Source organism: Pseudophryne corroboree, chromosome 3 (genome assembly GCF_028390025.1).
Source record: "Pseudophryne corroboree isolate aPseCor3 chromosome 3, aPseCor3.hap2, whole genome shotgun sequence".
NCBI lineage: Eukaryota > Metazoa > Chordata > Amphibia > Anura > Myobatrachidae > Pseudophryne > Pseudophryne corroboree.
Genome location: NC_086446.1, coordinates 761,935,425 through 762,007,513, shown reverse-complemented (window position 1 = coordinate 762,007,513; position 72,089 = coordinate 761,935,425).

Here is a 72,089-nt window from a genome sequence, read left to right as displayed (position 1 = left end):
GTATAAAGGGGGACACCGTCTGCCGTAATGTGTAAAAACGGGGACGCTGTCTGCTGTAATTGTAAAAAAGGGACGCTGTCTGCCGCAATGTGTAAAAAGAAGGACCGGCTGCCGCAATGTGTTAAAAGGGAGACTGGCTGCTGTAATGTGTAAAAAGGGGGACTGGCTGCCGCAATGTGTAAAAAGGGGGACACTGTCTGCTGTAATGTATAAAAGGGGCTCTACCTGGTGTAGTGGCGCTACTGTGCAGCGTAATTTGAATAATGTAGACTACTGTGCACCGTAGTATGAATTGCTATTATTTTGTGGCCACGCCCCTTCCCCGTGAAGCCACGCCCCTAGAATATTTTTTGCGCGCCGACGGCGCGCTCTGCCCCTATCTTACATGGGGGGGGGCGCCACTGTCGTTTCTTGCACACAGCGCTAAAATGCCTAGTTACGGCACTGCTACCAGTACCTGCATTGCTGTTAGCGGTCTCGTAGGTCTGTCCATGCAGGGGGCTGTCAGTGGTTCCTGGTTTCTGGGTTGGCATCTGTATGCCCAGCAGCTGCGTCGCTTTTCATGTCTTGATGCTTCAGTGCATCCTGTCACTGACTGAACCTGCGATCATTCATCATTTTGCAGGAGTCTCCCACCTTGAGAAGTCAGCGTGGAGCAGAGAGAGAGAGAGGAAAGACGGACCAGAAAAGGGCCACATCTGATAGGGTGGCCAGCCACAGGGAAGGGACCAGTCTCCATGAAGTACAGAAGTCACACAATCATTCGAGTGGAGGGGAGGGGTCCCCCTCCTGTGGCCAGACTGACTCCTTCCTATTTATGATTGCCAGCGGCATGACTCTGATGGTATACTATGATAAGTCTGTGGGACTCATTTTTAGTACCTGCCTGGCTGATCTGCAATACGCTGCCAACCAAGGGCCCCTTTATCATGACGGGCCATTGTGCACTGCACCATCTGCACCGCTGCAAGTTCCGCCACTGAGCTGCTTCCCCCGTTGTTTAATATAAATGTACTATGTTGCACTATATGCAGCCCACCATAGTTCCATATAGTGCTAATAAACCTAACTGAACAGTTGAGTACAACCCCACAGCCAGGAATGGAGTGCCCAATCAGCCATGCAGAGAGACCTAGGCTGGCCGAGCACTCTGCTGAGCTTGCTGGCTCATATATAGACAGCGGCTGGCCGACAACTCTGCCTCCTGGTGCTCTGCTCAGCCAGCCCAGTATACAAAGACATAGTGTGCCACAAGGTAAGGTCCCCAAGACTTGCAGAATGCCCCCATGAGCCAGGGCTGCTAGACAGCCCCAGTCCATCCCTGACCACAGCTATATTCACACCCTTTACATTCTCCTGCTGACATCATTTAGCCTATGCCATGCCAGTGGCTACTACGGACACCGAGTGTAACACCTGCTCACCTGGACTGGCTATAGGTGAGGAGTGACTTTAAACTAGAGATGAGCAGGTCTGGTTCTCCAAGAAGTGGACCCACCCAAACATAGCGTTCCGAGCTGGGATCCGAGTTCTGCTCAGGTTTTCCTGCCTGACTCCGAATCCCAAAACGAGGCAAAACGTCATCCTCCCGCTGAATGCTCTGTTACTGGACTACAATTTTAATGTACTGTATGACTGCCATCAATCATGTACTTTTATCCTGATTCAAACAAAGGAAATTCTAGCTGCTCAAAGCATACTCTGTGATTGGTTTATTGATGAATGCACCTACACAAGCACCAATCACAGAGCATGCTTTGAGCGGGAAGAATTTCCTTTGTGTGAATCAGTATAAAGAGCGTCTCAGTCACAGCCTGGTAACCACTCTGCAAAGCTGTTTCCTCGTAATCAGACTTGCTGTGTGGATCCTCTCTGACCTTTGAGAAATCTTCTGCTATATTGCTCTCTGTTCCTGCTGTTGAAATCTTCTGCTGGCCTCACTTGTTCTAGCTCATTTCTACAGTTTCTCCATACAGTATTTGATTGGTAATTCAGTTACTGTTTTCATTTACAGTATATATCTTCTTCCACTGTAAATCAATATTCTTACTGTATGTGTATATTTTAGCTAGAGTATTCAGACGCTTCTTCAGCTGTGCCATGTAGCCTGCAAAACCTGTGCCGTCGCTCACTCCATGTGTGAGGGCAACCACGAGATGGGGGATCATGGGCAGTGGACATTTTGTCAGTTTGCTATGTGTTGGTCAAGTCCGGTGTATCGTTATGTGCATAGAGCTTGCTTATCCCTATAGCCTCTGTGAACTTTAGCGAGGGTATTCAGATGCTCCTTCAGCTGTGCCCTGTAGCCTGCAAAACCTGTGCCGTCACTCACTTCATTTCTGATGGCTACCACAGTGTGAGGGGTCACGGGCAGCAGACATTTTTTCAGTTTGCTATGCTATGTCAAGGGCGTATTGAAGCTACTGTAACATACTATACTGTAGGTGCAAGCAGAGCAGCTGCTATGGGGCCCAGAGCTGAGGGGGGCACATCTTCCCTGTGAAAGTTACTTTATATACATTTTTTGCCATTGGCTGATACCAAGGGCGGATCCAGAAGAAAATGATAGGGGGGGCACCATGGAAGGGGCAAGTACATTTGCGTGCGGCTTCGGTGCATGTGAGGTGGCGCTTCTTATACAATGCCCACAGTTGTAGCGCTCATTATGCAATGTCCACTGTACTGGTAGTGCCCGTTATATAGACCCCATAGTAGTGGTGCCCCTTATGCAATGCCCGTATTGCCCCCAGTAGTAATGTTGCCTGTAGTAATGCCCCCAGTCATTTAGCGCCCTAGTAGTTATGCCCCCAGTGGTAATGCCCCTGCAGTTATGACCCCAGTAGTTTACCCCCCCCCCCCTTTGGTTTAGCCTCCAAGTGGTAATGCCCCCAGCAGTTTGCCTGCTTGTAGTTTGGCCACAAGTAGTAATGCCCCCCTGTAGATTGCTCCATTGTAGTTTAGCCCCTGTAGTTATGCCCCCCTTGTAGTTTAGCCCCCTGTAGTAATGCCCCCAGTAGTTTGGCCCCTGTAGTTATCTCCCAGTAGTTTGGCCCCTGTAGTTATGCCCCCAGTAGTTTGGCCCCCCTGTAGTTTTGCCCCCAAGTAGTAATGCCCCTGTAGTTACGCCGTCAGTAGTAATGCCCCTGTAGTTACGCCGCCAGTAGTAATGCCCTCCTGTAGTTTGCCCCCAGTAGTTAGCCCCTTTGTAGTTGGCCCCCAGTAATAATGTCCCCCAGTAGTGTGCCCCCCAGTAATAATGTCCCCCAGTAGTTTGCCCCCTAGGAGTTTGGCCCAATAGATGACCCCCCCAGTAGTAATGCCCCCAGTAGATGCCCCCCAGTAATAATGCCCCCAGTTGTAATACACCTAGTAGATGCCACCAGTAATAATGTCCCCCAGTAGTAATGCCCCTAGTAGATGCCCCCCAGTAATAATGCCCCCAGTTGTAATACACCTAGTAGATGCCACCAGTAATAATGTCCCCCAGTAGTTTGCCCCCAGTAGATTCCCCCCAGTAATAATGTCCCCCAGTAGTTTGCCCCCAGTAGATTACCCCCAGTAAAAATGTCCCCCAGTCGCTGCCACCAGTAGTAATGCCCCAATAGATGACCCCCCGTAGTAATGCCCCCCAGTAGATGCCCCCCAGTAATAATGCCCCCAGTAGTAATGCCCCCCCCCAGTAGTAATGCCCCTAGTAGATGCCCCCCAGTAATAATGCCCCCAGTAGTAATGCCCCCCCAGTAGTAATGCCCCTTGTTGATGCCCCCCAGTAGTAATGCCCCCAGTAGTAATGCCCCCAGTAGATGCTCCCCCAGTAATAATGCCCGCAGTAGTAATGCCCCCCCCGACCCAGTAGTAATTTCCCTTGTTGATGCCCCTCAGTAATGTCCCCCCCATAGTTTGCCCCCAGTAGATGCCCCCGCTGCACTAAGGAAGAGAAAACAGAACATACTTACCAAGCCCCGTTCCCGCTTCCAGACAGCTGCAGTCCTCCTCCTCCCTGGGCGTCCGCTCCTCAGTCAGCACTATGAGAGAGACGTCATGACTGACATCTCTCCCATAGCGCACGCCATACAGTGACAGCGCCGGAAGCCGGAGCTCAGTACTGAGCTCCTGCCTCCGGCAGCCGCTGTGCAGGGAGACGGGCGCCCGCTGGTAACACAATCTCAGCGGGCGCCCGTCATCTCCCTGTGCGGCGCCGGCGCTGGAGGGGACAGAGGCCACTGGATCCGCCACTGGCTGATACTTACTGTAGTGGTCCTTTCAAACTTTTTACATGGGACCTGCAATATACTGTACTGTATCTACTGTAGGTACTGTATGCACCTGGACCTGCTCATTGTAGTGTGTTATAACATGAACTGTAGGGCATTTTAATATTATATGGACCAGAGCTCCAATATGAACAGGGAGCACTATACATTATATACAGTACAGTAATAATGTGAATTGGGGATACTGTGTGGCATAATGTCTACTGGCAGCTCTGTAATGTGACATATAGTACAGTACAGTACTGTAGGGTGAACTTATTCATTACTATGATTCATACAAGAAGCTAGGTCACTACTATGGAGTCTAACATTAAATAAAGCTCTGCTATGGTTCAGAACATGAACTACAGTACAGTACTGCAGACTATTGTAGGGCATAAAAGTTAAAAAGTGTAGTCTCTCTACAAGCATTGGGATGGGTGCCCCATCAAAATGTTGCTATGGGTCCCACAAAGTTCTGGCTACGCCCCTGAGTCTGGTGTATCACATGGTGCATTGAGCTCACTTATCCCCATAACCCCTGTGTTTTTTAACTACCATATTGAGGCGCACATTTCTAGACCTACAATATTTAATATACTGTACAGTAAGCAGCATTGCTGGTAGGCAATAATTGAAGAATTTACAGTACGTCAGTCATCCCTTATGCTGTACATTACTGTAAGTTTCACAGGGCCCATGCACTTCCAAGGAGGGTTATTCAACTGTTTTAAACAGGACTTTAATTGCAGTCCATAATACTGGTGTGGTATTTTCAGTACAGTACTGCACAGTACAGTATACAGTACATAATTTGAACATCAGGTACTGTATAGTAAACATGTACAGTATTAGCTTTTATCATAAAACTGATGCAAATTTTCAAATGTGTAAAATTTAAAATACAGTATTCACAAATGATTTTTCTCCACACAGGAGTTATGGTTGTACAACAATGAAAGTGGCATTATAGTGAGTTTAGAAACTATGCGCTATCATGCTTTCAAGAGAACAATTGTCAGATTTGCAATTTGTACAAAGTTCACATGGTAAGTACTGTACAGTACTGTAATGTCTAAATTGACTTAAAGTATAAAATAGTCAATTTTGTTGTACAGGTTGAGTATCCCATATCCAAATATTCCGAAATACGGAATATTCCGAAATACGGACTTTTTTGAGTGAGAGTGAGATAGTGAAACCTTTGTTTTTTTGATGGCTCAATGTACACAAACTTTGTTATATACACAAAGTTATTAAAATATTGTATTAAATGACCTACAGGCTGTGTGTATAAGGTGTATATGAAACATAAATGAATTGTGTGAATGTAGACACACTTTGTTTAATGCACAAAGTTATAAAAAATAGTGGCTAAAATGACCTTCAGGCTGTGTGTATAAGGTGTATATGAAACATAAATGCATTCTGTGCTTAGATTTAGGTCCCATCACCATGATATCTCATTATGGTATGCAATTATTCCAAAATACGGAAAAATCCCATATCCAAAATACCTCTGGTCTCAAGCATTTTGGATAAGGGATACTCAACCTGTAAGAGTAAAGAAAAAAAAGGAACACTTTATCTTCCTGTAAATGTGCTGTTCATTAATTTGTAGTTTTCATACAGTATTGTACTGTAGGAGAGTGCAAGAAATTGTGGAGGAATTAACTTGTGAGGATGATGAGCGTACTGTTTCACAAATAAAACAAATTCTCCATTCCATATATGACCTGGACATATCGATCACCAGCATTAGAAGGATGCGATGAAAAATGGGATGGACCTTTGGCGCTACACAGTAAAACACTGAAAGCAGTATAAAGCATAAAATCACACATATTCACAGATAATAATCCCTTGATAAGTGATAAAACAATTCTGTAAATTTTATACAGAGTGTGTATACACACACACACACACACACACACATATATATACATACACACACACACAACGAAAGAGAGTGCGCTATATTATATGTTGATTGACAATTAATCAATTCAGAAACCGTAATTGAAGTTCTTCTTGGGTTTTTTTCACTCAATGACTTCCCCTATGGGGCCTACAGAGAAACCCACTCACCAAAAGAAATTCACCCAACAGAAAATACAACCAGTTAATATCACAGGTTATTCGGTTGAGAAAAAGATTTTTTAATACAAAATCTTTCTTAGCACAATGGTATTAAAATACATAAGGGGGGTCATTCCGAGTTGTTCGCTCGGTAAATTTTTTCGCATCGCAGCGATTTTCCGCTTAGTGCGCATGCGCAATGTCCGCAGTGCGACTGCGCCAAGTAAATTTGCTATGCAGTTAGGTATTTTACTCACGGTTTTTTCTTCGTTCTGGTGATCGTAATGTGATTGACAGGAAGTGGGTGTTTCTGGGCGGAAACTGTCCGTTTTATGGGTGTGTGTGAAAAAACGCTACCGTTTCTGGGAAAAACGCGGGAGTGGCTGGAGAAACGGAGGAGTATCTGGGCGAACGCTGGGTGTGTTTGTGACGTCAAACCAGGACCGACAAGCACTGAACTGATCGCAGATGCCGAGTAAGTTTGAAGCTACTCAGAAACTGCTAAGAGGTGTGTAATCGCAATTTTGAGAATCTTTCGTTCGCAATTTTAAGATGCTAAGATTCACTCCCAGTAGGCGGCGGCTTAGCGTGTGTAAAGCTGCTAAAAGCAGCTTGCGAGCGAACAACTCGGAATGAGAGCCAAAATGCGATCAATTATATACACATCAGATTGCTTAGGTGGTATACTGGAATGGCCTCCTCACCTTATTGGTGTGAGCTCTTAGGAGGATATTCAAAGCAAGCCGGTAGTGTACAATAAACGATGAACCCTACGTGCTTTGTCCTTAAAGGACTTCTTCAGGGGTAAATGGAATATCTAAAAATAATGTGCTAGGAGACGTCTTAATTGATTATCAATTCTTCAATTGAACTTGTGAGAAGACATTGTGGCTCAAAATGCTGAATTTAAATAATAAATTACTCGAGGTCCTTATGGTCTAAATTATTCCTCAGGGTCATACATATTAAAAGAAATACACCGCCTCTTGGGTCATTAGATATTGACTGACCAGGTATAAATCTGACCAAAGGAGAGAGAGTCTAGAGGGACCCTCTTCCCAATAGAGTGGACGTGAACATGTAACGACGCTTCTCTCCTTGGCTTTGAATCAGATGGTCCACTACTGAGCTGCACAGAAAGAAGAGGGATTTGTCAGATTTTTTTTATTGGATTCTGTTTCGGCCTGTGGCACCGTTACATGCTCACCATCAGCGCAGGAGAGGTACCCCCCCTTTTCTCTGACATATATATATCAAAGATAAGCTCCGGTACTCCAGTCCTCCCCCTCAGGGTGTACTTCGCTCCGGTGCCCTCCCCATGGAACCTGTCCCTGACATGTACCAATAGCAGAAATCAGAGGCGGCACTCAGAGGCTTAGAAGTCAGTGAAAAACTATATGCGTGAGGTCAACGTTTCGGGGACCACAGTGACAACAGTGAACAATAAATACACTTACCCACTGTTATGATCCTGATGCTCAGGACAGGGGAGATCTTATGTAGTGAGTCCTGAGCACCAAGACGGAATGCTGGGATTGGGAAATGGGAAGGAAATAGCCCCTAGCACCCTACCTCCGTTGTCTTACCCGTGTTATCAATTCACGCCTGAACGACTATGGTTTCTTGGGCCCATGGCAGCCGCGTTTGAAGGGCGGATTAGCTCTGCCCAACTCCGATGCCCCTCAGGTCTTAAAGAGAGACAAGGCGTGAACTGAGACAAGGTAATAACAAGGGGACCTCTAACTGAAACAACCACGCTAGGGGCTATAAACTACCTAAAAACAAAACGTATGTGCGGCACGCCGCCAAAGGAAAAGAACTACAAAGAAACCACTGTCCACTCCCCTACACGGCACCGCCGAGTTCCGGGGAGGACAGTGAAAGCGGAAACCTCCGCAAATGCACCAATTCACAGTAAAGTAAACACTAAGCGGCATAGGCCGCAACACGCGGCAGAAGCCGCTACTCACGAAACCGGGCGAGAACCCCAGATGACAAACAGGTTCGCAAGGACTAGAAGGATTCCCAGGACCGGCTTCGGACCTCCATAGTACCAAAGGGCAGGGAGCAAGATCAACCAAACACGGCTGACAGGAACAGAGTTCTGCAAGGCAGGAACAGCATACAAGAAGCTATCACCGGCGGGGCTGCAGTGTGCTGGCTCACATAAAAAGGCCCTGCTGGCCAATAACAGGAGGGCCAGCAGGACCAGCCCCCAGCCCCTAATTACTAGTTGCCGTGCAGCTGCCCTGCTGCACGAGCAACCTAATTAACTATTCTTAGCAACGGGGAATGCGGTCCACCTGTGGCGTCCCCGTTGCTATGCACCCGGCGGCCCTGCACGCACGGCGTCTTGCGTTGCCAGGGACCCGGCGGCTATCGTGCGCACGGCGTCCTGGCGTTGCTAGGCGCCGTGCGGGGGACAGGGAAGGAGAGAGGCGCGGCGGCCGTGACCGCTGCTCAGTCAGGGCACGGCCGAAGACCGCCACGCCTAACAGTACCCCCCCTTGAGGAGGGGTTAAAGAACCCCTAGAGCCAGGTTTCTGAGGAAACTCCTGAAAGAAAATCCTCTTCAGCTTGGGAGCATGTAAATCTTTATCCAACACCCAAGATCTTTCTTCAGGGCCATAACCTTTCCAGTGGACCAAAAAATAGAGCCGACCCCGAGAAAGCTTAGAATCTAAAACCTTCTCCACCAAGAACTCTTGTTGCCCCTGAACATCCACCGGAGATCTACCCTGGGAAGTCCTCCGAGGAAATCTGGAAGAAAAATACTGTTTCAAAAGAGAACAGTGAAAAGTATTGCCAATTTTGAGCGATCTCGGCAAGCGTAGCCGAAAAGCAACTCTGTTGATCTTCTTGATGATAAGGAATGGTCCAATAAATTTGGGTCCCAGTCTAGCCGAAGGTTGTCGGAGCTTGATGTTGCGAGTAGACAACCATACCTTATCTCCCACCTTAAAAGTGCAAGGACGTCGGAGCCTATCAGAAAATTTCTTTTCTCGGAAGGCAGCTTTTCTCAAGGCAAGGTGCACCTTTCTCCAAATTGTTCTGAGATGGGAGGTTAAGGTCAACGAGGAGACTGGAGAATGAGGAAAAAAAGAGTTGGCTCTAGGATGAAAGCCAAAGACTGAAAAGAATGGGGACTCCTTGGTGGAAGAATGACAAGAGTTATTAAGCAAATTCGGCTAACGGAAGAAATTCAGACCAATCATTCTGGAGTTTGGCCGAATACAACCTTAAATACTGTTTTAATGACTGGTTAACGCGTTCGGTTTATCCGTTTGATTGTGGATGGTACCCAGATGTTAAAGATTTTTATATTTAATGAGGCACAAAAACGTTTCCAGAAACGAGCAATGAATTGCGGACCCCGATCTGAGACAATATCCCTGGGCAACCCATGGAGCCTGAACACATGACGGAGAAACAAGACTGCCAACCCTTGAGCAGAGAGTAATCGGGGAAGAGCAATGAAATGAGCCATCTTACTAAAACGATCTACTACCACCCAAATGACTCGAAATCCGGCTGAAAGAGGAAGGTCCACCACGAAATCCATGGATATATGTGACCATGGCCTGAGAGGAACGGCTAAAGGTACGAGTTGCCCGATCGGCAATGAACAAGGAACCTTATGCCGTGCACAAACCTGACAGGAATGGACAAATTCCCTTACATCTTTAGAAAGACTAGGCCACCACACCGAGCGAGAGACTAACTTCAAGGTCTTAGTGATACCTGGATGACCAGAGACTTTGTTGTCATGAAACTCAGCTAAAACAGTGCCTCTCAGAAATTCAGGGACAAAGAGACGATCAGCAGGAGTCGGTTTAGGAGCCTGCTGTTGAAGCTGGACTAACTGAGTAAATAAATCCTGTGTGAGGCCTGCCCGGATGACAGATGATGGAACTATGGGGGTAGTAGCAGGATGGTTATTGTGAACCGGAAGAAAACAACGTGACAGGGCATCAGCTTTAGTATTTTTGGAACCGGGCCTGAAAGTGATTATAAACCTGAAACGAGTAAAAAACAATGCCCAACGTGCCTGCCGAGCATTAAGCCATTTAGCTGACTCAATATATTGCAGGTTCTTTTGGTCAGTAAACACTGTAATAGTATGCCTAGCTCCCTCCAGCCAATGCCTCCACTCCTCGAAAGCCCATTTAACTGCCAGCAATTCTCGATTACCGACGTCATAGTTGGATTCTGCGGAGGAGAATTTCCTGGACATGAAGGCACAAGTGTGTAATTCTTGAGACTCCGGATCTTCCTGAGATAGGATAGCCCCCACTCCAACCTCTGAGGCATCTACCTCGACTATAAAGGGGAGCTCCGGGTTAGGGTGCCTGAGAACAGGAGCCGAGACAAAGGCCTGCTTTAAGGCCCGAAAGGCAGACTCGGCTGCAGGCGACCAATTGGAAGGGTCCGCTCCTTTTTTAGTCAATGCTACTATAGGAGCGACCAAATCAGAAAAGGTATGAATGAACCGCCTATAATAGTTTGCAAACCCTAAAAAGCGCTGAATTGCTTTTAAATTTGTGGGTTGCGCCCAATTAAGGATGGCCTGGAGTTTTTTCGGTTCCATGAAAAATCCCTGGGGAGAAATAATATACCCCAAGAAGGACACTTCCGTGATGTGAAAATCACATTTATCTAGTTTTGCGTATAAATGATTTTCCCGTAGTTTTTGAAGAACCAGACGCACATGGGTAATATGTTGTTCCATAGACTCAGAATAAATCAAAATGTCGTCTAAATAAATGACAACAAACTTTCCAAGAAAGTCACGAAGAACATCATTGATGAGGTCTTGAAATACCGCAGGAGCATTTGACAGCCCAAAGGGCATCACCAGGTATTCATAATGACCCGACTGTGTGCTGAAAGCCGTCTTCCACTCATCCCCAGATCTTATTCGGATGAGATTGTAAGCTCCTCTAAGATCGATTTTTGAGAAGATAACGGCAGAGGGTAACTGATCAAAAAGTACTGAAATCAAAGGCAAAGGGTAGGTGTTTTTAACAGAAATTTTATTCAGAGCCCGAAAATCAATACATGGTCTGAGCGACCCATCTTTTTTCTCAACAAAAAAGAATCCTGCACTCAAAGGAGATTTTGAAGGCCTAATGAAGCCTTTTTTCAGGCTTTCCTGGATATAATTGTCCATAGCCGTGGTTTCTGGCCCGGAGAGGGCATATAATCTCCCTTTAGGTAAAGTGGCCCCGGGAACTAAATCTATAGCGCAGTCATAGGACCGATGGGGAGGCAGAACGTCCGCATTTCCCTTGGAGAACACATCAGCAAAATCCTGATATTCCAGAGGAATAAGTTCTGGGGTAAGTGCCGCAACCCGGACAGGATGGGAAATACACTCCTTAACACAAAAAGGACCCCATTGGGAAATCTCCCCAGACCGCCAATCTATGATGGGATTATGAAAGGCAAGCCAGGGGTGACCCAAAACTACTGGACCTGCCGGACAATGTGTAAGGTAAAATTCTGTTTCTTCTGAATGTAGGGCCCCCACTGTCAGCAATACTGGAGGTGTGCGGTGAGTAATAACCCCATTGGAAAGCGGACCCCCATCCAAGCCGTGCATGGTGATACATCTATCTAAGGGTATCAGTGGAACGCCTAAAGCCTTAGCCCAAGCTAAATCCATAAAATTTCCTGCAGCTCCACTGTCGACGAAGGCCGACACCAACGAACTGAGGCTGCCAAAGAAAATCTTTACCAGAACTAATAGAGAATTATTAGAGGAGATTAACTGCAGACCCAAGTGAACCCCCTCACAATTCACTTGGTCAGAGCGTTTTCCGGCTTGTTCGGGCAGTTACGTGTGATATGTCCCTTACCACCACAATACAAACAAAGACCAGAACTTAACCTTCTGGTTCTTTCCTCTGGGGACAGCCGGGAGAGACCCATTTGCATGGGCTCCTCGACGTCCTCAGGAAAAGTATATACACATGGACTAGGCCTAAAAGTTGTTCCTCTTTCAGCCCTCCGCTCTCGGAGACGACGATCAATTTTAATAGCGAGCTCCATGAGTTTGTCTAGAGTCTCAGGAGCGGGGTACTGAAGGAGACTGTCTTTAATCACTTCCGACAGACCGAGGCGAAACTGACTGCGCAGGGCCGGTTCATTCCAGCCACAGTCGTTCGACCAACGGCGAAATTCGGTACAATACACCTCTGCTGGATTTTTGCCTTGCTTAAGGGCACGTAGGTGACTCTCAGCTGATGCTTCTCTATCTGGGTCGTCATATAAGAGGCCTAAGGATTTAAAAAAGGCGTCTACTGATAACAAAGCAACATCATCCGCTCTTAGCCCAAACGCCCAGGTCTGTGGATCACCCTGAAGTAGAGACATCACAATCCCGACCCGCTGAGACTCAGTACCAGAGGAACGGGGCCTTAAACGAAAATAAAGCTTACAAGCTTCCATAAAATTAAAAAAATATTTTCGGTTACCCGAAAAATGGTCAGGTAAATGCATCTTTGGTTCTGGAACCATACTCGGGGAGGCTCGCAAAAGATCTTCCTGCGATCTCACCCGAAGAGTAAGGTCCTGAACCATCTGAGTTAATTCCTGTATTTGGTTAACCAAAAGCTGACTGGGGTTTGGCCCTAAACCTGCCGGATTCATGAGGCCGAATTTCTAGGCCCACCAATACAACGGAAAAAATTAAACCAACTTTTTTTTTTTTTGTGGGCCGGTGATAATTTTACGATCCTGATGCTCAGGACAGGGGAGATCTTATGTAGTGAGTCCTGAGCACCAAGACGGAATGCTGGGATTGGGAAATGGGAAGGAAATAGCCCCTAGCACCCTACCTCCGTTGTCTTACCCGTGTTATCAATTCATGCCTGAACAACTATGGTTTCTTGGGCCCATGGCAGCCGCGTTTGAAGGGCGGATTAGGTCTGCCCAACTCCGATGCCCCCTCAGGTCTTAAAGAGAGACAAGGCGTGAACTGAGACAGGGTAATAACAAGGGGACCTTTAACTGAAACAACCACGCTAGGGGCTATAAACTACCTAAAAACTAAACGTATGTGCGGCACGCCGCCAAAGGAAAAGAACTACAAAGAAACCACTGTCCACTCCCCTCAATGGCACCGCCGAGTTCCCGGGAGGACAGTGAAAGCGGAAACCTCCGCAAAAGCACCAATTCACAGTAAAGTAAACACTAAGCGGCATAGGCCGCAACACGCGGCAGAAACCGCTACTCACGAAACCGGGCGAGAACCCCAGATGACAAACAGGTTCGCAAGGACTAGAAGGATTCCCAGGACCGCTTCGGACCTCCAAAGTACCAAAGGGCAGGGAGCAAGATCCACCAAACACGGCTGACAGGAACAGAGTTCTGCAAGGCAGGAACAGCATACAAGAAGCTATCACCGGCGAGGCTGCAGTGTGCTGGCTCACATAAAAAGGCCCTGCTGGCCAATAACAGGAGGGCCAGCAGGACCAGCCCCCAGACCCTAATTACTAGTTGCCGTGCAGCTGCCCTGCTGCACGAGCAACCTAATTAACTATTCTTAGCAACGGGGAATGCGGTCCACCTGTGGCGTCCCCGTTGCAATGCGGCCCTGCACGCACGGCGTCCTGCGTTGCCAGGGACCCGGCAGGCTATCGTGCACATGGCGTCCTGGCGCTGCTAGGCGCCGTGCGGGGGACAGGGAAGGAGAGAGGCGCGGCGGCCGTGACCGCTGCTCAGTCAGGGCACGGCCGAAGACCGCCGCGCCTAACACCCACCTCCTCTTTCTGATCTCCCCGCCAGCATCCGCTGCAGCCACGCCAGCCGCACTTCCGCACACACCGGACAGTGAGTGATCAGGACACTTATTGCAGACTGAGTTCTTATCCATCACAAGAATACAGAATGCAATTAGTGAAATTGATACAGGAGGCGCAGGATGAGGGGGTTATAACAGCAGATGTTGGTAGAAAGCTGTGCCCAGAATATCCAGTAACACCAATATTTTACACAATCCCCAAGATACACAAGAATGCGCAGAGGCCTCCGGGCAGATCAATCATATCTGCCCGGGGGTCCCTGTGCGAACCAGCTGCGGTGTATTTGGATACCTACCTGCAACCTTGCATCCAGAACACAGTCTCCCACCTAAAAGATTCTAGCATGCTGCTTAGAAAGTTCTTGTCTATTAAGGAAGTACCAACAGATGTAACACTGGCAACATTAGACGTTACAAGCCTCTACACGTGCATACCCCATGCACAGGGATTGCAGGCTGTGAGGCAGTTGATTACTGGTAACATACACTTTGGGGGACCAGATGTAGATTTTTTTCATAGCTTTGTTGGAATTTACCTTAACCCACAATTTTTTCATTTTTGATGGGGGTTATTACAGACAGCAAACGGGATGTGCCATGGGTTCGTCGGTGGCACCCTTGTTTGCAAACGCCTACATGTGGGAGGTGGACAGAGAGCTCTTTTTTGCTGATAAGGAAGTGGCGGATTGCCTATTTATCTACTACTGGTAAATAGACGATCTATTGCTATTTTGGAAGGGCAGACATTAAACAATGTGGTGATGACCCATAATGCCACAACCAGCCCTATTAAGTTTACCGTAACAAGCAGTAAAACAGAGATCTGTTTTTTGGATATTCATATTAAAATCCAAGATAAACAGATTGTCACTGGTCTGTACAAAAAAACGACAGACCGCAACACCATGTTGACGTATGACAGTTTTCATCCCCCAGCGACGGTTAAAGGTCTCCCCTATTCCCAGTTCCTAAGGGTATGTAGAGTTAATAGTGATAAGAAAGAGATGTCAACTCAACTGGATGAGATGGAGCAAAGATTTCTCCAAAGGGGATATCCCCGAAAATTATTGAGGGCAGCCAGAGCAAAAGCCACAGATAAAAATAGAGAAGAGTTACTGCAACCAGCTACAGCAAGGTATATGACCAGTCATTCCATGGGTTAATGAGTTCTCAACTAGGAGTGAGGGCATCAAAAAGAAGGTGCGAAAGTTATGGCCCATGGTCACCTCTGACCCAGATTTAAAGATTTTTCAGGACAAAAGATTGATGCCAAGTCACAGGAGAGGCAGAAATATCAGGGACATTGTTGTTAAAACGGACATGTCCAAATTAAAAGCAACCCCGGCAAAGAATTTTTTATCACGTAAGAATGGATGCTACAAGTGCACAGGTTGCACCACGTGTTCACACATGTCACCTGGAGACAATATTGTCCACCCATATACAGGGAAGAAATTCCCGATCAGGTGGCCGTTAACATGTAGCACCAAATTCGTGGTATATGCCCAGTGGCAAACGCAGGATTTGCATGGGGGGTTTCCAGAACTGGGCGGAGCCAATCACGGGGGTGGGGACTGAGGTGACCCAGTATATGCTGGGTCCGTAAAACTAGTGTATCTGTGTGTGTGTGTGTGTGTGTGTGTGTGTATATATATATATATATATATATACACACTAGGTGCTTCATCGCGCCCTACGGGCGCTCTTCACACCGTCGCAAGGGGCTACGCCCCCTTAACCCTTGCATGCCTTTCTGGGGTTTAATATTTGTATTATATGGAGTATTACCTGCATTCCTTTGTAAGTGGTTAAATATTGCACAATGAAAGGGCGTGCGATGGTGAAGGAGGCGCAGCCCCTTGCGACGGCGTGAACAGCACCTGCAGGGCACGATGTACAGAATGTAGCGGGTGCGGGGGGGGGACTGCGGATGGTGTCTGTAGATGCTGCGGGTGGAGGGGAGGCAGAAGTGGGGGTGGGGCCGGATGGGGAAGGTTCGGGAGGTGCTGCGCGTGGGGGAGGGGCAGAGGAGTGGGGGATGCAGATGGGGGAGGGGTCCGGAGGCACTGCAGGTGGGGGAGGGGCAGGGGTGCCACGGGTGGGAGAGGGGCAGGTGTGGGGATGTTGTGGATGGGTGAAGAGTTCCGGAGGTGCTGTGGGATGGGAAGGGACGGGAGTGCCGGGGGTTGGGTAGGGGACCGCAGGCACCATGGGTAGGGTAGGGGCAGGTACGGGTGTTGCGGCGGATGGGAAAGGAGGTCCGGAGGTGCTGCAGGTGGTGTAGGGGCAGGTGCGGGGGTGCCATTGGTGGGGGAGGGGTGTGGGAGGGGGGGACCGCTGATGGAGGAGGGTGTCTGCAGATGCTGCGGGTGGAGGGGGGCGGGTGTGGGGGGAGACATATAAGGGGGGTGAATGGTGGAAGGGGCCTGAAGGTGCTGTGGGTGGTGAAGGGGTGGAGGAGTGGGAGCCACGGGTGGTGTAGGGGGTCTGGAGGCACAGCATGTGGGGGAGGGGTGGAGTGCCGCATGTGGTGGAGGGGAAGGTGCGGAGGTGTGGTGCATTGGGGAGAGGTCTGGAGGCGCTGCGGGTACTGTACATGCCATAAAAGGTAGTTGGAGGGTATGCAGTAACAGGGCCAGGACAGGGGTGACAGGGTCAGTACAGGGTTGACGGGGCCAGGAAAGGGGTGACGGGGCCAGGAAAGGGGTGACGGGGCCAGGACAGGGGTGACGGGGCCAGGACAGGGGTGACGGGGCCAGGACAGAAATGATAGGGACAGGATAGGGGTGACAGGGCCAGGGTAGGGGCGGCAGGACCAGGACAGGGGTGACGGGGCCAGTATAGGGTTGACAGGGCAAGCACAGGGGTGACAGGGCCAGGATAGGGGTAACAGGGCCAGCATAAGGGTGACAGGGCCAGGATAAGGGTGAAAGGGCCAGGATAAGGGTGAAAGGGCCAGGATAAGGGTGGCAGGGCAAAGCCAGGGGTGACAGGGACATGACAGAACACAGGGCACGGGAGAGATTGGTATTAGGGACAAAACAGTGGTGACAGACAGATGTGTCTTACCGGAGTCACTGCTGCTGGCTGCTGCTGTTCCACTCCAACCTGTTGGGATCTGCTGCTGCTGGAGACTTGGCATGGCTGACTCTCTCAGGCTGGAGTCCTGCTTTCTCTGTCCGTCCGCATCCCTCCCCCCCTCCTCAGTCACACACCGCAGACCTCGCGCAGCTGCCGGGCACTGTGGTAAGGTGAGACTGGAAATGACTGGTTAGCCCCCAGGAGATGCTGCGGCTGGAGGGAGGAGGGGGTCATAGCATGCACGTGGCGCGGACCTCACGGCTTCCGGACACTGTGGTAAGGGGAGACTGGGAGTGACTGGTTAGCTCCCAGGAGACGCTGCGGCTGGAGGGAGGAGTGGGTCAGAGCCTGCAAGCAGCTCGGATTTCTGCAGCGCTACCCGCCAGCTAAAGTGTGTGAATGAGCTGGGCGCACTCCACTGCGGGTGGCAGCGCTGCAGCTAGCGGTGGGGTTGCCGGGGCTGGAGATAACAGAGGCAGTATGGAACCTGCACAGCGGCAGGTGCCCCACTAAACTGCAGCTAAGAAGCGTGGAGTGTGCCGGAAAGTGACGCTCCGCCGCACCAGAGAGACCCTGCTGAGTATGCCGATGTGGGGGGTCAAGCACACAGTGAGCCGGTGCCCGTCTGTCTGTATGACATACCCCTCACACACCCCCATACCTCCCAAATGTCCCGATTTTCGCGGGACAGTCCCATTTTTTGGGGTCTGTCCCGCTGTCCCACCGGCGGGTCGCAGTGACCCGCGGTGGGGGGGGGGGCAGTTGGAAAGCTCCTGTACTCGCTGTTCTGCTTAGCAGAGCAGCGGTGAATAGTGGAGACAGAGGGAGAGGGGGCATCAGGGGGTACGGATTAATGGGGGGGTTCCAGCAGCAGAGCCGGATTAAGGGGGGGGGCAGGGGATACGTACCGTTGGCCCCACAGTTTTTGGGGGGCCCCCGGCTGGAGTAGCTCTGTCCCAGCTCAGAAGCTCCCCCCCCCCCCCTCCGTCCTGCCAGCAATAGCGGCAGCATTGTGCTACAGTCAGCACACGCTGCTGCATAATGGCAGGTCTGTGGTGTTGCAGGGAGGCAGCAGTCTCCCTGCTTTTTTCTGCCTGTGCGGGTGTGTAGGGGGGAGCGACCACCTCCTCTGGATTTACCCCAAGCTGAGGGGCCAAAATCCCATTAAAAAAATAAAAATCGGAATTTGCATAAGGGGGCGTGGCCGCGCGGGCCGCGATTAGGCCACGCCCCAACCCACAGCAGGCACAGCAATGAGATAGGGCTCCCCTGTCACAAGTGCCCTGGGCCCCCCGGACTCATAATCAGCCCCTGGGAGCATGCCAGCAGCTCACAGAGCGCTGGGCATGCCCCCTCACTGACAAAAACGGGGGCCCTCCCGTGAAGCCACGCCCCCTTTTCGCCGAGTGTGTTTCCCTCCTTCTGCCTGGAGAAAGCTCCTGCAGAAAGCTGGGAGGTCTGCACCCCTGCCTGTGCCATGCCCAATGCCCATGCTATCTGCTTCTGCTCCTAGTCTCCTGTAGATTTGGCCAGATCTCTGTGACTCATTTGACTAACTCCGCCCAGTGTTGTGACTCCGCCCAGCGTTAGCAAATGAATCACAAGGTCACAGAATAGGGCTATTATATAGGAGATATATATATATATATATATATATATATATATATATATATCTACACATATATATATACATATATCTACACACACACACACACACACACACATATATACATATATATATATATATATATATATATATAGAAGAAAGGGAATCAGCGGCACTCAGCAGACTTGTAGTAAAGTAAAAAAGTCTTTAATCCGGTCCTACGCCGTTTCGGGGACTGCGCCCCGTCTTCAGGGACAAATGATACACAGATACATTCCACACATAATACACTTATATACCCGCCCAAGTAGGTACTCAGTACCAGGATTAGACTCACCTGTCCCGCGCCGCCGCCCGCGCCCTGTCCGTCAGAACGAAAGAGCTCGTCCCGGAGCGATGACGTCAGTAGGCTGCGCCGGGCAGGGAGCCAATCCAACGAAGTGAGGTCAGCGTTGCTAGGTAACCACTGTAATCAAAACAACCCGAGGGTTAGTACTGCACGCTGTGTTCTAAGCATAACATCACAGAAAGATATAACACTGATCGCACTTAACTAAACAAATACATACATGCAACAATTAAAAAACACGGTGCTGTCAGCTAAACTAAGCAATTCCCGGCATCACAGATAACACCTGCATCCTCGTGTGTATAATTAAATAACCTGTCATGTCATTAATAATAACGTTTCCACTACCAGAAGCATCAAGTCAGTGGAGAACTTGTTTAAAATGGCCACCCAACGTCGGCAGAAAGGTATGCTGTAACGACCAATGGTGGGGGTATTCTTGATCCTGAAGCCCCTTGGTATTTGGTTGTTCCTGAAGGACAAAAGATTTAGATGTTAGGCTTTTGCGCTGTTGCCAGAAAGATGTGCTGTACCCCAAATAAATATCACCAATCTCACTATTGTTTTATAAATATGGATGGGATATTCACAGTTTTTATTGGGAACAGATATACATGAAAGTGCTTAAAGTAGCAGTTTTTAAAGTGTCACAGTGCATATACTGCTAAAAATTCATAGCACTAAAATTTAAACAATACAAGACTTTAAAACATGGTTAAAAAACATAAAGAATTGCTCCTTGTTTTCGTACCCTCTTGGGCTAGTGGTGTGTGCCTTGGTGTGGTGAAGACAGGGTCCTGATTAGGCCGTCCAGCAACACACCACTAAGCTTTGCCCAGATGTTAGGAGAGTCTTTAGGAGTCCAACAAAGTGTTCAGCATCACCAGCATGACGCGTTTCGGATCCTCAAAAAATCCTTTTTCAAATGCATTGTGTTACTGAACAAACTTAGGGTATTTATACCCTGAAGCCGGATATGGCCCCCTGCATTTCCTGTTTGTTTTTCCCGCCTTTTTTGCGGCAAAAACGGCAAAGCGGAAGTACGTGATTTGCGTTCCAGCATTTTGACCGGAAGCCCGTCATTTGCGTTCCATTTGCCGGCGGAAGTTCCTAGATGTCCGTACTTTGTTTGCGTTCCAGCATTTTTTACCGGAAGAGCGTCTTTTGCGTTCCATTGGCCTACGGAAGTTATAGATGCCCGTCATTTGCGTTCCATTTGCCGGCGGAAGTTCCTAGATGTCCGTGCTTTGTTTGCGTTCCAGCATTTTTTACCGGAAGAGCGTCTTTTGCGTTCCATTGGCCTACGGAAGTTATAGATGTCCGTGCTTTGTTTGCGTTCCACGATAAACCAGAAGAGTCTATCATTCTTCTTGTTCCAATAGGTTAAAACACTTCCTCAAAAGCGTGTCTTATTTTTCAAAGGGATATATTTCAGAAAAAACAAACACACCAGATTCTCTCATAAAAACTATCACGGTACTTAGTATTCCCGCTTTGTCCATCCCTAATGAGAGAATTGGAGGTTTATCTGATCTTTTGTGTAGTATCCCATTTCCGATGTGCAATACATGTAAAAGATAAAACATATATAAAAATTAGAAATATTACAGAAAGAGAGACATACATCACGTTAAAAACCATTTTAGCTCGAAGTCTGCATTTAGACCTCTCGGAATAAGACTATTTAACATATATATCCATTTCATTTCCTTTTTAGCAAGACAAACTTCTATATCTTTACATTTCCATGAATTATTGACTTGTTCTAACCCTAAAAATCTCTTGATACAAGTTTCTGTATTATTATGGACCTTTTTGAAATGTTCCGACAGTGGATGGCTAAGGTTACCCTTTTTTATGTTATAGACATGTTCTGCCATACGTGTCTTCAAGTTCCTTGTGGTTTTGCCTATATAGACCAATCCACACGTACATTCAATTAAATAGATAATATTCCTTGAATGACAGGTTATAAAACTATTAATAGTATATTCTTTATCGTTAACATAAAAGGAAGTGGTTTTTCTTAAATTATTATGTTTATATGTTGAACGACACATTAGACAGGAGCCACATCTATGAAAGCCCTTCGTTCGTTCACTTTTTGGTTTTAAATCGAGTAGTGTGCTCTGTACCAGGTTATCTTTCAGGGATCTAGCTCTTTTATATATAAAGGAGGGTTTTGTAGGAAGGTGCGTTTTTAGGACAGGGTCTTCTTTCTGAATCCTCCAGTTTTTTTATATACTTCTTTCTAATTCCCTATAATGAGAACCATATTGACTAATATAAGACCATTCATATTTAGATTTTTTGGTGGGGTTTTCATCCTTATCTTTGTATTTCAAAAGTTCATGTCTATCTAATGTTAGAACTTTGTTCTTTGCTTCTAACAATTTTTCTTTAGGATATCCTTTTTCTATAAACCTTTCACTCATCTTTTCTATCTCCTCTACACACATATCATTTTCTGTGCAGTTTCTTTTGGCCCTTTTAAACTGGCCTAATGGGATTCCTTCTAGCCAATTCTGATGATGTTCGCTAGAAATGTCATATATGATTTGGAATCCGTCTCTTTCTTATATAGCTTAGTGTGGAGGTGATTGTCTTTTGTATATATTTCCAGATCTAGGAAATTAAGCTTATTACAGCTTTTTGTGAAGTTAAATTAATGTTATAGTCATTTTTATTTAAGGATTCACAGAATAGATCTAGCGTTTCGGGATTTCCCCGCCACACAAAAAATATATCGTCTATAAACCGATACCAGCACACCAGGTTTGCCCCTTTGTCCCTTGTCAGATCTATGATATGGTGTTCCCAATAGGACATAAATAAGTTTGCATAACTAGGGGCAAACCTGGTGCCCATCGCAGTTCCAAGAGTCTGGAGAAAGCTCCTGCAGAAAGCTGGGAGGTCTGCACCCCTGCCTGTGCCATGCCCGGAGCGATGACGTCAGTAGGCTGCGCCGGGCAGGGAGCCAATCCAACGAAGTGAGGTCAGCGTTGCTAGGTAACCACTGTAATCAAAACAACCCGAGGGTTAGTACTGCACGCTGTGTTCTAAGCATAACATCACAGAAAGATATAACACTGATCGCACTTAACTAAACAAATACATACATGCAACAATTAAAAAACACGGTGCTGTCAGCTAAACTAAGCAATTGAAAAGGGAGTGAGTGATCAGCCTATTGCCCGGCATTGTCTGCAGGCGAGACATACGGTAGCCAGCATGCGAGCGATTATAATTGATCACGTCCCTCTCTCACACCGGGGTGGGGACCGTAATAAAATTCTCATGCAATGGGAAAGTAGGTGGATATATGTCCTAGGCACCCTATCACCGAGGGGGCTAAACGAGACATTAGGCCTACAATGTTTCCTATAAATAACAACATGGCATAGCTCTCCAGTCGAATGGTTTATTTCTCTAACAGCAGAAAATCATTTTTCAAAAACCATAATTACTAGTAATAGGCAGTAATTAGACTTTAAAATAATATAACAGGATAATATAATTAACAAGAAACGTTATTATTAATGACATGACAGGTTATTTAATTATACACACGAGGATGCAGGTGTTATCTGTGATGCCGGGAATTGCTTAGTTTAGCTGACAGCACCGTGTTTTTTAATTGTTGCATGTATGTATTTGTTTAGTTAAGTGCGATCAGTGTTATATCTTTCTGTGATGTTATGCTTAGAACACAGCGTGCAGTACTAACCCTCGGGTTGTTTTGATTACAGTGGTTACCTAGCAACGCTGACCTCACTTCGTTGGATTGGCTCCCTGCCCGGCGCAGCCTACTGACGTCATCGCTCCGGGACGAGCTCTTTCGTTCTGACGGACAGGGCGCGGGCGGCGGCGCGGGACAGGTGAGTCTAATCCTGGTACTGAGTACCTACTTGGGCGGGTATATAAGTGTATTATGTGTGGAATGTATCTGTGTATCATTTGTCCCTGAAGACGGGGCGCAGTCCCCGAAACGGCGTAGGACAGGATTAAAGACTTTTTTACTTTACTACAAGTCTGCTGAGTGCCGCTGATTCCCTTTCTTCTATATTGGATCTTGCCTTTGATCTACGGAGGGCACCGCAGCAAGTAAAAATACCCTTACTAGAGAGTGCCGAACCACAACCGCTACCTATATATATATATATACATACACACACATACATATACACGGATGGTCTTCAGTATGCCGGCGGTCGGGCTCCCGGCGACCAGCATACCGGCGCCGGGAGCCTGACCGCCGGCATACCGACACTTATTCTCCCTCGTGGGGGTCCACGACCCCCCTGGAGGGAGAATAGAATAGTGTGGCGCGCGTAGCGTGGCGAGCGCAGCGAGCCCGCAAGGGGCTCATTTGCGCTCGCCACACTGTTGGTAAGCCGGCGGCCGGCCTCCCGGCGCCGGTATGCTGGTCGCCGGGAGGCCGGCCGCCGGGAGATCGTAGTGAACTCATATACACATATACATAGCATATTAAACATGCATACATATATATATATATATACACACACATACAGTACACATATATATACACATGTATATATATATATATCATATGTGTGTGTGTGTGTGTGTGTGTTTATATGTATGTATGTATGTATGTATATACCTGTGTATATATGTAGGCAATTGGATATATATGTACTATAATTAAAATAAAGTAAACTTTTATTGCACTTGCAAGTGCCACCAGGGAGACAGCAGGCTGCAGAGGACGCTAGACAGTCATTAATAATACTCATGCAGCTAAAAAAAAAAAAAAAAATTTTTTAGTGGAGGGGGGTTTCTGGGAACTCGGAAACCCCCCCCTGGGTGCGCCACTGATGCCATTATATGCCCATGCGGGCGTTACTACATTGGCAAAACTGAGTGCCAGTTCAAGACAAGGATGGCACAACACAGGCAGGCAATCCGCAATGCTCTGGCCACGGGCAGTGGGGATCAGCCAGTGGCCAGGCATTTTTTGGAAAATAGGCATGGCATGGCAACATTCAAGCACAGGATCATTGATCACGTGCCGGAATTGCCTAGAGGTGGCAATCGAGGACAACAGTTATTGAGATTGGAGTCCAGGTGGATTCATAGGTTAAATACCTTGAAACCGGGAGGCTTAAATGATAGCTTGGGTCAGATTAATTTTTTGTGAAGACAGGTAGGAATTTAAATTGAGGGGACCGTTATTTCCTAGTGAAGAGGTCCCAAATATATAAAAAGTGGGATATATAAAAATTGTATACACAAATGGAGAGAGTGGAGCGACAAAAGGAGAGAGAGCAAGGCAGTGTAGCAGCCAAAAAGAACATCTAACATGTAGCAAAATGTCAAATGCATTACGGTTAGAGACACGTTAATATAGATGTGGGTTTTTGCTAGAGATGAGCGCCTGAAATTTTTCGGGTTTTGTGTTTTGGTTTTGGGTTCGGTTCCGCGGCCGTGTTTTGGGTTCGAACGCGTTTTGGCAAAACCTCACCGAATTATTTTTGTCGGATTCGGGTGTGTTTTGGATTCGGGTGTTTTTTTCCAAAAACACTAAAAAACAGCTTAAATCATAGAATTTGGGGGTCATTTTGATCCCAAAGTATTATTAACCTCAAAAACCATAATTTACACTCATTTTCAGTCTATTCTGAATACCTCACACCTCACAATATTATTTTTAGTCCTAAAATTTGCACCGAGGTCGCTGTGTGAGTAAGATAAGCGACCCTAGTGGCCGACACAAACACCGGGCCCATCTAGGAGTGGCACTGCAGTGTCACGCAGGATGTCCCTTCCAAAAAACCCTCCCCAAACAGCACATGACGCAAAGAAAAAAAGAGGCGCAATGAGGTAGCTGTGTGAGTAAGATTAGCGACCCTAGTGGCCGACACAAACACCGGGCCCATCTAGGAGTGGCACTGCAGTGTCACGCAGGATGGCCCTTCCAAAAAACCCTCCCCAAACAGCACATGACGCAAAGAAAAAAAGAGGCGCAATGAGGTAGCTGACTGTGTGAGTAAGATTAGCGACCCTAGTGGCCGACACAAACACCGGGCACATCTAGGAGTGGCACTGCAGTGTCACGCAGGATGTCCCTTCCAAAAAACCCTCCCCAAACAGCACATGACGCAAAGAAAAAAAGAGGCGCAATGAGGTAGCTGTGTGAGTAAGATTAGCGACCCTAGTGGCCGACACAAACACCGGGCACATCTAGGAGTGGCACTGCAGTGCAGTGAACTTTTTTGTTCTCCATATTTTATAGGCAGAACTAAAAGGCACCTCAGGTAAACAATGGAGATGGATGGATTGGATACTAGTATACAATTATGGACGGACTGCCACGGTTAGGTGGTATAAAAAAACCACGGTTAGGTGGTATATAATACAATTATGGATGGACGGACTGCCTGCCGAGTGCCGACACAGAGGTAGCCACAGCCGTGAACTACCGCACTGTACACTGGTTGATAAAGAGATAGTAGTATACTCGTAACAACTAGTATGACGACGGTATAAAGAATGAAAAAAAAACCACGGTTAGGTGGTATATATTATAATACAATTATGGTTGGACGGACTGCCTGCCGAGTGCCGACACAGAGGTAGCCACAGCCGTGAACTACCGTACTGTACACTGGTTGATAAAGAGATAGTAGTATACTCGTAACAACTAGTATGACGACGGTATAAAGAATGAAAAAAAAACCACGGTTAGGTGGTATATATTATAATACAATTATGGTTGGACGGACTGCCTGCCGAGTGCCGACACAGAGGTAGCCACAGCCGTGAACTACCGCACTGTACACTGGTTGATAAAGAGATAGTAGTATACTCGTAACAACTAGTATGACGACGGTATAAAGAATGAAAAAAAAACCACGGTTAGGTGGTATATATTATAATACAATTATGGTTGGACGGACTGCCTGCCGAGTGCCGACACAGAGGTAGCCACAGCCGTGAACTACCGCACTGTACACTGGTTGATAAAGAGATAGTAGTATACTCGTAACAACTAGTATGACGACGGTATAAAGAATGAAAAAAAAAACCACGGTTAGGTGGTATATATTATAATACAATTATGGTTGGACGGACTGCCTGCCGAGTGCCGACACAGAGGTAGCCACAGCCGTGAACTACCGCACTGTACACTGGTTGATAAAGAGATAGTAGTATACTCGTAACAACTAGTATGACGACGGTATAAAGAATGAAAAAAAAACCACGGTTAGGTGGTATATATTATAATACAATTATGGATGGACGGACTGCCTGCCGAGTGCCGACACAGAGGTAGCCACAGCCGTGAACTACCGCACTGTACACTGGTTGATAAAGAGATAGTAGTATACTCGTAACAACTAGTATGACGACGGTATAAAGAATGAAAAAAAAACCACGGTTAGGTGGTATATATTATAATACAATTATGGTTGGACGGACTGCCTGCCGAGTGCCGACACAGAGGTAGCCACAGCCGTGAACTACCGCACTGTACACTGGTTGATAAAGAGATAGTAGTATACTCGTAACAACTAGTATGACGACGGTATAAAGAATGAAAAAAAAACCACGGTTAGGTGGTATATAATACAATTATGGTTGGACGGACTGCCTGCCGAGTGCCGACACAGAGGTAGCCACAGCCGTGAACTACCGCACTGTACACTGGTTGATAAAGAGATAGTAGTATACTCGTAACAACTAGTATGACGACGGTATAATGAAAGAAAAAAAAACCACGGTTAGGTGGTATATATTATAATACAATTATGGTTGGACGGACTGCCTGCCGAGTGCCGACACAGAGGTAGCCACAGCCGTGAACTACCGCACTGTACACTGGTTGATAAAGAGATAGTAGTATACTCGTAACAACTAGTATGACGACGGTATAAAGAATGAAAAAAAAACCACGGTTAGGTGGTATATATTATAATACAATTATGGATGGACGGACTGCCTGCCGAGTGCCGACACAGAGGTAGCCACAGCCGTGAACTACCGCACTGTACACTGGTTGATAAAGAGATAGTAGTATACTCGTAACAACTAGTATGACGACGGTATAAAGAATGAAAAAAAAACCACGGTTAGGTGGTATATATTATAATACAATTATGGATGGACGGACTGCCTGCCGAGTGCCGACACAGAGGTAGCCACAGCCGTGAACTACCGCACTGTACTGTGTCTGCTGCTAATATAGACTGGTTGATAAAGAGATAGTATACAATACTACTAATATACTGGTGGTCAGGCACTGGTCACCACTAGTCACACTGGCAGTGGCACTCCTGCAGCAAAAGTGTGCACTGTTTAATTTTAATATAATATTATTTATCATGTACTCCTGGCTCCTGCTATAACAACCTGCAGTGCTCCCCAGTCTCCCCCACAATTATAAGCTTTATATACAATACATTGATGTGCAGCACACTGGGCTGAGCAGTGCACACAGACTGAGTCACTGTGTGACTGTGTATCGTTTTTTTCAGGCAGAGAACGGATATATTAAATAAAACAAACAACTGCACTGTCTCTGGTGGTCACTGGTCACTGTGGTCGTCAGTCACTAAACTCTGTCTGCACTCTCTTCTAATCTACAGTATCACAGCAATCTCTCTCTCTCTCTTCTAAATCTAATCTAAATGGAGAGGACGCCAGCCACGTCCTCTCCCTATCAATCTCAATGCACGTGTGAAAATGGCGGCGACGCGCGGCTCCTTATATAGAATCCGAGTCTCGCGATAGAATCCGAGCCTCGCGAGAATCCGACAGCGTCATGATGACGTTCGGGCGCGCTCGGGTTAACCGAGCAAGGCGGGAAGATCCGAGTCGCTCGGACCCGTGAAAAAAAAAGTGAAGTTCGTGCGGGTTCGGATTCAAAGAAACCGAACCCGCTCATCTCTAGTATATATATATATATATATATATTAGGAAGAATTCAGAGAGCGCACTCGTAAGTTAAAAGGTAACAAACTTTATAGCATAAAAACAATATCCGCGTACATGTAAGTTTTAGAATTCAGACACGGCAAAGATAAAATCCGTCACTGCTGTGCTCCGTCTAGACAAATCTCTCACGCCAGCTCCGGACCCAGCGGGTGACATCACAATGTCCACGGAATGTAGCCACGCCCAACGCTTTACGACCAATCGTTGTCTTCGTCAGGGGATGTGGTCATCGTCCATAACCAGGCATTAATATACTATCGCTCATTTAAATTTACATTGGTTATACTAATTAGTAGCACATTCGGATATAATCAGATAACACTTTCAACATCTAATAGATACAAACTCACAACTTTAATATACATATAGCAGAAGGTACTAATCCCAACCAACCTGTTTGGACTACTTAGATCTATTTCTTTATTATGCTTAATACTCTGCAGCTTATTATACTCCTTCCTCCCACGTCCTTCTAACAACTGTGTCCGAACGGGGTTAATGCCCTCTATTTTACAACACCATGTCAAAGCGGGGTTAATACCTTCCACTTTACAACACTTTAACTTCACAATGGTCGATAAACAACATTTGGTAGCTGTGACAGGACAGTTCCGTACGAAAGCACTCGCCGCTTTCGCGTCCCGTTGGCTGCGCACAGAATGGAAGGTCAAGTCACACGAGGCCTGATCACATAGGGGATTCCCGCTTACCGTCAGTAACCGCCTGTTACTGACTCCACCCACTGCGTTGTGGGTGGGTTTATGCTGCCACCACCAAACTCCTAACCTGCCGTGACGTTTGGAACCACGGTTCTGCTCTGTATGTGCCGACGCACTGCCTTACCACACCTGTGTGGTGCTGATGAATCCCTACTAGCCACTTGCTAGGCCTCTACCGGTAGCTGGCGGAAGGCGGAGCTTGGAGACGTTAGGTGCTTCCCTGGACAGCCGGAGGACGGGGCTAGGTTTGGCCTAACCCTGTTGGTCACAAGATGAAGCAGTCTTCTTGAGGCAATGATGTTTATTTGCTCAATGATAATAACCTTTAAAAAGGCTACTCCCTATTGCTAGGGGCAACAGCATACAATCAGATGTTTCAGCAGAATAAGATAGTACAATACACAATCCTATGGGCCAACTGCCCTCCTTTTATCCCTCTCCAAGACCCATTACCACAGGGGGTAAGCCCGCCCTGTGGTGTACAACCAATCAATGTTTACCCATGAGTTGTGCATGCCTTGGTCACATGCACAGGTACCATTGTTCCCTATGGGCAGTGGGGAGTGGTCGGTCTCCTTTGACTATCCCATCTTGGAGGATCAGGATACGCCCCGGTGCCGTTCAGTCTAGGCTGGGGGGAAGTTTTCCCTCCTAAACTGACTTCCAGAAAACTGCCTGGGACCCAGCTCACTGCCTGCAGTCTGGATTTGGGCTCCAGAGCTGGGCAGCCTGGCTCCCCGGTCCAGGTTTCTAGGCCACTACAGGTGATCTCCATGGAGCTCCAAGAAACCACTCAGCTTGTTTCATAGCTGAGCTGCTTCTCTTTCTCCCAGTGCCCCTTTGAAGTGTGAGGCTGGATGGGAAAGCATTCCGTTTTTGGGGAAGAGGTCTGGGAGAATCCATCAGCCTGCACAGCTATGGATTCCCCCCTCCTGTGACACACAACCAAGTAAGTGCAATTTACCTTTAAATACATCATATTTAAATCACACTGTACATGTTATACATTTAAAACAATGTCTTTGTTTTTTTCCTTTTTACACCCTGTCCACTAGTCCTGCAGCCTTGCTGCAAGGACTCTGTCTCTCTGTGCTGGAGGTATGGGGCTGGCTTCCCCCATCCTCCAGCCTGCCTGCCTCTGGGGTCCAGGGAGCTGGCGCTGCCTGTCCCCCCAGTGGGGCACTCACGTTGTGGCCTCGCCGCACGCAGCGGCGCACCCCCCTGTTCCGAAGCCCAGCGGCCCGGGACACTTGTTCCGGCCGCTGTGGCTCTGGCTCCTTTGCAGCGCTGAGGTCACCATCACCATCCTGCTCACCCCCCGCCGCTTGGGAGCCGGCTAGCCCGGTCCCCCATGAGCGGCGCACTGTGGTGGCCTCGCCGCGCAGGGGGCCGGCTAGCCCAGTCCCCTGTATGCGGCGCTGAGATCGGTGTCTCGCCACAGCGTCCGGCGGGGAGCCGGGCTGCGGCGCACCCCCCTTGCCGGCCAGCAGCCCGAGACGTTCGTCCCGGCTGCCGCGGCTGGCCACCTCCGACGGGCTGAGGCGCCGGGAGCAGAGCTCCCGGCCCCCAGCGGCGGCTCTCCCTTCTCATCGGCGCGCACACAGTTAGTGCGCCCGGGGCTGCACTGACCGCTGCCGGGAGCGGAGCTCCCGGACTCCGGCGGTCAGCGGCTGCCCTCTCCCCCGGCGCGCACACACTGCTCAGCGCGCCGTGGGGCTGTCCTCACTGCCGTGGTCTCCGGAGAGGTCCGGGACCATGGCACACACATAAATACATGTTTATAAACACGGCGCCTAGCGCCCAATTCAGTTTAAACCTGGCGCCAAGCGCCCATTGTCTTTTAAAATTGCGCCGGGCACTAGGGGTTAACCCCTTCAGTGCCGCGGCGGCCATTTTCCTCGTGACTGGAGCCTCTCCGGCCACAGTAGCATAATTAAAACACTATATAAATAATAATTAAAAAACTTTCTTATATATATCCCAAATATTTAATTGGACATATTTAGCGGAACTTAGCCACTGTCACACATTGATTAAAAAATCTAGACAGACATCCTTCCCAGATGGGGGCAATATTGCATCACCTTCTTCATTAAACTTAAACTATACGGAGGTATTTAAACATCTCTAGGGGGCTATTACCTACTGCATTCTAAAACTTTATGCTCCCAAATATACATATAACAGGCCTTTGCTCATATGGTCAATACATCTCACACTAAAATAAAAACAATTTAATCATATAGCAGTTTAGACAGCAGTAATTAGTAAATCCTAGTGTGTGTCCAAGTTCCTTAATGAGTTCCGTTCATTGGGACTTAACCGCTGCCACTCACAGATCTCTAAGAACTCTGACAGACACACTAATCCTGTAAAAATGGCATTATATCACATCCTTTAAGACCAAATGGTACAAACGTATTTAGGGTGTAGATCCAGTATGTTTCTCACTGGGATAGTTTTTAAATTTTTTCTCACCCATTGTCCGGCCATGCCTCTAGTCTTAGGTCATCCCTGGCTTGCCATCCATAATCCAACCATTGATTGGCAATCTGGGGAGATTTCACGATGGGGTTCCAACTGCTCTTAGAGGTGAATTTTCATCCGGTACGGGTTGCGGCCATTGTTTCAGATCTTATTCCATCACTTTACCAGTACTACGCAGATGTGTTTTACAAGGGTAATGCGGATGTCACCCCACTGTTCTTGTGATTGCACCATTGACCTCAATCCTGGTGCTACTTCGCCTAAAGGGAGACTCTATGCACTGTCTGGCCCAGAGACTAAGGCCATAGACGACTATGTACAGGAAAGTCTCAAAAAGGGGTTTATTAGGCCCTCGAAATCCCTTTTGAGTGCGGGGTTCTTTTTTGTTGAAAAATAAGACGGATCTCTTAGGCCGTGCATAGATTACCGGGCCCTGAATAAGATTTCTGTCAAAAACACTTACCCCTTACCTTTAATTACTGTGTTGTATGATCAACTCTGCACCGCGGTAATTTTTTCTAAAATTGACCTTAGAGGAGCGTACAACCTCATCCGAACAAGATCTGGAGATGAGTGGAAGACGGGTTTTAGTACACAGTCCGGACACTATGAATATCTTGTAATGCCGTTCGGTCTGTCTAACGCTCCTGCTGTGTTTCAGGACCTTATAAATGATGTCCTCCGCGACTTCCTGGAGAGATTCATGGTAGTTTATTTGGATGACATCTTAATTTATTCTGAGTCTCTGGAACAGCATTTTCTCCATGTTCGGCAAGTGCTTCAGAAATTGCGGGAGAATCACATGTATGCCAAGTTGGAGAAATGTGATTTTCATGTTACAGAGGTGTCCTTTTTAGGATATGTTATTACTCCGGAGGGGTTTTTATGGAACCTAAGAAACTCCAGGCAGTCTTGAATTGGGCTCAACCCACTAACTTAAAGGCTATTCAGAGGTTTTTGGTTGCTCCCACTGTGGCATTGACAAAAAAGGGCGCTGATCTTTCTAAGTGGTCGCCTCAAGCCGAGCATGCCTTCCAGGCTTTGAAACAGGCCTTTGTCTCTGCTCCCGTCCTTAGACACCCCAACCCTGATCTTAGGTTGGGGTGGGAGCTATTCTGTCTCAAGAAGACCCTGAGTCTTTGGTATTGCATCCTTGTGCTTTCATGTCCAAAAAATTCTCCTCTGCAGAGACCAACTATGATGTTGGTAATAGAGAATTGTTAGCAGTCAAGGCTTTTGAGGAATGGAAGCATTGGCTTGAGGGAGCAAAGCATACCGTCACTGTGTTTATGGACCACAAGAATTTACAGTACATCGAGCCTGCTAAACGGCTTAATTCCCAACAGGCTCGCTGGGTGCTGTTCTTTACCCGGTTCAAGTTCATCATCACCTACAGGCCCGGTTCTAAGATCACCACGGCAGATGCCCTGTCACACTGTTTTCTTCCTGTTCATGATAACTATTCTCCTGTTACTCCTATTATCCCAGGATCCTCTATCCAGACCGGCCTCACTCAGGATTTACACACACAGTTAGTTCAGGTTCAGCAGCAGGCTCCCAGTAACACTCCCATTGGTTGTCTCGTTGTTCCAGAGTTCTTGAGAAGCAGTGTCCTTGCGAGTTTCATGATAACAAGGTTACTGGCCATCCTGGGATTGCTAAAACGGAGTTACTCTCTCGCTCAGTATAGTGGCCTAATCTTTAAAAAGGATGTTAGGGAGTTTGTTCTCTGCCAGTTGGGCTGTTCCTGCCTCTTGCCATTCCAGTCATTCCATGGTCACACATTTCCATGGATTTCATGGTAGATCTTCCACTCTCTTCTGGTTTTCAGGTGATCTGGGTGGTCGTAGATCGTTTTAGTAAGATGGCCCTTTTCATTGCTTTACCCTGATTGCTTTCCGCTCAGGTTTCGGCAGTTTTGTTTCTCCGCCATATTTTTCATGGATTACCCATGGATATTGTCTCGGACCTGGGTCCGCAGTTTATTGCTCATTTCTGGAAGCTCTTTTGTGCTTCGTTAAACATGAGACTCAGTTTAACAATGGGATACCATCCACAGTCCAACGGGTAGATGGAGCGTGTGAACCAATCACTGAAGCAGTATCTGCATATTTATACTGCCAAGCTTCAGAACAATTGGTTGGATTATCTTCCCCTGGATGAGTTTGCTTACAATAACGCCCTTTCATTCATCCACCAAGGTGTCTCCGTTCTTTTCGGTCCTGGGCTTTCATCCTAGAGCCAGTTACTTTACTCATAATTGTCCTTCTTCCTTGGCCTTAACTTCTGACCTCAGCGCTACTTGGAAGAAGGTGCACCTTGCTCTTAAGAAAGCTGCCTTCCGGGAAAAATTGTTTTCGGATGTGGGAGACAAGGTGTGGTTGTCAACCTGTAACATCATATTCCGACAACCTTCGGCTAAATTGGGACCCAGATTAATCGGGCCATTTCGGATTGTCAAAAGGGTCAATCCGGTTGCTTTTCAGCTGCAGTTGCTGAGATCACTTAAAATTTCCAACACCTTTCATTGTTCTCTGCTCAAGCCGCATGAGAATTATCTGGGGTAGACCTCCTGTGGATGTTAAGGGCCAACAGGAATTCCTGGTAGAAAAGGTTTTGGATTCTAAATTTTCCCATGGTCAGCTGTATTTTCTGGTCCATTGGAAGGGGTATGGCCCAGAGGAAAGATCTTGGGTCCGGGACAAGTATTTGCCTGCCCCTAAACGAAAAGATGTTTTTCAGGAATTTCTTCATAAACCTGGGTTTAGGGGTTCTTTAACCCCTCCTCAAGTGGGGGTACTGTCAGTAGCGGCAGTCTGAACTGGCTCCCGGCCGTTGATAAGCAGTGGGGCTGGTGAGTCACTTCCGCCTCCGGGTGTCCTTCCCTGGCTGGTTGCATGGCAACCAGGGACGCCAGGCGGCCACTCTGCACTTCGATCCCGGCGGTTGCTAAGCAGACGGGATGCTGTGCACCGCACGCCCTGGGACAGGTGAAATAATCAGGGGCTGGGCTGCTGGATCTCCTCTCACTGGTCTGCAGGGCCTTTTTATGGGAGCCACAACAGTCCATCCCCGCCGGTGATAGCTTCCTGTGGAGCCTGTCTTCCAGCTTCTGGTGTATTCCTGCATCTAGCTTTGGTACTCCAGTGTCCTGTGTCCTGTTTCCCGAGTGCGGTCTTATGGGTCATTTTCCTGCTGTCCCCCGAGCTGCCTCCCTGAGGAGTGGACTGGTATCCGAAGCCTCGGAGGTCCGGTCTGATAAAGCTAAATATTTATCTTATATAAAACCCTTTAAGAGGTCTAAGAACACTGTACGCTATTTACGTATGGAGTACCGTAAGGGTACGCACGTTGCGTAACAATCGCTTAGCCGTGGTCGAGACGCTCAAGCGTCACGTTCGCTCACGGCCAAGGGAACACAGGCTGGCACGCTATTGGCTGCCGGCTAACGTAATGATTCGCTATAGCGTAGCGGACGCTCGGGACCACAAGGAGATCACCAGCGGCGCAGACGCTCACAATGTTAAACCTTTATCTCTAAACCATAAACAGTGTATTATGCAGCAAAACCTTAATGTAGTGATAGGGTGTAAATGCAACACAGTGTAACCTTATTAACTCAAAAGCTGTTCGAGCGTCACCGACGCTCAGAGAATACTTAACACTATAAGAAATACACCGATACCGTGCTTAGGGTCCAACGCCTTATATATATATTATGAATGTTTTACTTGCAAAAGAATTAATACAATACAAGTCATACACTACAATATAACTTAGACTACCTAACCAGATAACTACACAGGAAATACAATACAATACAGTTATGTTTAAAGGAAACTAAGAGAGAAAGAGGAGAAGAGAGAGAGAGAGAGAAATGGCTCACAATAACAGTAAGAACAATATGATTGCGGAGAAAAACTTACGCACAAGGGTAAACGATCGCAAGCGCCTCGATATCCAGCTCCCGATTATCAGCAATGAGAACCGTTGAAGAGAGTGAACTGGATATGGTCGGCTTGTCTATTTATGCCCCATACACAATACAATTCAATGGTCCCTACAATCTCATTGTTCATTGGACACAGGAATTCGGCTTCGCATTATAACAAAAGGTCATAGGTTGATTCATACAGGTGGGCTGTGGCTACTTCCAACTGCTCAGGTGGGTGGGTAACTAGGTTTCCCGCCGCATGGCTAAGTAAGTGCAAATAATAGTAAATGGACATAAACTTCTTATGTCCATAACTATTCGCACGAGCGATTAATCCGCTCCAAACCAACACCGGAATATTGCTAATTAAATACCCTTCCGATGGATACTAAACACCACTGTATGACCCCTGTTAGACCCTTCGTACAATACAAAGAGGGATCTCTCCGTCCAGGAACATGCTATATTAACTAAACTTTCAGAATCTATCAAAGGGACCATCATCTACAAAATACATTATATAGTGAAAATATGTAACGATTGAGTCGCACGCTACGAACACATACACTCTACCGTAAATACGCATACCGTGCCCCTGCGGGTGCATGTAACAGCGGGTATGCGCATGCACGGGAGAGCGCACGCATGCGCAGCACGGACCCGTGTGAGGTGCAAATATGGTAGTGTGCGTAGAGATATTTTTCTGACTTTGACAGTCCACCCTTTGGCAGTCAACAATAACTGCCACTTTCTAAAACATTTCAAAAAGAGAAAAATATTTGTCAGGGGTTAATACATTTCCATGGTTGGGTAAGGAAGGAGAGAGGAGAAGGTGTGAAGAGGGTATGACCTAGTGAGATAGCAGAAGCATGTGTGTATGAATCCATGTTTTTTGGGGGTCATGTATCATCGTGCCGTACGTGTTGTACATCAAGCTTCGAGGTATTGCGAAGTATACATTTGAATTCCTTCTTATCCCGTATTAAGGGTCTGTGGATGGGCTGTCAAACTTTACCGAGCTTCTTTTCGGCTGTGGTTGTAACAAAATGGGGAAGCACATTTTAGTTGATGATACATGAATGGGGGAGGTATGTGATTGCTGATATCTGTGCCTGTATTCCCTATCGACTATGTGTGTCATTACCTGAGGGTTGTAGAAATGAAGATAAAGAACACTTATGGTAAATGCAGTGGTATTCTATGTCAGGTTAATGTACATCTGTTGGTTGAGGTCTTGTTCGGTGTCTGTTGGTTGCAGTCTTCTTTGTGCTTTTGCCCATAAGGTGCGAGCAAAAGCTTTGTCAATGTCCATAGATTTACAAAAAGTGTTGGGCTAGCGTAATTTTAAAACTTCTAGGGAAACTGGGGATCTATGGCATAGTTCATTAAATATCTGTGTATAAGGTTGTCAAAACTTCTTCTTTAATCCATCTGTTGTCTGTATATCGGCTCATCAAATTCCTTGTCCAAGTGGGTCTTTTTACCTTGGAGGAAAACGGAAAAACAGGTGAAAGAAACGGACCGTATAATCGCATTTTCATTACATCATTGTTTCTACCGTTGGGTCATAAATCAAATCCATTGGAATTACAGTTTCCTCACTCCTCAAACTCATTACCCTAGTACGACGATTGCACTTCATTAAAGCCTGACCGCATCTAAATATCAAGCCAATTGATATGACAACACCTAAGATACATAGGAGAAACTTCCCAACATCTATTATGACTCCTTGAGCCCATTCTCCTAAATCAGAGAACCAATTTCGCGGGTTCAACCATGACACCCAACCAGTCAGCTCATTACCTACAGCAGCAAGAGTGAGATTGTGTCTCCTGCGAAATTCCCACTTCAATTGGAGAATATCGTCCATCTTTTGGTCTATGACCTCGACCGGATCCTCGGTGCTATTCGTAATATATGTGCAACATTTCACGCCGTACTGTGTTGCCAGTGTGACACAATATCCGCCTGTCACTGCTGTGAGATAATTAAGAACCATTCTATGCTGTACCAGTTCTGTTTTATAAGCTTGAAGTTCTCTTCCAGTATACCTAAACGTGTCATCATACATTTCAGTGATATTATCTAACAAATTTGCAAGCGCAGAGATGTATCTATAATTCATCACTCCTCGAGCGGTGCGAGTGAAATCTAACGCAAGCAGAACCTGAATCCCGGTGGATTCATGGATCATGTCAGAGGCCAAATGCTCTGTCCTTTGTGTCAGTTGCCTTTTAACTACGTGCTCGTAATGGGTATGAGTATAAGGAGCTTGGGCACCACGGTGTATGTCTTTCATTTTGTCATGTGATACAGTCATTACTTCAGGCAGTACTTTTCCAATATAACACAATCCTTCAGAGTTTGGGGCAAGCCACTTATACGCCTTCCTCCCGCATATGAAATATGCATCATCGGGGAGAACATATGGGACTGAGTAGGACATAACCATATTACACATCTTCCATGTGAAATCTCCTAAACCTAATGCTCCCATCTGTTTAGTACACGTATCAGCTTGTACGATATGTGCACAGTATCCTGGTGATACCTCTCCAACTCTCGTAATCCTACTTCCTAGGGTATACCTATACCGGAAAGATTTTTCTCTACTGGCTATGTGGCGTATAAGCTCTGTATCTGTCGGCATTCTATCTGCTCTATATGAAAAGGTCATGGTTTGGTTACTCCATGACACCTCCCAATTTCCGGCTTTCGGGGATTGGTAATGTTGAAACATATTAGGGATCTATCCACATGATATTGGTGGAGCTTCAAACTAGGAGGACTGGAGATATTAAACCTCCTGTCCACCGGTCTCCCACCCTTTAGCTCAAGTACCTCCCCTACCGTTAAAGGAAATGGTACTAGCCCTGATTTGCTATGACCTTGAGGTACTTGAGAGCATACCCAACAATCTGTTTGATTTAACACACTACCCACTAAGGAGTGATAGTCACTCAATGGATGCCGGTCCATATGGATATTAAAACTGGATTGGCATTTCTTAATGCACCCATCCTCAACTACATTGTCACAGAGCCTACAGATACAGTTTTCTTCAGCTAACAATCCTTCACAATTCCTTCTATTGTCAATGCTATCGGATCGTTTTCTGATACTCGCCTTTACTTGTTGATTAAGTTGTTCTTGGAAAACTACGCCTCCATCTTTATCATCAGAACCCATTCCAGAACCTCTCTCGACCTCCATGGTACTCTCGCCGGAACAGACTGCTCTGGTCAACATCATGGTCAACAGGAAAATCCGGATCACAGTCTCTTGGGGCAAGTCCATCTTATAGGAGGAAACGAAGAAGAATGAGAAGGGGGAAAAAATAATTGAGGGAGATGGGATGGGAAGTTGGAGAAAAACAATAAAAGGGAACAGGGGATCGACAACTGCTTTTGGTCTTGTGATCTTCAATGCTCAGGTGCCGCCTCAGTCCTCTTGGAACAGACACTCCAGTGATACAACCTCTACCGTCTGTTCCTTATCACGGGACCTCTCTGGATCAGCGACCTTCTTACAGTGGGACGAATGAACCCAAGTCTCTCTCTCAGCAACCTTTAATGCTGTAGTGCTAGTCAATAAGACCTGGTATGGTCCTTCCCATCTGTCAACAAGGCAACCTGAGCGTAGAAAATTCCGTATCATTACATAATCCCCAGGTTCAATGTCATGACAATTACTATCTGGTAAATCAGGAATCACCAACTTCAGATTATCATTTTGATTCCTTAACTGTTTACTCATGTTAATCAAGTATTTTACAGTCACTTCATTGTTACACTTCAAATCATCCTGAGGGTTAATCATAACATGCGGTTGTCGACCAAACAAGATTTCAAAGGGAGACAGATTAAGAGGGGACCTGGGAGTGGTTCTGATGCTGTACAGTACAATGGGTAAAGCTTCTGGCCATGTCAATCCTGTCTCTGCCATAACCTTACTCAGTTTATTTTTAATAGTGCTGTTCACTCTTTCCACCTTCGCACTCGCCTGTGGACGGTATGAAGTGTGCAGCTTGCTATCAATTCCCATCAACTTACACATTCCTTGAAAGATATCACCTGTAAAATGGGTACCCCTATCACTTTCGATTATTCTAGGGATACCATATCTACATACAAATTCCTGCACAATTTTCTTAGCAGTAAACATAGCGGTATTTGTGGCCGCAGGAAATGCTTCAACCCAATTTGAGAAAACATCTATACAAACAAGTACATATTTCAAATTTCGACAAGGGGGTAATTGAATAAAGTCAATCTGTATTACCTGGAAAGGACCGCCTGCAGGTGGGATATGAGATGGTTCTGTTGGTATTGCCTTTCCGATGTTCTTTCTCAAACAGGTAAGGCATGACATTGCTCTTTTACTCGCATGAGATGAAAATCCTGGGGCGCACCAATATGCTCTTACCAACTTGCACATCCCTTCCTTGCCCAGATGAGTCAGCCCGTGAGCTGCTTCAGCCAAACATGGAAGGTATGCTCTGGGGGCCACTGGTTTACCATGTCCATCCGTCCAGAGTCCTGAGGACTCCTGGCCATATCCCTTTGCCTTCCAGACTGCCTTTTCCTGTGTGGAACACAAATTTTGCATTTCGCACAACTTCTGTGTGTTGATGGTATTAAATACCATCAGTTGCGTGGTGTCTGTCTGTCTGGGGGTAGCAGCTGCTAACTTAGCAGCTTCGTCTGCTCGGCTGTTACCAAGTGATACTGGGTCCTGGCTATATGTGTGTGCTTTACACTTGATAACAGCCACTCTGTCGGGTTCCTGTATCGCTGTTAGAAGCCTTTTTATGTGAGCTGCATGCGCTACCGGTGTACCAGCTGCCGTCATGAAATTTCTGAGGCGCCATAGGGCTCCGAAATCATGGACTACCCCGAATGCGTATCTAGAGTCGGTGTAGATATTGGCTGATTTGCCCTTAGCCAATTCACATGCTCTGGTTAGGGCGACCAGTTCAGCAACCTGGGCTGAGTGAGGTGGGCCTAGCGGTTCCGCTTCTATGGTGCCTTGGTCATCTACGACTGCGTATCCAGTACACAAGTCTCCCGAGTCTGACTGTCTGTGACAACTACCGTCCGTGTAGAAAGTCAGATCTACATCTTCCAGTGGGTTGTCACTGATGTCAGGCCTTGCGGTAAAATTTTGGGTCAAATATTCCATACAATCATGTGTGTCTTCCTTTGTATTAAATCCTCCTTCCCCACCACTCTCATCCTCCACCCTTTGTGCCTGTCCAGGCACACCTGGGAGATACGTTGCAGGATTTAATGCACTGCATCTCTTTATGGTGATGTTTACGGGGGCCATTAGTGCCAATTCCCATCTTGTAAACCGTGCTGATGAGACGTGCCTGGTTTGGGCAGAATTTAACAAGGCTGACACTGCATGTGGTGTATGAATTGTGAGGTTGTGACCTAGCACGACATCTTCGCTTTTCGTTACTAGCAATGCTATCGCAGCAACGCTTCGCAAGCATGTGGGGAGGGATCGCGCTACCGTATCTAGCTGAGCGCTGTAATATGCTACCGGCCTGCTGGCATCACCGTGCTTTTGGGTTAGGACGCCTGCCGCGCAACCAGCACTTTCTGTTCCGTACAGCTCAAAGGGTTTCCCATAGTCTGGCATACCTAATGCTGGTGCCTGCGTTAGGCACTGTTTAAGTCTCTCAAATGCCATTTCGGACTCGTCTGTATGCGAAATCCGATCCGGTTTGTTTGAGGAGACCATCTCCTGCAAAGGTAACGCTAGAATGGAAAATCCTGGGATGCAGTTACGGCAATACCCACACATTCCTAAGAATGTTCTGATCTGCTGCTGGGTTTGTGGCAGAGTCATGTCTCTAATTGCTTGAATTCTATCAGCGGTCAGGTGTCTCAGTCCTTGTGTTAGACAGTGTCCCAAATATTTTACCTTAGTTTGGCATAATTGCAACTTGTCTTTAGAAACCTTGTGTCCTGTGTCTGAAAGATGAAACAGGAGCTGTTTCGTATCCTTCAGGGATGCTTCCAGTGAATCTGAACACAGCAGTAAATCATCCACATACTGTATCAATACTGATCCACTCTCTGGTTGGAAAGACTGTAAACAATCATGCAAAGCCTGGGAAAATATACTTGGACTATCTATGAATCCTTGTGGTAATCGAGTCCATGTGTATTGGACTCCTCTGTATGTAAATGCGAACAAATATTGTCTGTCAGGGTGCAGAGGTACCGAAAAGAAAGCGGAGCACTACGGGGAACTGACTCTCAACTATTTTGTTAATCCCCCTTAGATCCTGCACTAGCCTGTAACCCCTCCCCCCACTCTTTTTAACAGGGAAGATGGGACTATTGGCAGTGCTGGACGTTCTTACTAGAATGCCCTGTTGTAGCAAGCGCTCTATTACTGGGTAAACTCCTAACTCCACCTCTGGCTTCAGAGGGTACTGTGGGATTTTTGGAGCTATCCTACCATCTTTTACTTGTACAACTACCGGAGCTACGTTTGCCATTAATCCAGTGTCCTGTCCATCTTTAGTCCAAAGTGACTCTGGTATCTGAGATGTAATTTCTTCTACTTGGGATGGAGTCCTATTTGTCATAATGGTATGTGACATTAATTTTGATGGGGAGTCTAACATGTCTCGCACTTCCTGAGCGTGATTCTCAGGTATGTCCAAGAATACACCTTCAGGAGTACAATAAATGACGCACCCCATTTTACACAGTAAGTCCCTTCCCAGGAGATTAGTCGGTGCCGATGCAGCCAGCAAAAAGGAATGCTTGGTATGTAAAGGCCCTATTGTAATCTCTGCTGGTTTGCTAACAGGGTAGTGCTGGACTACTCCTGTTACTCCCATGGCTGGAATTGTCTTACCAGTGGTTCTCATGCCCACTGTCGAATTTATCACTGATTTGGCCGCCCCCGTATCTACAAGAAAGTTTAATGATTTACCAGCTACATTAATTGCAATTTCGGGTTCACTTCCAAGGCTTGCAATCAATTTTACTGGCTGCAGATTACAGGTATGGCCACACCCCTATTGGGTATGGTGACCTCCCTGAATCCCGCTGGCAGCAACTATTTGTGAAGGGGTTAACTGGGAACTATCAGAAGCTTGCCAGCCTCCTTTTGGGGGATATCTTTTTGTTTCCCCTGTATGTGGCTCATAACTCCGTTCCTGCGGACCCTGATCCCAATGTCGTGTGTCGTGTCGTTGTCTAGGGGGTTGATAAGATTTTTGTATATTTCTTGATCTACAGTCTCGTGCAAAATGTCCCTCTCTGTGACAAACATAACAGGTTACCACATTTGACTTACCCACAGGGTTTGGTGATTTATACAAAGGCTGCCTTGTGGTCAGGGCCTGTATACTTACGGCCATTAATTTATCACCTTGTAGTTCCCTGTGTCTGGTGATATTCCGGTCGTGATCAATAGCAGCCTCTCTCAAAGTAGCCACAGACAGACCTCGCCAACATGGTTGTGTGGTCTGTACCCTAGTCTTTAATGACTCTTTTAAACCATCCATCAGTACCGATACTGCCACTTCTCGATGGTTTATGTTTGTTTTAATGTCCTCTATGCCTGTGTATTTTGCCATCTCTAATAATGCCCTGTGAAAATACTCTGCAGCTGTTTCTGACTCTTTTTGTTTAATGGAGAATATCTTGTTCCATTTAACTACCGCTGGGAAATACTCCTTTAACTGTAAGCTTATTCTTTTTACATTATCTTTGTTGTACACATCTGTAAGAGGTACATCCTGATCTAATCCACAGTCAGCTAAAAATTGAGCTGCGTCGACATTGGAGGGTAAACAAGCCCTCAGCAATATCTGCCAGTCTTTGTTATTGGGCTCTAAAGTGTTACCTAGGTCTCTGATGTATTTTTGGCTAGCAACTAAGTCTTTTCTGGGGTCAGGGAATTCAGACACTATGGTCCCTAATTCCATTCGGGAAAACGGGCTGTACATGGCAATGTTCCTAATAGGAATGGCTCCTGTAGTGTCCGTTTTCCCATTTGGCACTGCTATTACCCTAACAGGAGTAATTCTAACAACCTCATTCTGTGTAGATTCTACAGCCTGTGGTGAAATGGTTTCAGCATAGTGTATGGTGCCGTACTTACCCGTTGATACGACCTCACCTATCCCTCCGCTAGGGGCTTTTGTTACTAATCTCGTGGGTGGAGCTGTTCCTACTGTTGTCTCTGCTATGGTGGCTGCTAGAGAGAGCGCCGATATTGTTGCCGCTTCGTCTTCCTGATCACACTCCTGGGGAAAGTTCAAAACAGGGTACAACTTGCACGGGTTAATACTTGCATTGGTTAATTGGTTAACATTATCTTTAACATTTACACAGTTGCTAAGTGTTTGTTACACCTTAGTGCGTCATTCTCCGCAACCAATTTATCTCCTGATATGTATGGTGGCGGTGGGGCCGTGGCTATCAGTTTCCTGATAGGACCAGATCCCGCCGCCTGAGCCAATCCTCTCTGTATTTCACCTTCCTGTTGCCACAACTGCAAATAATCATAATGTTGGATTCGTCTCTTTGTTGATTTAATGAGACATATCCTCCTCCTTAAATTTTGCAACACTTCTGGGCTGAAGCTGCCTACTCTTGGGAATTTCTCCCCGTCATGTACAGTCATTCTCTCCCATTCATCACATAAAACTTCTGTGTGTGAACCGTATTTTTCACACATCACGTACCTTGCCGACCCGACTGGTCGGTTCACTGAATCAACCCGAACCGAAGTTGATCGTCCCCTACCTGAACAATTGGCCCCCATAACTTTGCAGGCGTTGCACTTAGCGAACCCTTACAAACAAACCAAAATGTTCACGATAGGCCAACGGTGGCGGTTTACCGAGTACCCCACTCACTCGCCCACGCCGACCAATACGACCTACACACCGCCTTGATGCTGGCGTACTCGACCCAGGGCCCCTATGAACCTCTATTTACTGGAACATGCGAGGGATATCCGCAGAACACTTACTCTTTCCAGTAACTATTGGTTGTTGGACAATTCCTGAGTGACCAGCGAACTTCCCTTTTTAAAAATAAAAAATTACACAAATCACGTCAGAATGTACAAATAGCGTTTATGACCTTTGGTACGCAAATGGTACTGGTCAGGTTTACTAATGCACACAATTACGTGTGGTACAATCGTTCAGTACATAAGCAACTAATCTTATGTACGGAGCGACCAACGGAATCGAAAATTTCGGCTGCGAATTCCTTCAGCAAGAGCTTTATGGACTATATGGGTTTTGCACCAACCCCCGGGGTTGTGCTCTTTTCTCTATTTATAGCGGACTTCCTTGTCTGCTGTACTTGGACCTCCTGGTCTGTGCTACAGTATGACCTCCTGGTCTGCTATACTCTAATGCTCTGATTTATGTTTAACAAGGGATGCCTCCCTCGCCACCATGTACGTCACTTACACGTATGTACCCTGCGGGAACCCGACTTCCGGTGGTTCAAACCTCAAAAATTGTATATAACACACTCACTCACCACATGTACACTTTTGTTTCTATTTCTATTTCTGCGCAGAAATTTTTTCTTTAGACCAGATGTGTTGTGAATTAGGAGAAGGATCTGTTAATCTAAATCTCGGACACTAAAATAGATTTGCGCTATTTATCGCCTGTTGCGCTATCTATCACGTTGCGCTATTTATCGCGTATAAGATCGACACTACCGTGTGGCTTGAGTTACGTGGGCGTACCCAGATGTTCCGTTGCGTAATTTACGCTGCGTGCGTCGGCCTTTGCGTACACGAGTCTCAGTCCTTTGTTAGAGACACGTGGACGCAAAGCAAATATCCACCGTAACACAATGTACACGTTTATCAATGTAGATGATCCCCGATCATCTACCGAGCACCACACCAACTTCTCCTTGTATCTCAGGCAAAGCTGTGCACGTGTTTTACAATTTACTCCTTTTAACTATGAAATAGCGGCAAATCTCTCTTAGCACGTTTATCAACTATAAAATGGCAAGCAGGAGAGTGATATATGAAAATACACGAGTGAAAAAGAAATGCAGATATATACGTGCGTGCGTGTGTACGTAAGACAGAAATAAACAGTTTTAAAAGACACTAGTGTGTTGTTCTTACCTCCGGTTCCCGGATTCCTTCAGCACCCTTTACTAAGCGAAGCAGACGCTTATCCCGTCAGCACTGCGAAGAATATGATCTCCCGCCCTTTGCTGATGGATAATGTCTGCTGAATCTACCTAGTGCAGATATGTGAAGGACGGGCGAGCCGCCAATTGATAAAGCTAAATATTTATCTTATATAAAACCCTTTAAGAGGTCTAAGAACACTACGCTATTTACGTATGGAGTACCGTAAGGGTACGCACGTTGCGTAACAATCGCTTAGCCGTGGTCGAGACGCTCAAGCGTCACGTTCGCTCACGGCCAAGGGAACACAGGCTGGCACGCTATTGGCTGCCGGCTAACGTAATGATTCGCTATAGCGTAGCGGACGCTCGGGACAACGAGGAGATCACCAGCGGCGCAGACGCTCACAATGTTAAACCTTTATCTCTAAACCATAAACAGTGTATTATGCAGCAAAACCTTAATGTAGTGATAGGGTGTAAATGCAACACAGTGTAACCTTATTAACTCAAAAGCTGTTCGAGCGTCACCGACGCTCAGAGAATACTTAACACTATAAGAAATACACCGATACCGTGCTTAGGGTCCAACGCCTTATATATATATTATGAATGTTTTACTTGCAAAAGAATTAATACAATACAAGTCATACACTACAATATAACATAGACTACCTAACCAGATAACTACACAGGAAATACAATACAATACAGTTATGTTTAAAGGAAACTAAGAGAGAAAGAGGAGAAGAGAGAGAGAGAGAGAGAAATGGCTCACAATAACAGTAAGAACAATATGATTGCGGAGAAAAACTTACGCACTAGGGTAAACGATCGCAAGCGCCTCGATATCCAGCTCCCGATTATCAGCAATGAGAACCGTGGAAGAGAGTGTGCTGGATATGGTCGGCTTGTCTATTTATGCCCCACACACAATACAATTCAATGGTCCCTACAATCTCATTGTTCATTGGACACAGGAATTCGGCTTCGCATTATAACAAAAGGTCATAGGTTGATTCATACAGGTGGGCTGTGGCTACTTCCAACTGCTCAGGTGGGTGGGTAACTAGGTTTCCCGCCGCATGGCTAAGTAAGTGCAAATAATAGTAAATGGACATAAACTTCTTATGTCCATAACTATTCGCACGAGCGATTAATCCGCTCCAAACCAACACCGGAATATTGCTAATTAAATACCCTTCCGATGGATACTAAACACCACTGTATGACCCCTGTTAGACCCTTCGTACAATACAAAGAGGGATCTCTCCGTCCAGGAACATGCTATATTAACTAAACTTTCAGAATCTATCAAAGGGACCATGATCTACAAAATACATTATATAGTGAAAATATGTAACGATTGAGTCGCACGCTACGAACACATACACTCTACTGTAAATACGCATACCGTGCCCCTGCGGGTGCATGTAACAGCGGGTATGCGCATGCACGGGAGAGCGCACGCATGCGCAGCACGGACCCGTGTGAGGTGCAAATATGGTAGTGTGCGTAGAGATATTTTTCTGACTTTGACAGGTCGTTCCCTACGCACACCTTTCGTTGTGTCGTGAGTAGTGGCGCTGCCGCACTTGTTGGCTGAAGCCGTACTTTCTTTATTTGTTTTTGGTTGTTATTTGTGTGGGGATTCCTGCATTGCTGCCCTCACTTTATTACGACTGGGTCGTATTTGGCAGGCTGCATTAGCTTATTTGTTGTTGTTCTGGCGGCTGCGCCGCACATCACTACTTTGTTATTTTGTTAGTATCCTTCTCCATTTTCGTCATATCCGCTTTAGTTAGTTTTCTCCTTGTTCTCTCTTGTATCGGTTAACGCCTTGTCATCAATTAAAACCGGGGAGCATCGGAGTCTGGGCAGACCTAATCCGCCCCTTTCAACCGCGGCTGCCGTGGACACAAGAAACCATAGTCCTACAGGCATTAATCGACCACAGGGAAGGACAACGGAGTCATTGATTTTCATCAGGTGTAGCTGCATGCCCCAGTTCAGTCGCAGCTTCACACATCTGTACTCGGAACACTTCTGCTTCCAGCCGATCCCCTGGGTTCCCAGTACACAGACCATAACACATGAGTGCTCAGGCAGCTCAATTTACCTTTAACTTTCCAGGATTTTTTCTTACAAGAATCAAAAAAAATATGTATTATCTTTATGCACAAATTGACACACTTTACTCTTCTTGCAAGCAAAAAAAACCCTTCGATTTTATTCTCACCAACATGATCCCTAATGGGTGTCAGGTTACTGGGAGCTAACCGATCTTTTAAGGAACAAGATTTTCTATAGATAATCCTATGGTGCTGTCGGATGACGTCTTTTAATAATGGATCGAGACATAAAATGTCCCAATGCTTACTGAGTATCTTCTTGATGTCTCTTCCCCTGTTGTTGAATCTAGTCACAAACGGTAACAAGTATCTTTTTCTTTACATACCATTAACTCCTTCCTATCTCTATTTAATGCTTTCTCATAACATTTTTTTATCAGCGGTTCTGGATATTTCTTCTCACTAAATCTTTCACTGTAAATATTAGATTGTTCCTCAAATTTATCCAGTTTTGTACAATTGCGCCTCAGTCTCACAAATTGAGAGTAGGGGATATTCTCAATCCATTTTCTATAGTGGCAGCTCTGAAAATGTACGTACAGTAACTATTCCGGTCTATCCCTTTAATATGGGTATAAGTAATCCTCTGCATCCTAATAATATTCTTTCATCATGTACTGTATCTATTTACAATTGCCCTTGTGTGTTGATGTGCTCTTCCTGATGATAATTACAGGGACGTGATGTGCTGGACACAATACTTTGAAATATGCAGAGCAGTTATTTGGGCTTTGGCACTCTGACTACCAATGACGTTCCCTCCCCTCTCTCAGGTGCATATAACCATCACAATGAGATGCAGGAGGTGAGAGCTGGGTCTACCTGCTGACATGGACCTGAGGATGCTGCTTCTGAACTTGTCCCTCCTGTGCCTCATTGCTGGAGCTGTATCAAAGCCGTAAGTGAGATCTTTAGTCTGTTAACTGATGAACATGATTCATACACAGCAGCCTGTGGCCGTCCAGCTTTTGTTTAACTACAACTCCTAGCATGCTGCCCTGGCCTGTGACATGTAACTCCATGGCTGCATAGACTAGGCTGACAACTCCTAGCATGCTGCCCTGGCCTGTGACATGTAACTCCATGGCTGCATAGACTAGGCTGCCCACCTCTTATAGAGTATGCTGCACTGCTATGCCATGTTCTGCCCATCACATCCAGATGTGAGCAGTAGTATTGCCATTCCTGTGTCCTGTGTTCCTTGCATAATGAGGTAACTGCAAACTACCCAAAAGCTGTACAGTCTAATGGTGAGTTTGGGGCAGATGACATTCACTACAATGCAGGTCATTAATTCTGTGCACCGCAGGAATAACTGTACAGCAGCCTGTGTACATCTTCTCTGGGTGCTCTGAAATGTTCCTGTTGCCCTGCCATAATGTTTAATGTAGAACTACACATCCCAGCGTGCACTACCACAGTATTGCTGTTAGGGCATGCTAAAAGTCTGGAAGGGCATGCTGGGATGAGTAGTTCTATAACAGCTGGAATGTTGAACATTCACAAAACATTACTGCAAACTTAAATTTCTTCAGTGTTTTGCTGCTCTTCTCATAAGAGTGTGGGTAGTGTAACTGATGTGATTATGTCATAGTTACCTACCCTCCCTCATTCTGCAGGAGACTCCCTGAAATAGTAGCAATCTCCCTGATTACACCTTATTCCCATTATGCAGCTGTTACATTCTTTGGGGAAAATAAGGAAATTAGAGATACATACAGTACATTCAAATGGGATCATCAGTGCCATTTTCCTGTATTATATACGGTATATAAGGCACAATGATCCCCATAAAAAGGGGGGTTAGGGTACTGCGCTTGGTGAGAAAAATAAGGATTTTTAACCCTAGGTTGCTGCTTGGAGTGGTGGAATCACTACCTATCACACAGTTAATACACATACATAAAAGGGTGGTGTACTCTTGGCGCTACCGTGGATAAACACACAATACTTGTTTTAAAAGAGGGTGTATTTATTGTACACAATCACACAACAGCTTAAAATGACGGGGCATTGTAAAATTTCTAAGGTCTACTCTAAGGCAAGTAAATGATGTGAGCCTAGACCAGACTGTTGTTGTTATTATTACTGGTCAGGGTCGGACTGGCCCACAGGGGAAACCACCGGTGGGCACTACAGCCTGTGGGCCCTCCTCCTCCTCTAGGAATCAAGTTCCAGACTCTAACCTAGTGCACTGGATTTATGCATAATACATTTGTTACATTATACTTCACAATAATTTGGTTTATTATATACTTACCAAGGGGCACAGAACATGTAATGGGTAGCCAAACCTCTATGGGGCCTGGCCACACCCCCACTGGAACCTGGCTACACCTTTAAGCATGGGCCCCTACAGCAACATTCCCCCGGTGGGCCCTTCTTGCCCCAGTCTGACACTGTTACTGGTCTTAAAAAAGGAATTCTTGGATATAATTGCTATTTGCGGGGAATGTTCCTAGTACCAATAGACAAACTGATCCACAAACAAAAACAAATAACACACATATATAGAAAGATAAAGTAAATTGCACATTGCAGTAAAAAAGATACTTTGGAGGTCTGGATGACTGTTATTGAAATCACAAAGTTTTCCTTACTCTAAAGCTTTACTTCTAGTGCACAGTAATTAAAGTCAATTACGTGTAATCACTTGAGGTGGATCAGAATAAACATCAGTTCAAACTCATAAAGGTAAATATGTGAGGGTGATGCGCTGTTTGCTTCTTACCCACTCCGTCACTTTGTGTAATAGTTACGTTATTTGTAAGTTTTCTGGTTGTAGTTTGTTGCCCCAAAGCCTATTAAGTGGTCAGTGTGCTTTTTTTCTGCAATGTCAGACCCTCATGCCGGATAGTAGATGTTCACTGAAAATACATGAAGCCAGTGAATGGATGTTGGAGTGGCTTGTGTGCAGGTGGGTGCTGGTAAATACCTCTTGCGGCAAGTTGTCATGGTTTATGGGGATTCTCGGTCCTCCTGGCTGCAGAAATCGGTCAGGTTTGCTGCGTGTCCGCCGGTGGAGCTTACGAGCAGTCCGCTGAGTGCACTTGTCTGCAGGGCCGGCCCGATGTATACGCGGGCTAGGCAGCCGCATTGAGCGCCAGGCAGTAGAGGGCGCTCTACAGCAGCGGTGGCTAGCAAGCGGCTCGATACGCTCCCGGCCACCGCTGCCCGGCGCACACAGATGTCTCCGGCAGCAGTGACTATCTTAAATTCGGCGTCGGCCCATGAGCCAATCAGAGCTCGCGGAGGCTCCTAATTGGCTGCCGGACTGCAAGCTCTGATTGTCTCATGGGCCAGCAGCGAATTAAAGATAGACACCGCTGCTGGAGACTGAGGGGTAGGAGAGGCGCTCTCCTCCCCTCACAGCAACAGGTGAGCAGCACTTTTTTTTTGAGGGGTGGAGAGGCACTGTGGGGACATGTGTATCATCATTGGGGACATATCTGGCACTGTGGGACATGTGTATCAGCACTGGGGGCATATCTGGCACTGTGGGACATGTGTATCAGCACTGGGGGCATATCTGGCACTGTGGGGACATGTGTATTAGCATTGGGGACATATCTGGCACTGTGGGACATGTGTATCAGCACTGGGGGCATATCTGGCACTGTGGGGACATGTGTATCTGCACTGGGGGCATATCTGGCACTGTGGGGGACATGTGTATCAGCACTGGGGGCATATCTGGCACTGTGGGGGACATGTGTATCAGCACTGGGGGCATATCTGGCACTGTGTGGGTACATGTGTATCTACACTGGGGGCATATCTGGCACTGTTGTGACATGTGTATCTGCACTGGGGGTATATCTGGCACTGTGGTGACATGTGTATCTGCACTGGGGGTATATCTGGCACTGTGGTGACATGTGTATCTGCACTGGGGATATATCTGGCACTGTGGTGACATGTGTATCTGCACTGGGGGCATATCTGGCACTGTGGGGAAATGTGCATCTGCACTGGGGACATATCTGGCACTGTGGTGAAATGTGTATCTGCACTGGGGGTATATCTGGCACTGTGGTGACAAGTGTATCTGCACTGGTGGCATATCTGGCACTGTGGGGGACATGTGTATCTGCACTGGGGATATATCTGGCACTGTGGTGACATGTGTATCTGTACTGGGGGTATATCTGGCACTGTGGTGACATGTGTATCTACACTGGGGGCATATCTGGCACTGTGGGGAAATGTGCATCTGCACTGGGGATATATCTGGCACTGTGGTGACATGTGTATCTGCACTGGGGGCATAGCTGGCACTGTGGTGACATGTGTATCTGCACTGGGGGCATATCTGGCACTGTGGTGACATGTGTATCTGCACTGGGGGCATAGCTGGCACTGTGGGGCATGTGTATCTGCACTGGGGGCATATCTGGCACTGTGGTGACATGTGTATCTGCACTGGGGGCATATATGGCACTGTGGGTACATGTGTTTCTGCACTGGGGGCATATCTGGCACTGTGGGGAAATGTGTATCTGCACTGGGGGCATATCTGGCATTATGGGGGCATGCGTATCTACACTGGGGGTATATCTGGCGCTGTGGTGACATGTGTATCTGCACTGGGGGTATATCTGGCGCTGTGGTGACAGGTTTATCTGCACTGGGGATATATCTGGCGCTGTGGTGACATGTGTATCTGCACTGGGGATATATCTGGCACTGTGGTGACGTGTATCTGCACTGGGGGTATATCTGGCGCTGTGGTGACATGTGTATCTGCACTGGAGATATATCTGGCACTGTGGTGACATGTGTATCTGCACTGGGGATATATCTGGCACTGTGGTGACATGTGTATCTGCACTGGGGGTATATCTGGCGCTGTGGTGACATGTGTATCTGCACTGGGGATATATCTGGCGCTGTGGTGACATGTGTATCTGTCACTGTGAACATCAGTCACCCACTATCTCCCTGTCACCCCTGCCTCACCAGTAACCTATTATCTCCCTGTCACCTAATATCACCCTGTTCCACGGGGAGTACAATTGTGTACCCACACCCCTTTCATGTAAGACCACACCCCTTTTATCCCATAAGAAGTGCCAAAATAGATTTTCGCTTACTAAAAAAAATAAGCTTGGGCTGGCCCTGCTTGTGTGGCTCTGTTTGGGATCAGTATCGATTACAGAGATACTGATCCCGAACAGAGCCAGGAGGACCGAGAAGCCCCATAAGCCATGACAACTTGCCGCAAGAGGTATTTACCAAGAAACCGCATCACAGAATAACCCAACCACAACTAGGGAATTCTAATTATTTTGTCGCACTATGGCTCTCATTCCGAGTTGTTCGCTCGCTAGCTGATTTTATCAGCATTGCACACGCTAGGCCGCAGCCCTCTGGGAGTGTATCTTAGCTTAGCAGAATAGCGAACAAAAGATTAGCAGATTTGCTACTACATAATTCTTAGCAGTTTCTGAGTAGCTCCGGACCTACTCACAGATTGCGATCAGTTCAGTCAGTTTCGTTCCTGGTTTGATGTCACAAACATGCCCTGCGTTCGGCCAGCCACTCCCCCGTTTCTCCAGCCACTCCTGCATTTTTCCCTGGCACGCCTGCGTTTTTTAGCAAATGCAGTGAAAATGCTGAGTTGCCGCCCAGAAACACCCACTTCCTGTCAATCACACTACGATCACTCGAGAGTTGAAAAAACTTCTCTCGAGCTTGTGTATATCTACTGAGTTCTTAGTTAAATTACTAAGCGCATGCGCTGTGCGTACCATGCGCATGTGCATTTTCCACCTATTCGCTGCATTGCGAAAATCGGCAACTAGCAAACAACTCGGAATGACCCCCTATATTCCAACTAAGTTACATATGAAAACATAATAAAACAGCCTAATTTATAAAAGCTGATTATGTGTTGAGAGAGAGAGATTCTATATATAACCACAAGCAGGGGCGTCAGAACGTTTTTTGGTTGGGGGGGCAAGATAAATCTCTATTTGGCGCCCATAGCTTCTGGCCACCATAGATGGGTAACTTGCACCTTGCACTATGGAGCAGCTGGGAGTGAGTGGCCCCTTGTACACATTACACCTGGTAGAGCCCCTTATACGCATTATGCCAGGTAGAGCCCATTACACAAATTATGCCAAGTAGAGCCCATTATACACATTACGCCTGGTAGAGCCGCTTGTACACATTACACCTGGTAGAGCCCCATATATATATATATATATATATATATGCCAGGTAGAGCCCATTAGTTATTTATAAATGGCATAACTATTGATAGGAACACCGGGGGTAAAGACAGAAGGGAGAGAGAGAGAGAGAGAGAGAGAGAGAGAGAGGAGGAAAAGAGAGAGAGAGAGAAAGGAGGAAAAGAGAGAAAGGAGGGAGAGAGAGAGAAAGGAAAATAGGGGAGGGAGAGAGAGGGAGGGAGAAAGGAGGGAGAGAGAGAGGAGAGAAAGAAATTAGAGAGAGAGAGAGATAGAAGGGGGAGAGAAAGAGAGAGAGATAGGAGAGAGAGAGAGAGGGGGGATGAAGAGAGAGAATGGAGAGAGAAAGAAAGGAGAGATAGAGAAAGAGAGAGATAAAGGAGAAAGAAAGGAGGGATAGAGAGAGAGAGAGAGAGGGGGAGAGAGAGGGGGGAGAGGATGGAGAGAGAAAGCAGAGGGAGAGAAAGAGAGAGAAAGGAGAGAGCGAGAGAGAGAGAAAGGAGAGAGAAAGGCGGGATAGAGAGAGAGAGAGAGAAAGGAGAGAGAGAGAGAGAGACACACACAGAGAAAGGGGGGAGAGAGAGAGAAAGGGGGGGAGAGAGAAAAAGGAGGGGGGAGATAGAAATGAGAAATAGGAGGGGTAGAGGGGGGAGGTAGAGAAAGGAGGGGGAGGGAGAGCTAGAGAAGAAATAGGAGATAGAGAGGGAGAGAGAGAAAGGAGGAATAGGAGAGAGGGAGGGAGAGAGAGGGAGGGAGAGAGGAGATAAAGGAGAGAGTGTGTGTGTGAAGGGGGGGTGAGAGAGAGAGAGAAAGAGACCTCTCTGACATGGTAACAGCTCCCTGCCCCCTGTCCCTCCTGCAGCTATTTGCATTTGTGTCCCACAAGATGTCATCTCCATGTTCCCTTCCATCTGACCCCTCTAACCTTCATATTGTGCAAGCCACAGGTGTGGAGGGCCGGGCAGAGGAGGACAGTCACCATGGAGCCACATGGAGTCACTGGGATCCGTCGGGCAGGCGGGCGGCCTGGAGGGCTGGGCGGAGGAGGACAATCACCATGTAACTGCTCGCTGTGATGTGGAGGGCGGGCACGCGCTGTACAGTCAGTGTGTGAATATGGCAGCAGCGGTGCCCTCCACTGACCGGTGCTCTACGCGGCGACATAGCCCGCGTATGCGCCGGCCCGGCGCTGGACACACACACAGGGAAGGCAGATTCAGTGCTGCCCGTTGTGGAAAGTAATAGTAGCAGTGCTGGACGCACCGCTGCTAATACAGCATGGGCAGCACTGAAGATGCTGGTGGCGGCTTCGCTGGCGTGTGGGTCCGGGGCGATGGATGGTGCCTCTCTCCTGTTTTTCGGGGAGAGAACTGCCCCCCCCCCCCCATTCCGACGCCCCTGACTACAAGTAATAAAATTGAAATGACCGACTTTATAATTTATAAACAGCATTCAGGTACTTATTTACAGACAAACACCAATCGACAGCCTGAGTAACAAAGAAGGGCTGATATAAAATATGAAGATACTGTATATGAGTATTGTAGTAACAAACGAAAATGACACAATACATCCTAATTATATGTGCTGGCTGTGGAATTAATCACATAAGATCGTCATAGCCCTATTACAGTTTATTGTGGTGAAAACAACAATGGCCCTCATTCCGAGTTGTTCGCTCTTTAGCTGCTTTTAGCAGCATTGCACACGCTAAGCCACCGCCCTCTGGGAGTGAATCTTAGTTTAGCAGAATAGCGAACGAAAGATTCGCAAAATAGCGAAAATAAGTTTCTTAGCAGTTTCTGAGTAGCTCCAGACCTACTCACAAATAGCGATCAGCTCAGGCCGTTTTGTACCTGGTTTGACGTCACACACACGCCCAGCGTCCGGCCAACCACTCCCCCGTTGCTTCAGACACTCCCGCGTTTTTCCCTGGCACGCCTGCGTTTTTCCGCACACTCCCAGAAAATGACCAGTTTCCGCCCAGAAACACCCACTTCCTGTCAATCACACTACGATCACTTCAACGATGAAAAATCTTCGTTCGGGCGTGAGTAAATCTACTAAGTTTTGAGCAAAAATACTTAGCACATGCGCATTTTTGCCTCAATCGCTCCGTAGCGAAAATCGGCAACGAGCGAACAACTCGGAATGACCCCCAATATCCCTATAATAGAAGAACTGAATTGTGTTTTGCAATAACTAATATTACCGATAGCACAAGAGAACTTCACAGTCGGCTAATTGTGAGGGGGGGGGGGGAGACCTGGGCCCCTCCATCGGACCTGGGCCCGGGTAATTAATACGCTCTCCCCTCCCCCCACCTCCCCTCCACCCTCTTGGTGCTACAGCGTGCATCTTAGGACCACTAGCTCACCATCAGGACGCTTACCATGGGGACACGCAAGCCACCCGTTACCGAGGCCAGGAACAGGAAAGCTGCGTGCAGCCATGGAGATCCTGGCCTCTTTCCTCCCCCTAAAGAATGGAACCTGTCACTATTCCATCCCCACCCCACAATGGCATCAGAATGTCAATTGTTCTTCAATATTTTGCTACAACATAAGGTTCTGATAAATACATGAAATGCCTTGTAAATGAAGCAGAAATAAATTAATCAGTGGTTCCATGTGCACCACAATTGCTAACTCATTGTGTTTTCTCTGCTCGTTACTATTCATTTGTTCCTATATGTAATAGCAATAATTAATTCAGAGCGTGCTATAAGTATTGCAAACATGCATGTGAAGACATGTATGAAAAATGATGCAAAGAGAGAAAATAAGTGGCGTTACCATAGCAGCCCATCCAGTTCTGTAGCACAGGTGGGAAAGTGCAGGAAAACGCTGTGACCGAGCCAAGCTGCCGTTCTCATTTTGTACCTACAGTATTTTCATAGATCCTTCATAGGGACTTTTGTTTAGGCCTCTCAGTCACACATACTGTATATGTTCTTTGTGTTCCATTTACTTTATTCTGTTACCACTAATATCTGTTTCCTTGTACAGTGCGCTGTCAAGTGATTACTCTACAGAACAACTTGAAACCGATGAAGGAGACGGTGAGTGCGTTTCCGAAACGTGTCATCAATTTCTAGATCAAAGATGTTCTGATTCTGAAAGATGTTTTTGTTTCAGCTGTAAAACTAATTAATTATATTAAGAGAAATATGAGTGAGCAGATTATTTCCCCCCATCTAGAAAATGAATATACTGCGTACAAGAGTCCCTCTTGAGACACATGGCTGCTTCATCTATATTCCCACTTTAAGTACGCGTGTGTGTGTATGTATGTATATATATATATATATATATATATTTATTAGTGATGAGCGGGTTCGGTTCCTCGGGATCCGAACCCCCCCGAACTTCACCCATTTTACACAGTTCCGAGGCAGACTCGGATCTTCCCGCCTTGCTCGGTTAACCCGAGCGCGCCCGAACGTCATCATTCCACTGTCGGAATCTCGCGAGATTCGTATTCTATATAAAGAGCCGCGTGTCGCCGCCATTTTCACTCGTGCTTTGAAGATGATAGCGAGAGGACGTGGCTATGTTCTTTCAGTTTCTGTGTTCAGTGTGCTGCAAATATCTGTGCTCAGTGTGCTGCAAATATCTGTGCTCATTGTGCGGAAAATATCTACGTTCTCTGCCTGAAAAACGCTCCAAATCTGTGCTGCATTGTAGTATATAGTAGGAGGACAGTGCAGAATTTAGCTGACCACCAGTATATATATAGCAGTACGGTACAGTAGTCCACTGCTCTACCTCTGTGTCGTCAAGTATACTATCCATCCAAACCTGTGCTGCATTTTAGTTGTGCGCAGTATATAGTAGGAGGACAGTGCAGAATTTTGATGACCACCAGTAGATATGTATAGCAGTACAGTACAGTAGTCCACTGCTCTACCTCTGTGTCGTCAAGTATACTATCCATCCATACCTGTGCTGCATTTTAGTTGTGCGCAGTATATAGTAGGAGGACAGTGCAGAATTTTGATGACCACCAGTATATATATAGCAGTACGGTACAGTAGTCTGCTGCTCTACCTCTGTGTCGTCAAGTATACTATCCATCCATACCTGTGCTGCATTTTAGTTGTGCGCAGTATATAGTAGGAGGACAGTGCAGAATTTTGCTGACCACCAGTGTATATATATATATATATATATATATATATATATAGATAGCAGTACGGTACAGTAGTCCACTGCTCTACCTCTGTGTCGTCAAGTATACTATCCATCCATACCTGTGCTGCATTTTAGTTGTGCACAGTATATAGTAGGAGGACAGTGCAGGATTTTGCTGACCACCAGTATATATATAGCAGTACGGTACAGTAGTCCACTGCTCTACCTCTGTGTCATCAAGTATACTATCCATCCATACCTGTGCTGCATTGTAGTTGTGCGCAGTATATAGTAGGAGGACAGTGCAGAATTTTGCTGACCACCAGTATATATATAGCAGTACGGTACAGTAATCTCGCGAGATTCGTATTGTATATAAGGAGCCGCGCATCGCCGCCATTTTCACTCGTGCTTTGGAGATGATAGCGAGAGGACGTGGCTGCGTTTTCTCAATTTCTGTGTTCAGTGTGCTGCAAATATCTGTGTTCAGTGTGCTTGCAAATATCTGTGCTCAGTGTGCTGAAAATATCTACGTTCTCTGTCTGAAAAACGCTCCATATCTGTGCTGCATTGTAGTATATAGTAGGAGGACAGTGCAGAATTTTGCTGACCACCAATATATATATATATAGCAGTACGGTACAGTAGGCCATTGCTATTGATATATATTACTGGCATATAATTCCACACATTAAAAAATGGAGAACAAAAATGTGGAGGGTAAAATAGGGAAAGATCAAGATCCACTTCCACCTCGTGCTGAAACTGCTGCCACTAGTCATGACCGAGATGATGAAATGCCATCAACGTCGTCTGCCAAGGCCGATGCCCAATGTCATAGTAGAGCATGTAAAATAAAAAAATAAAAAAAGTTCAGTAAAATGACCCAAAAATCAAAATGAAAAGCATCCGATGAGAAGCGTAAACTTGCCAATATGCCATTTACGACACGGAGTGGCAAGGAATGGCTGAGGCCCTTTCCTATGTTCATGGCTATTGGTTCAGCTTCACATGAGGATGGAAGCACTCTTCCTCCCGCTAGAAAAATGAAAAGACTTAAGCAGGCAAAAGCACAGCAAAGAACTGTACGTTCTTCTAAATCACAAATCCTCAAGAAGAGTCCAATTGTGTCGGTTGCGATGCCTTAACTTCCCAACACTGGATGGGAAGAGGTGGCGCCTTCCACCATTTGCACTCCCACTGCAAGTGCTGGAAGGAGCACCTGAAGTCCAGTTCCTGATAGTCAAATTGAAGATGTCACTGTTGAAGTATACCAGGATGAGGATATGGGTGTTGCTGGCGCTGAGGAAGAAATTGACAAGGAGGATTCTGATGGTGAGGTGGTTTGTTTAAGTCAGGCACCCGGGAAGACACCTGTTGTCCATGGGAGGAATATGGCCATTGACATGCCTGGTCAAATGACAAAAAAAAAATCACCTCTTCGGTATGGAATTATTTTAACAGAAATGCGGACAACAGGTGTCAAGCCGTGTGTTGCCTTTGTCAAGCTGCAATAAGTAGGGGTAAGGATGTTAACCACCTCGGAACATCCTCCCTTATACGTCACCTGGAGCGCATTCATCAGAAGTCATTGACAAGTTCAAAAACTTTGGGTGACAGCGGAAGCAGTCCACTGTCAACTAAATCCCTTCCTCTTGTAACCAAGCTCTTGCAAACCATACCACCAACTCCCTCAGTGTCAATTTCCTCCTCAGACAGGAAAGCCAATAGTCCTGCAGGCCATGTCACTGGCAAGTCTGACGAGTCCACTCCTGCCTGGGATTCCTCCAATGCATCCTTGAGTGCAACGCATACTGCTGCTGGCGCTGCTGTTGTTGCTGCTGGGAGTCTATCGTCATCCCAGAGGTGAAGTCGGAAGACCACTTGTACTACTTCCAGTAAGCAATTGACTGTCCAACAGTCCTTTGCGAGGAAGATGAAATATCACAGCAGTCATCCTGCTGCAAAGCAGATAACTCAGGCCTTGGCAGCCTGGGTGGTGTTAAACGTGTGTCTGGTATCCACCATTAATTCACAGGGAATTAGACAATTTCTTGAGTTAGTGTGTCCCCGGTACCAAATATCATCTAGGTTCCACTTCTCTAGGCAGGCGATACCGAGAATGTACACAGACCTCAGAAAAAGAGTCACCAGTGTCCTAAAAAATGCAGTTGTACCCAATGTCCACTTAACCATCGACATGTGGATAAGTGGAGCAGGGCAGACTCAGGACTATATGACTGTGACAGCCCACTGGGTAGATGTATTGTCTCCCACAGCAAGAACAGCAGCAGAGGCACCAGTAGCAGCATCTCGCAAATGCCAACTCATTCCTAGGCAGGCTACGCTTTGTATCACCGCTTTCCATAAGAGGCACACAGCTGACAACCTCTTACGGAAACTGAGAACCATCATCGCAGAATGGCTTACCCCAATTGGACTCTCCTGGGGATTTGTGACATCGGACAACACCACCAATATTGTGCATGCATTACATGTGGGCAAATTCCAGCACGTCCCATGTTTTGCACATACATTGAATTTGGTGGTGCAGAATTATTTAAAAAACGACAGGGGCGTGCAAGAGATGCTATCGGTGGCCCGAAGAATTGCGGGCCACTTTCGGCATTCAGCCACCACGTGCCGAAGACTGGAGCACCAGCAAACAGTCCTGAACCTGCCCTGCCATCATCTGAAGCAAGAGGTGGTAACGAGGTGGAATTCAACCCTCTATATGCTTCAGAGGATGGAGGAGCAGAAAAAGGCCATGCAAGCCTATACATCTGCCTACGATATAGGCAAAGAAGGGGGAATGAACCTGACTCTAGCACAGTGGAGAATGATTTCAACATTGTGCAAGGTTCTGCAACCCTTTGAACTTGCCACACGTGAAGTCAGTTCAGACACTGCCAGCCTGAGTCAGGTCATTCCCCTCAACAGGCTTTTGCAGAAGAAGCTGGAGAGATTTAAGGAGGAGCTAAAACACAGTGATTCCGCTGCGGATGAAGCCCTTCATTCGCTTAACCAGGATTCATGGGTGGTCAATCTGTTGAAATCAGAGCACTACATTTTGGCCACAGTGCTCGATCCTAGGTTTAAAGCCTACATTGGATCTCTCTTTCCGGCAGACACAAGTCTGCAGAGGTGCAAAGACCTACTGGTGAGACACTTGTCAAGTCAAGTGGAACGTGACCCGTCAACAGCTCCTCCTTCACATTCTCTCGCAACTTGGGCTGCGAGGAAAAGGCTAAGAATTCGAGAGCCCATCCGCTGGCAGTGATGCAGGGCAGTCTGGAGCGAGTGCTGACATCTGGTCCGGACTGAAGGACCTGCCAACGATTACTGACATGTCGTCTACTGTCACTGCATATGATTCTGTCACCATTGAAAGAATGGTGGAGGATTATATGAGTGACCGCATCAAAGTAGGCACGTCAGACAGTCCGTACGTATACTGGCAGGAAAAGAGGCAATTTGGAGGCCCTTGCACAAACTGGCTTTATTTTACCTAAGTTACCCCCCCTCCAGTGTGTACTCAGAAAGAGTGTTTAGTGCAGCCGCTCACCTTGTCAGCAATCGGCGTATGAGGTTACTTCCAGAAAATGTTATTGATTTATGGAATCATATTTATGAATATTAATATTTAATATAACATATATGGTTATTAATATATGGATATATTTAAATTAATATGCGTTATCATATATATCTGCAAATATATTATGTCAGGCTTACAAATTAATTGGCTGATAAATATATGCAGTCCTTATATATACATATGACATGAAATTATGAAGTTAAGATTCCTTAAAGAGAGTTCAAGCTTGAATATTACCGCTCTTTTTATATGATTCTTTATTTACAGGCAGATCAAATCGTACAGAATAAGATATACACAGTAGTGATATATATACTAATTATAATTATATTAAGCTATGCTATGTTTCCTTCGTTACATAACATAAAACAACATGACATAAGTTTCACAAACAGTTTCAATTATTATCATATTTATACTTGCAAGTTAAAGATTGCCATCCCAAGAATCATTCCTTCTGCATGTTCTCCATGACTTCTCCTCCTGACTGACTTCCTTCCTTCTCCTTCTTCTTCTCCCTCTCCCTCTTCCTTCTAACTCCTAACTACAAGTCTGGTCCTTTTATCTCATATTTTACCAATTCAAACTATCATATTCTCATAGTTTCCAATGGAATAGGTAATTATAGGTTTGTCAGATTCCAAGGTGTAATAAAACAAACATTGAACTGGGCTGTCGTGTCCTGTTCACGGAGGCATGGTGTCATAAAAGTGTGGTGTCCACACTGCCTTAAGCAAGTATAGTATTGTAAAATCTGGAATGTCTTTTCATCCAAAGTTCTGTTGTATTGACAAGTTTTCCTGGGGTCGGTTACACAATGTTTTATCAATGGATGTGATCTCTTTTCATAGTAGTTAATTTATGCTCCCTAGCTTTTAACCTTCACTGGACAATAGACAAACCAGTAGATTCTGATCTACTGTAAGCACACCTGTGAATTCCAATGACCAACAGAGCTCTGTCACATACCTATTATCATTTATGGCCTAATACCTTTTCTCTACAATGACTCTTGATCTTACTGTGACCTCTCTTTAGCTTATTTATGGCTAGAGCAGAATAAACCTGTTCCCTACACTATGTTGTACCATCTTGCAGTAAAACACAAATATACAGTATATCTATATAAACACATATACAAACCTAATCTCTTAAATCAGCTAAACATTACCTCATACATTCAAACTTATTTCATATCTATTCCTTACTATATATATCCACTATACTGTCCACTATGGTAACATCGCCTATTTATAATGAATTATATTTTGATTCAGACAACATCTATTGCCCTAATATTAGACTAAGTGCAGACAATTACCTATAAGGCAACAGTCGCCCCCTTGTGGCCATGAGAAATTATTTTGATTGGCCACACATTAAACTAGCGTAATTGCTTCCAAATACATTTCAAAATATTTCTTCAAAACATAACTTTTGTTGTAACCCTAATATATACCATAAGTGTAATAATAATAACCATTGTGATTTTAAAAATCTCTAAAAATTCTTAGCTTACCTAACCTTATTCTACTTTTTAACTAAAGCAGACCAAGACTGAGGTTTTTATTCAGTATTCATGAGGAAAACTAATTTCTACAGACATTTGGAATACCATAGCCCAATTGTAGACCTTTTTTCTGTATCTGGATCAGTACATTTGGACATTTTTGCTGTTCTTGGCTGTAGCAATTTACTGGGATAAGACTGTCATCTGCGTGGTTTGCTTGCAATTGGAGACGCCTTGCGTCTGCATTATGGAGGCAGTTGAAGTAGAATTCTTCATAGCAGCTGCTCCTTTGCTTGCCATTTCGCTGTTTGACGCAGAGGGCTGTGTATTTTGCGTACTATGATCTTGAGTTTGCAACTCAGTACTTGTGATGACCCTCGGTAATGGTCTTTATACAGTATTTAGCAGTTCTGTTTCCTTTGCGTTTATCCAATACCGCAGTTGTGACCAGTGTCCATATTGCTTTGCACAAAACAGGTTGTGATTTTGAATAGAACAGTCATATATGAACCAGTCTTTCTTTCTTTCTTTGCTTGTTAATAGTAGGTCTTAATTGTCTTCGGGCAATAGTACCACAAATGGCTGCGAGTAGTACACCTACTCTGTTTACTGTATTTCCTCACTGAATAAATTACCATGCAGTCTTAAGTCTCCTTATTCTACCTTGAACCTATTTATACATCTCAATCTTAAATAAACTTATACCAGTTTAACCCATATAAAGGCGTTTTCTATCCTACCTATATTTTGACTAATAATTATTTAAAATGCTTTTGATGTGTATATAGTAACATCCTATCAATACAATAAATGAATATAATTTTGCTTCAAACAGATATTAAATATCATTTAGGAATGGCTTTAAATATATCTAATTCCATCCAATATTATTTTATATGCAGCCATGTGCATATACAGTTGACCCTGTTACGCTACAAATAATTCCCTTTGACTTGTTACAGTCTTTATTAAGAGAATTATTCATCCCACTTAATAATCTTGTCCCAATTTGTTAAAACGTGGTATACCATCCTGTATTAGATATTTAATTACTTTTGAAGCTTTTACGAAGGAAGCATAGGTAGTATCTACTGTGTAATATTAAAAAAAACATAAAATATTTACAAGGTATATAATACAATTATATATATATATATATATATATATATATATCAGACAAATGTTTACATATATTTGATTAAGGTATATGAAGGGATGAGACAGTTCTGTATAATCACAGTGATGAGATGTGCTGTACACTGTTGTGGGAGTGTACATGTAGTTTGAAAGACAAGTAATGATTACTTGTGATGAAAGGGTTAATGAAAACCTTCCCCTTTCTTGTGAACCTGGAAAACTCCTTGAGGATTTGTCCATATATCAGTCTTTAGGGATGCTATGTAGATTTTGCTGGATAGCAGCGATGAAAGGGTTAATGAAGACCTTTTCCCTTGTAAATTGGAGTCTTTTTGGAGTCTTGCACCATCCTGTATACAGGTTGCCAGGATTACTATGAATCAAACAAAAAGACATACAATGAATATCACAGATATTTATACAGTGATTTAACATACCGTGCTATGCATTCTGTCCTATCTGCTGCATGTTATCAGGTACAGAATTTACAAATGTGTCTTTAAAGATTGAATAACAAACAAACAATTGTTTCTGGCCTGTGCCAATCTTTCCTGTCACATTGTGTGTCAATGACAGCACAATTGTCGCTGCAGATATGATGCAGGTTTAATTTGGAAACTGTGGCTGTTTGAACATCAAAGCAAACAATGGCTACATTGGATCTAACAAGTAAAGGAATGATACTACCGTATTCACTTGTGACCATACTCCCTTGTGACGCAGTCTGGTCCCAGACTGTCTTCAACCATAGCGTTTGCTGCTTGGCATGGCTCCTTAGTCTGGAAGAATCTTGGAGCTTCTGAAAAAACCTACTTTTGTGGGGAGAGAAACTTGTTAGACTTTGCCAAATATGTATTGCAGGTCCCAGGGCTTTCTGTCTTTCCACACCTGTAATAAAATGGTTATGGCACCATGGCATAAAAACATTCTCATCCTGGTGATACTTTTTGTCATTGTTAATTGGTGTGTGGTTTGCAGAATGACACTCTGCATGTGGTCTCTCTGAGAGCATGCAAACATTTGCACCATCACTAGATGTCTCTGAGTGTTGTGTGGGGGTTACAAAAGTTTGGGAACTTTGTTTGTAAACATGCATTCCTGAATTAATTTCATGGATTTCCCCTTTAAACATGTTTCCAGGTGAATACATTTCAAGGTTTGCAACTCTGGTTGCCATGGGAGTTTTCACCATGGGGAACTTCTCCACCCCTGTGTGCACTGTACTGCTGCTATCAGTGTTTAAATCTGCTGACAATTCACCTTTGCCTAAGGGCATAACAAATTCTTCATTTACATTGGGAACTCTGAGAGTGTATTCAGCAGAATACTCATAATCTGAGTTACAATAATCTTCCCCTTTAGTAGAAACAGTATAGGGGACATCTCCTATTGCTGCTACCTCCTTTACATTAATGTGCTGTCTGATGATAGACACATCCTGCACATTGCTACTTTCTTCATTTACCAAAGAGGCTGTTCTGCTGGTGGTCTGTGTGACCATAGCAGACTCTGTGTGCTGCACATGGACAATGCTGTCCTGAGTCTCACCTACATCTACAATATTCTCCCTTGTACTTCCTTTTATCTCCTCCTGAGAGGTCATGACAGTTTGCTTACAATCTGCCAGGCTTTTTGCTTCTGCCCCAAACTTTTTCTGTTTATTTTTCTGTTTAAGGGACTTAAATAATGAATGCATTTTTGCATTAATGGTCAGGCACGCCTTACGAAGACGTGAACCTGATCCTTCTTTACATTTCTGTTTGGCTTCTGAAGCCGCAGTTCTGCGCATTTTTCCTAATGCTGCTGCAACTTTTTGCATATTTAACATTACAATGCTAAATTTATATATTCTTTGTTTTTAGTACTGAAGGTATCCTCTCCTTAAGATTGACCGGTGTCTTAAGGTTAAACTCTAATACCTGGTACATTTATACATTTATTTGGAAATACTTATTTCCACTGTGCACATTTTCTATTCTAGGCCTTTAAATTCTTTATTCTCATTTGTAACCTATTCCACTGTGATCTTGTACTTTGCCAGCAGGCTTATAGCCATTGGTGCTGCTTCCTAATAGATATTATGTTAGTTAGAATAACGTATATTGCACTAACACATTTATCCTAGGTTATACAGAATACAAAATTGACATTACACAATGGTAATAAATTTTCATAGATACATCCCCACCGTGATTCTGCAGATTTGGTAGCCAGCTTATAGCATTTGCTACTCCTCATAAATATTATAAATCAGATAATCAGATTCAGTAATAACAAGTCCAATTCGTGGTCGCCAATATTGATTTATGGAATCATATTTATGAATATTAATATTTAATATAACATATATGGTTATTAATATATGGATATATTTAAATTAATATGCGTTATCATATATATCTGCAAATATATTATGTCAGGCTTACAAATTAATTGGCTGATAAATATATGCAGTCCTTATATATACATATGACATGAAATTATGAAGTTAAGATTCCTTAAAGAGAGTTCAAGCTTGAATATTACCGCTCTTTTTATATGATTCTTTATTTACAGGCAGATCAAATCGTACAGAATAAGATATACACAGTAGTGATATATATACTAATTATAATTATATTAAGCTATGCTATGTTTCCTTCGTTACATAACATAAAACAACATGACATAAGTTTCACAAACAGTTTCAATTATTATCATATTTATACTTGCAAGTTAAAGATTGCCATCCCAAGAATCATTCCTTCTGCATGTTCTCCATGACTTCTCCTCCTGACTGACTTCCTTCCTTCTCCTTCTTCTTCTCCCTCTCCCTCTTCCTTCTAACTCCTAACTACAAGTCTGGTCCTTTTATCTCATATTTTACCAATTCAAACTATCATATTCTCATAGTTTCCAATGGAATAGGTAATTATAGGTTTGTCAGATTCCAAGGTGTAATAAAACAAACATTGAACTGGGCTGTCGTGTCCTGTTCACGGAGGCATGGTGTCATAAAAGTGTGGTGTCCACACTGCCTTAAGCAAGTATAGTATTGTAAAATCTGGAATGTCTTTTCATCCAAAGTTCTGTTGTATTGACAAGTTTTCCTGGGGTCGGTTACACAATGTTTTATCAATGGATGTGATCTCTTTTCATAGTAGTTAATTTATGCTCCCTAGCTTTTAACCTTCACTGGACAATAGACAAACCAGTAGATTCTGATCTACTGTAAGCACACCTGTGAATTCCAATGACCAACAGAGCTCTGTCACATACCTATTATCATTTATGGCCTAATACCTTTTCTCTACAATGACTCTTGATCTTACTGTGACCTCTCTTTAGCTTATTTATGACTAGAGCAGAATAAACCTGTTCCCTACACTATGTTGTACCATCTTGCAGTAAAACACAAATATACAGTATATCTATATAAACACATATACAAACCTAATCTCTTAAATCAGCTAAACATTACCTCATACATTCAAACTTATTTCATATCTATTCCTTACTATATATATCCACTATACTGTCCACTATGGTAACATCGCCTATTTATAATGAATTATATTTTGATTCAGACAACATCTATTGCCCTAATATTAGACTAAGTGCAGACAATTACCTATAAGGCAACAATGTGGAGAAGATGATGTTCATCAAAATGAATTATAATCAATTACATTCACCAGCAATTGCCTCCAGAAAGTACACAGGGACCTGAGATGGTGGATTCCAGTGGGGACGAATTAGTACTCTGGGAGGTGGGGGATGTACACAGTGAAAGGGGTGAGGAATCGGACGATGAGGAGAAGGTGGACATCTTGCCTCTGTAGAGCCAGTTTGTGCAAGGAGAGATTGATTGCTTCTTTTTTGGTGGGGGGCCAAACCAAACAGTCATATCAGTCACAGTCGTGTGGCAGACCCTGTCGCTGAAATGATGGGTTTGTTAAAGTGTGCATATCCTGATTATACAACATAAGTGTGGGTTGGAGGGCCCAAGGACAATTCCATCTTGCACTTTTTTTCCCTTTAATTTATCTTTGCATTATGTGCTGTTTGGGGACTATTTTTTGAAGTGCCATCCTGTCTGACACTGCAGTGCCACTCCTAGATGGGCCAGGTGTTTGTGTGGGCCACTTGGGTCGCTTAGCTTAGCCATCCAGCGACCTTGGTGCAAATTTTAGGACTAAAAATAATATTGTGAGGTGTTCAGAATAGACTGGAAATGAGTGGAAATTATGGTTATTGAGGTTAATAATACTGTGGGATCAAAATGACCCCCAAATTATGTGATTTAAGCTGTTTTTGAGGGGGTTTTGTAAAAAAACACCCGAATCCAAAACAGACCCAAATCCGACAAAAAAATTTCAGGGAGGTTTTGGCAAAACGCGTCCAAATCCAAAACACGGCCGCAGAACCGAATCCAAAACCAAAACACTGCTGTACCTGTTGATTCTGTCACTGTATACCTTGAAAAAGGTCCTGGTGTGGACCGAAACGTTGGACACTTCCTGGAAACTGTGAGATAGACTTTGCAATAAATGTGAACTTTTTTTGATTTTTTGATACTTTAGTCTGGAGAGTGCTATCTTTTCCACATAGTGGAGATACTGTATGATATATATATATATATATATATATATATATATATCCCTCCAATGGCGGCACTCAAAGGTTCAAGTAAAAATGACACAAGTCGGCTGTTTTAAGGCAACGTTTCAGCGCCGTTCAGCGCTTTTATCAAGCCAATTACAAAAGTGATTTACACATACCGGTATTTAAGTGCTCCCACCACCATGCATATAGGCTCCGCCCACTTCCGTATCCAGGTCACCCTACAGACCGGCTCAGGTTGCAGGGCTGTTACCATAGTAACCTAACAAATCATCACAGCTGTGTAATGCATGAATACAAATAGATATACATACATATAATTAAAAAGACAAACAATGATTAAAAACAACAGGCTGTATATGAGAACCACAAACAGTTACGTCTAAGCGACAGCATTATCAAACTATTACTTATTCAGTATCTTTAGCTATAGAAAATTTAGTAGCATATTCTCAATAGAAGTAACAACATTAAAGGAGCAATCAAATATATCAAGAAATTTCATGTTGTGACTTACACTAAAAGCTATAAATGCTACATTATGAAGAACACTGCTAATCTCATTCAAATAAAGACCTGTAAGCCCAATATCTCGTTTAAGCCACGGGGAACCAATGTATCTAGACGCATGATCCATTCACACTCACGTTGTAACAATTTTAACGACCTGTCTCCCCCTCTAGTAAGCGGTGGCACATGGTCTATAATACGATATCTCAAGGTAGACAAATTATTAGAGATGAGCGGATTCGGTTTTACTCGGTTTTACTCGGTTTTACTCGGTTCTCAAAACCGAATCTTATTGGCTATCCAAAACACGTGACATCCGTGAGCCAATTAGATGCCATTTTGAGAACCGAGTAAAACCGAGTAAAACCGAACCCGCTCATCTCTACAAATTATGTTTCGCCTCAGCGAAATGGCGTGCAACAGGTTGTACGCTCGCCCCAGAATTCAAAGCTGCACGTATGGCAGCACGATGTTGTGCCATACGTTCACGAAAAGTAACTTCAGTTTTGCCTATATACACCTTCGCACATGGACATGTGATGGCATAGACAACAAACCGGCTAGTACATGTGAGCCGGTGTCTAATGTCAAATTTCCGACCTGTGAATGGATGATGAAAACTCGGGCCCGTCTGTAAAAAACCACAAGTGGTGCAATTCGGGCACCTGAAACAACCATTTCTAGGTTTGCCCAAAAAACTCCCATATGCGGGTTTATTCATACCTGATATATCATTACGTACCAGGTAATCCCTGAGATTCTTGCCTCTTTTATAACACACCATTAATGATTTATGCTGGAGAGCCGGGAGGTTTTTATCAGATTCAGCTATTGGCCATAAAGATTTCGCTTTTTTATTGATGACAGAACTCATATGTGTGTAACGATTACTCCACATGTGACGATTCGAACAGTTATCCTTTTTCTTAGACACCAATAGTAAATCGGGGGATACTGCCATGGCCTTAGTTTTTGCCTTAATCAAATCATTAATTCCATAGCCTCTCTTTAAAAATTTCTCAAACATGGAATCTAATTGTCTTTCTCCCATCTCCCTATTGGTGGAAACACGTAATGCTCTCAAAAATTGCGAATAAGGGAGGGCATGCTTCAAGGGCTCTGGGTGGGCACTGGAGGCTAATTACAAGTTATTTCTGTCTGTCGGTTTAGTGTACAACGCCGGGCATAGCCTGCCTTCACATTAAAGCTACATCAAGAAAATTAACACAATTAGCATCCAATGTATAGGTAAACTTTACTGGGCTGTCACTGGCATTGTAGGTATCCATAAGCGATGTAAACTCGTCCGCTGTACCTCCCCATATGATCAACAGATCATCTATGTATCTATAAAATGCTAAGATTTTATCAGAAACACAGACATCAGAAAAGAATAAATCCTTTTCAATACGGAACTGTTATGATTCCAGTACTCCTGACCGGAGGAGATCTTATGGCAATGGCCAGAGTACTGGAAGGGAATGCTGGTTACGGGAGCAGGAAAGACTAGTTGCCCCTGGCGCCCTAACTCTATTGTCTCACCCGTGCTATCGGAAATCCCTTGCGAGACTATGGTTTCTTGAGCCCCTGGCAGCCACGTTTGAAAGGCGGATTATGTCTGCCCAACTCCAGTGCCCCCCGGTCTTAGTGAGAGACAAAGGGAAATCCGAGGCAGGATGATGACAAGAGGACCTCTGACTAACAACAGGCCAAGGGCAACAAGCTAACTAACCAAACTAGAAGTATGCGCGGAAAAACCGCCAGATAAAAGGACAACCAAAATCCACTAGTCCATTACTCCTACCCAGCACCGCTGGATACCAGAGTGGATCTGTGGGAGCGGAATCCTCCGCAAAAAGCTCCGAAACACAAATAATAAATAATAAGTAATAAAGCGGCCAAGCCGCAACACACGGCTACGCCGCGACTCACGAACACCACTGGATGTTTAACGGTGCTCAGTCAGGACTCCAGGAACAGATGACGACTTCCGAGTGCAGGACAACTGAGGACAGGAACGACCGGATACAGCAGGACTGGAAACACTCTCAGCAAACAGATACAGCATGCAGGAAGCTATTACCGGCGTCTGTGTGAGGCACTGCAAGAGCATATAAACTGAAGCCCTCCAATCAACTGCTGCCAGTGCTGATTGCATGAATGCCGTGCAGCTGCCTTGCTGCACGGCCAGTAAACAGGTGCCCTTACTAATTTAAATGGACCCAGCAACGGGGAACGCGGTCCGCCAGTAGCGTCCCTGTTGCTAGGGTCCGTGCGGCTCCGTGCGTCCGGCGTCTAGCGTTGCCAGGGAGCCGGCGGATGTACGCGCACGGCGACCCTGGTTGCTAGGCGCCGGGCCGCACCGACGAGCGTACCCCGGCGCCTAACAGTGCCCCCCCTTGAGGAGGGGTCAAGGAACCCCTAAAGCCAGGTTTCCGAGGAAATACCCGAAAAAATGCCCTCTTGAGCCTCGGGGCATGGAGATCCTTATCCAGGACCCAATACCTTTCCTCTGGACCATAGCCTCTCCAGTGCACCAGAAAATAAAGCCGACCCCGAAGAACTGAGGCTGCCAAATCTAGCTGAGGTTTGTCGAAGTCTAATGTTACGAGTCGACAACCATACCCTGTCTCCCACCTTAAAAGTGCATGGACGTCGGAGCCTGTCAGAAAATTTTTTCTCTCGAAATGCCGCTTTTCTGAGAGCAAGGTGCACTTTTTTCCAAATGACTCTGAGATGAGAGGTTAAGGTTAGCGAGGAAACAGAAGAATGTAGAAAAAAAGAATTAGCTCTGGGGTGAAAACCAAAAACTGAAAAGAATGGAGACACATTAGTGGAGGAATGACAAG